This window comes from Pinus tabuliformis, chromosome 6 (genome assembly GCF_031772625.1).
Source record: "Pinus tabuliformis cultivar Carrire ecotype Pingquan chromosome 6, CPIR1, whole genome shotgun sequence".
NCBI lineage: Eukaryota > Viridiplantae > Streptophyta > Pinopsida > Pinales > Pinaceae > Pinus > Pinus tabuliformis.
Window position 1 is genome coordinate 353855568 of NC_142292.1, and position 72089 is coordinate 353927656.

The window sequence follows — 72089 nt, forward strand, 5'->3', positions numbered from 1 at the left end:
CTCTTTCAACTTCACTTTCATATAGATTAATCTTTTAAAACAATAACCCAATATTTCAGATCTTAAGATATTCAATTTGCAAAAGATGCATAGCCAAGTGATCTCCTTTGCTTTATATAGGCAAGCTCCTCCTAAAATCATGGATCAATACCATAGATAACCAATACAAGGGGCCCAAAAACATGGGGCTCAATAATAATAATAATATAAAACAATACCACGGGCCAAAACCATAGAATCAAGAGCGGCGTGCTAAATACCACGGGCCAAACATAGGAAACCCCACGTGAACGCGCTTCTCTGCCTTGAAGTAAGTGAAACTGGGGGTACGCACCCTCTGAACGGGTGACCTGCGTGGGTGGCCGCAGTTCCTTCATGGTGTACCTACGTGTACGCATTTTCTGAACTATTCTCCTGCGTACTTCTTAATTTTCAACATTTTGAGAGCCTGATCAGAGCATTGCCACTTGAGGGTGTTGCCATCAAGTACAACATCTGTAACATAGAGCCATACCAGAATCATAATGCCAACAATCTCCCCCTTTGGACTTGATGGCAACCTCAAAATCTTCAGCTTCATTCTCCCCCTTTGACATCAAGGGCAAAGGGTTATGCTCCCCCTAAGAACATGCTCCCCCTGAATATGAACCAGATCTGCAAAGAAGAACCATAATCCACCAAACACCATAAATGACCATGAAAGAGATAGAGACATATTGCAGCTATAATCAAACCAGCATCCATGATCTCCTTCTGTACATCCTCCATAATGCCAACAGTGCATTATATGCTCCCCCTGAACCTATGCCATTCAATCTTCAACCAATCCGCAACCCAGCACATGTACGCATATACCCCAGATGAACCATGCGTACAACCATCAATCAGAAGAGTTTCAACAATAAGATGATGCATCAACAACCCCCAGCTTTTGCCTGAGGTATTCAAAAGTCTCCCTGGGCAATGGTTTGGTGAGTATATCAGCAACTTGTTCCTTAGAAGGAACATACTCCAACTTGACCTTCTGTTCAAGCACTTGTTCCTGGAGAAAATGATACTTGATTGGTATGTGCTTGGTTTTTGAATGCATGACAGGATTCTTTGAGATGTTGATTGCACTTGTGTTATCACATAAGATGGGGATAGGTGGTGTACAAGTGATTTGAAAATCCTGCAAAGTCTGCATCATCCAAAGGAGTTGAGTGCAGCAAGATGTAGCAGCAACATATTCCGCTTCGGCTGTAGACAAGGAAATCGAACTTTGTTTCTTGCTGAACCAAGATACTAGTCTGGAACCCATAAAGGACGCACCACCACTTGTGCTTTTCTTGTCATCCACGCTTCTGGCCCAATCTGCATCTGTATAAGCATGAAGTGTGAGATCTGTATCTCTAGGATACCATAAGCCATAATTTTGAGTCCCTTGAAGATATTTGAAAATTCTCTTCACTGCCTGAAGATGAGTTTCCTTCGGATTTGCCTGAAATCTTCCAACTATTCCAACTACATGCATGATGTCCGGTCGGGTACCTGTCAGATAAAGTAAACTTCCAATCATAGATCTGTAGGTTGGTTGATGCACTGCTGCAGATTCATCGCTTGCACTGAGGCTACATCCTGTGACCATGGGTGTACATACTGGTTTTGCATCTTCCATGCCATATTTCTTCAAAATCTATTTGAGATACTTGGTTTGAGACAAAAAGATCCCTCCTTCTTTTTGTTGGATTTGCAAACCAAGAAAATATGTCAGTTCTCCCAGCAAGGACATTTCGAATTCTTTCTGCATCACCAAGGCAAAGCTTTGACTCATAGCTTCTTCATTGCTGCCAAAGATAATGTCATCTACATACACAACAAGTATTAGCAATTTGTCATTTTCAACTTTTATATAAAGATTGCTATCTGTTGATCCTTTTGAAAAACCTTGTTGATGAAGATATTTGTCCAAACGATAGTACCAAGCCCTTGGAGCTTGTTTGAGACCATAGAGAGCCTTTTTCAATCTGCATACAAGATTTGGATCATTTCCAAGAATGAACCCATCTGGCTGCTCAATGTATACTTCTTCTTCCAATTCTCCATTCTGAAAGGCTGATTTCACGTCCATTTGAAATACTTTGAAGTTTTGAAAGCTTGAGAGAGCAAGGAACATTCGGATGGCCTCAAGTCTTGCAACAGGAGCAAAGGTTTCTTCAAAATCTATTCCTTCTTGCTACGCATACCCTTTACAAACAAGTCTGGCCTTGTTTCTAATTACTTCTCCATCTTCATTCAATTTATTTTTGAAGACCCATTTTGTCCCTATAACATTCTTATCTTTTGGTCTAGGAACCAACTCCCAAGTGTTATTCTTTTCGATCTGCTCAAGTTCTTCATCCATTGCTTTGACCCAACATTCATCTTTGCATGCCTCTTTCACATTTTGTGGTTCAGTGGAAGAGAGTAATGCCAAATAGCTTGAAGCTTCTGCAATTGTTCTTCTTGTTTGTACACCTGCTTCTTTCTGCCCCACAATCTGAGATTCTGGATGATTCTTCTGAACATATCTGGATGGAGTCTTCTCTTCTATTCTTGTCTGCTCCTCTGGTTCTTCTTGAGGTTCTTCTTCTTCATCATTCTGTCTTTGAGGGTAGCCTTCATCTTCTTTGATGTCTTCATGATGTACTTGCTTAGGAATGTATCCCTTCTCATCAACCACTACATCAATGCTGTCAACAATTCTGCCAAGTCTTTTATTGTAGCACTTGTATGCTTTGCTATGTGGAGAATAACCAAGAAGAATGCCTTCATCTGCTCTAGGTTCAAGTTTTCCAAGTTTCTCATCAGTATTCTTAATATAACATCTGCTCCCAAAGATTTTGAAGTACTTTACCGAAGGAGTCTCACCACACCAGAGCTCATGAGGGGTTTGAGTGTTGTTCACCCGGACATTTGTTTTGTTGAGAATAACAACCGCAGCATGTGCAGCTTCACCCCAGAAAGTTGCGGGAGTTCCCGACTCATCAAGCATAGCACGAGCCATTTGTTGGATTGTTCTATTCATTCTTTCCACAACTCCATTTTGCTGAGGAGTTCTAGCTGTAGAGAATTCTCTTCTTATCCCATGTTCTTCACAGAAATCGAAAAATTCATTTGAGGTAAACTCTTCACCTCTGTCGGATCTGAGGCACTTAATTTTGTGTCCTGATTCATTTTCAACCAAGGCTTTGAAGGATTTGAATTTTTCGAATGCTTCATCTTTGTGCTTCATAAGTCCTAACCAGACAAACCTGGAGAAATCGTCAATGAATAATATCAAGTATTCTTCTCCTCGAGGTGTCCTTTTCCTGAATGGACCACATGTATCTGTATGTACTAGCTCAAGAGGCATGCTAGCTGATCCTTCCTTCTCCGGAAAGGTAGTTCTGGTTTGCTTTCCAAACTGACATGATTTGCATATGGTGTTGTCTGGAACTTTGATATCTGGAAGACCGTGAACTGCCTGATATTTGCATGCTTTCCTTATTTGTGAAAAGCTTAGATGCCCCAACCTCCGGTGCCATAACCAGTGCTCATCATCCTTGCTCAGATAGCATTGTTGTTGTCCTTCTTCAAATATGTATAGATTATTTGGAGTTCTTTTACCTTTTATCACTTTTTTACCTGTATCAAGATCACGAACAAGACATCCATTTGATCTGAATACTACCTCGGTTCTTTCATCACACATCTGGATGACACTTAGAAGATTATGCTTCAATCCATCAACAAACAGAACATTTCCAACTTTGACCTTTTCTTTTAACTGAGCAGTGCCTTTTCCTTTTATAGTTGCAGGAGTATCATTTCCAAAAGAAACTTTCTTTCCCTCTTCTAAAGCAGAATATGATTCAAGTTTTTCTTTATCACCTGTCATATGCTTCGAACATCCACTGTCAATGTACCATAGATTTTCCTGTCCCTCTACATAAAATGCTATCCCACATCTTTCTGTTTGTGGTTCCTTTATTCTCCATGTTTTGGTGCTTGAGGCATATTCCTTTGTCTGCTGAAACCTGCTCCTGCATTCAGAATCTTCATGACCAAAGTTATTGCAAATAGAACATTCAACTTCATTTTCAAGAACCGAAAAATTGTTATAGGTCCTTTTTGTAATCCCGGTCATACTTCTTTGTTTTTGAGCTTCTCTAGTCATGATCGTCTTATATGCAACACATTGAGCTTCTTTGTGACCAAAGTTATGGCAAGAAAATCATTGTCCATTGAAGAAACTTCTGCGGTTATCCAATCTTCCGGCCAAACGATTGTAATTTCTATTGTCATTCATTCTTGAAGCAAATTGAGAGGATTTTACCTGTGGCTGGTTGTAGCTTTTGTTCATCCTTAAGACGGATTGCCCCTGATAGTCTCTGTTTGCAATTCGTCCCTGTTTTACCTGATGGTCTCCATTGTGCTTTTGCTCATTCCTTCTTGCTGCATCAAGATAACTTTTTGAGGTGGATGCTTGAGAAGTTTCTCCATTATAGCCCAGACCTGTTTTGTTTAGTGGAGAACGCTGTACATTGATAATCTCATCCAAAGTTTCAGATCCTTTGACAAACTTAAGATTAATAGCTTTTGTTTTCTCAATATCTTTTCTAAGACCAACAATTTCACCTTCTAATTTTTCAAGATGTTTTTCCTTTTCATCAATTTGAAATTGTAGAGTATCAATGATCATATTCTTTTCTTCTATACATCTCTTGAGTCTAGTAATTTCTTCATAAAGGCTATCCACATCTATAGCATCCATATAATCATCATCTTCAAATGCCATTAACAGTTTATAGTCATTACTTCATTCATCTTCATCACTATTTGATAGACCATCACTATCTTCATGAGTGTAGTAGCTTTTCTTATTTGCACTCTGTTTCTTGTTCCATCTAGCAGGTTCCTTTCCTTTATCCTTATAAGGACATTTTGCAGCATAATGACCTACTATTCCACAAGCAAAGCATTTAAAAGGTTACTTACCTCTGAACCTTCTAGAACCCCTTTGAAGATTTCTGACAAAATTTGATTCTTCTTCTTCTTCTTCTGGCATGTGACTTGCTTCATAATAATCTCCTTTGCCTGAAGCCTTGAAAGCAGCTTCTCTTCTGTCTGATGGACCTCCCTTTCTCATTTCATAAGCAGTTAGAATTCCGTGTAGCTGAGACATAGTAAGAATTCGTAGATTTTCCTTTTCTTCTATTGCAGACACTTTAGATTCAAACTTGGGGGACAATGATCTTAGAACTTTTTCAACCACAATAGCCTCTTTTATTTCTTCACCCAAGTTTTTCATGCAATTAACAATCTCATCTACCTGAAGAAAATAGTTAGCCACACTTTCATCATTATACATCCTGAGATTCTCATACTGAATCCTGAGGGTTTGAAGTTTAGCACGCTTTACCTGTTCATCTCCTTCGTAGCTCAAGACAATCTTGTCCCATATTTCTTCTGCGGATTTATATTGCATAACCTTTACGAATTTTGTTTGAGATAAGCATCCCAGCAAAGTATTGACTGCTTTAGCATTTGTTTCATATTTCTTCTTTTCGGCCGTATCTGTAGGAGTGGCTGAAGGAAAAGTGTAGCCTGTATCTATGATATCCCAAACTTCTGTACCAAGAGATTGAAGATAGGCAGTAACTCTTACCTTCCAATAATTGAAGTTTGTCCCATCAAAAATTGGTGGCATGATTGATGCTTCCCTCTCGTAGTTGCTCATGATGAATGATCTTCCTTCAAGCGATCAAGCTTCTCCGAAGGACCTGCTCTGATACCAATTGTTAGAAATAATACTGAGAGGGGGCGTGAATCAGTATTATCAAGTTCTTTTAACAAATCTTCCTTATTTACACTTTGAATTGTTTTTGCATATTAGTACCATAAAATAATTGCATGAACAAGAAAAACAGATAGTCACACCAAAGAATACCAGATATAAGGTGGAAACCCAATGTGGGTGAAAACCACCTGCTGCAATATGTCTCTATCTTCTTTCAAATTAGAAACTCCTTTTACAATGATTTTTTACTGGTGTAGTCCTTTACCAGTACACAGGCTGCAACCTGCAGAGAGCTACAACTCTCTCTCGTTTTACAGTCTCTCCTGGAAGGGAGCTACAACCCCCTACTTCTTTTCTTACAAGGACCACTTTTCATAAATTTTCAAACTGGATCCATAAACATCAAATGATCATCAAGTACATGTAAATTACACAGTCAACTGCAGTAACCAGATCAACAATAACAGAACTAACCCAGAACACCTTATCAACAGAAAAATTCAGTCAACAAAAGATCTTAAGACAGATACGCAGTTTTTCTTTCTCTGGCCTGCGTCGCTACGCACTTCACCTTCTGCTTCCCTGCGTATACCCGCAGAGAGCCTTCTACTGTACCGCATGCCTACGCACTGCTTCTTCAATCGCGCTGCGTATTGTTACAGTAGGTACGCACCCAGAGACACTATCGCGCCGCGTACTGTTACTGTAGCCACGCACTCATAGACACTATCGCGTCGCGTACCTTTACTGTGCGTACGCACCTGAACCTCTGTCGCGCTGCGTACCCACGCAGTTCTCCTTCTTCTACTCTGCGTACCCACGCAGCTCTCCTGTTTCTCCTCTGCGTACCCATGCACTTGCACAGATAATCACCTGCGTACTTCTGATTAGGGCTGAATTGGTAGTTCACCAGTGTGCCACAGTTAGTCAGATGCCCAGATCTGATCATGCGCTCGAGAGATCACCCTTCACAGATTCGCTTTCAACTTCACTTTCATATAGATCAAGCTTTTAAAACAATAACCCAATATTTCAGATCTTAAGATATTCAATTTGCAAAAGATGCATAGCCAAGTGATCTCCTTTGCTTTATATAGGCAAGCTCCTCCTAAAATCATGGATCAATACCATAGATAACCAATACAAGGGGCCCAAAAACATGGGGCTCAATAATAATAATAATATAAAACAATACCACGGGCCAAAACCATAGAATCAAGAGCAGCGTGCTAAATACCACGGGCCAAACATAGGAAACCCCACGTGAACGCGCTTCTCTGCCTTGAAGTAAGTGAAACTGGGGGTACGCACCCTCTGAACGGGTGATCTGCGTGGGTGGCCACAGTTCCTTCACGGTGTACCTGCGTGTACGCATCTTCTGAACTATTCTCCTGCGTACTTCTTAATTTTCAACATTTTGAGAGCCTGATCAGAGCATTGCCACTTGAGGGTGTTGCCATCAAGTACAACATCTGTAACATAGAGCCATACAAGAATCATAATGCCAACATTTGGGAGCAGATTGAAATCTTCCCACCATTCCTACTGCTTGCATTATGTCTAGACGTGTAGTGGTTAAGTATAGAAGGGCTCCAATCATTGACCTGTAATGAGTTGCATCTACTAGAGGGGAGTCATCATCTTTGCTCAGTTTGCAGTTTGTGGTCATAGGTGTGCTCATGGGTGCACAGTCCTCCATTCCATATTTTTTGAGCATGTCTTTTAGATATTTGGTTTGAGATATACACAATCCTACTCTGGTTTGAGATATTTGAAGTCCAAGGAAGTGGGACAGCTCTCCTATCATTGACATCTCAAACTCTTTTGACATGTTTTGAGAAAATTCATGGCTCATTTCATCATTATTACTAGCAAAAATCAGATCATCGACATAAACAAGAGCAGCTAGTAACTTCCCTTGATCTGTCTTTGTTGAGTCCCTATAATACTAGTGATTACCCCATTACTATTGTAGTTATACCCCTTATTTATATTGTTGTGCCCCTATTACCCCCATGTTGTTATTTCTGTGCCCCATAGAATCCCTCTATTGTTATTTTTGTGGCTTTATATTATTATTGTTAGGTCGGCTGGATTATATTGTGACTCCTTAGACTCCTATATATAGAAAGGAGGTTTTGTCATTTGTATCATCCAAGAATTGTTCATTTATGTAATGTAAAGGAGGTTGCCCCCTCGAAGAGGCTGAATTCTAAGGCGTTGATCTATCTTTTCTATCTTTTCTTGAGCTGGTTTCATAACATTTGGTATCAGAGCTTTGGATTCTAGGGTTTCGCTGCTCCAAACAGGTCATCGTGGCATTTTCGCTATAACTTTTTTTCTGTGACATTTCAGAAGTCGCAAAAAAAAACCCATTTGAGAAGAAATGGCGCTGAACCTTGGGTCCAAATTTCAGAACTTTTCGCGCGATATTTGCGGAGATATGATCTGAGGAAGTTGGTCTTTTTGCAGACTCCTGAATTACATTCAAAACAGGTGACCTGGGGAAAATCATCATAAATTTCTCTCTGGGGATCGGATTGAAATTTCGTAAGAAGGTACAGAAAGAGGACAGACTGTAGTTTCTTGTATGTGTGTTTCAGATCCAAAGGTTGAAACAGTGACTCGTGGCACGTCGTACAAGTTCGCTCTACTGAACTAGTCTAAAAGCAAGTCACTGTGGGAGATTTCACATAACTCTTCCTTGGAGAATCCAATTTGGGTCAGACTTGTGGCATTGGAAAGAGGACGCAGAAGGCTACTACAGGTTGCAATTTCAGAACTAGATGATCCAAAATTACAGAGATACATCAGATTCAATATCAGGCTTCTATAAAGTGAAAAAAGGTGTGTATTTTTTTAAAATTTTTGTGTAAGCTTGGTTTAACAGAATTCAAAGGGCATAGTAAAGCATTATTATCGGTAACTGATGCCCGAGGAAAGAAAATGCAAACACCTAGTAAGGAACCTGAAAGCTCTAGCATGACTCATGAAGAAGAGGAAGAAATGCTACATGATATATCAAAATTACAAGAACAAGTGCAACAAATGTCACGCTCACAAAAGCTAACAGAAGCTAAGATAAGTGGCGTGGAATCTAAGATAAATGGCGTGGAATCTAAGATAAAGGGCATGGAAGCTAAGATGGAGGATTCGAAGACAGATTTGAAGAGAGACATGGCAGATTTGAAGACAGACATGGCAGATTTGAAGACAGATTTGAAGATAGATTTGAAAACAGACATGGCAGATTTGAAGACAGATTTGACAAATTTTCTACAAGAAATACTTACTAATGGTGAAAAGGTTGTAAAGGAAACTCATGATGTGAACAAAAGAAATGTTAATCATGATTCCATAGACTAATGTTGGATCGAAGACCCACCATATTCCAAAAATCGATATGAGGAAGTTTGATGGCAAGGATCCCGCCACATGGATATTACAGATGGAGCAATTCTTCGATCTCAATAATGTGCAAAACACACAAAAGGTACGTATGGCAACTGTATATTTGGAACCAAATCAGTTTGTATGGTATCAATGGCTTTGCTCTCGTAAAAAATTTATCACTTGGGCAATTTTTACGGAAGAATTGATAGCACATTATGAAGATACAAAAAGCAACACTTTTTTTAGCCAATTGATAAGTCTCAAACAAAAGGGTTCAATAATGGAGCACATTGAGGAGTTCCAAAAATTGAACATAAGGGTAAAAGATATTCCAGAGGAGCATAGGATTGATGTGTTCATAGGGTCTTTAAAGGATAATATCCAACATGATGTTCGCCTTTGGGAACCTGATTCATTAGAGAAGGCATTCAGGTTAGCAAGAAAAATGGAAAGCAAAATTATGGCAACCAGGAAGCATACCACTCACAACTATAAAGACGGAAGTGTTGTTGCCCCTAGTCTTCCACAACCTATAAGGTTGACACCACAACAATTGGAAGAAAAAAGAGCAAAAGGGCTTTGTTACAGTTGTGATAGCAAATACACTAAAGGTCATAAGTGTGCTGAGAAGAAATTATTCTACATAGATTGTGAAGAGGAAGAAGAAAAGGAGCAAGAAAGGTCAAAAGAAGAAGATATACTCCAGGAACAAAGCCTAGATGAAGAACAAATAAATCCGACCATATCTTGTAATGCATTGGCGGGAATTACCACTCCTCAAACCATCAAGATAGAAGGACAAATCAAGAAGAAAAAGGTAATAGTGTTGATTGATTCAGGAAGCACCCACAATTTTATTCATTGTAAGGTAGCAAAAGAATTGAATTGCTTCCTATATCCAGCACCAGAGTGTCAAGTGATGATTGCAAATGGAGGAACAATAAATTGCTCTGGAAAGTGCCATAATATCAAGCTATCCATGGGAGAATATGTATTGACTAGCCCAATGCTTTCCATTCCAATGGGAGGTGCTGATGTTGTACTAGGAGTCCAATGGCTACAATCCTTGGGTACAATAGCTTTTAATTTTCAAGAACTTTTCATCAAATTTTCTATGGAAGGAAAGGAAGTTGAATTAAGGGGTATTGCAGGGAAACCAGGAAAGATAATCAGCTCTAATGGTATGACAAAGCTTCTAAAAAAGGAGCAAAGAGGTGTAATTGCACAATTATGTTCGCTAGATGTTTCCACATCGGAATCATCTATTTCTCCAGATCTCCAAAAAGTCCTGGACAATCATTCCAAGGTATTTGAGACTCCCAAAGGTCTCCCACCTATGCGTGATCATGATCATGCTATTCATCTGATTCCAGGAAGTGTTCCTCCAAACATCAGCCGTACAGATATCCCTATGTCCAAAAAAGTGAAATTGAACGTATGGTTGCAGAAATGCTAGAGGCTGGTATAATTCAACCAAGTCAAAGTTCTTTCTCTGCTCCAGTAGTATTGGTGCACAAGAAGGATGGATCATGGCGCATGTGTCCGGATTATAGGGAGCTCAACAAGCTCACTATTAAAGATAAGTTCCCCATTCCTGTCATTGATGAATTACTGGATGAATTGCATGGATCAATTTACTTCACCAAGTTGGATCTTCGTTCGGGATATCATCAAATCAGAATGAAGATTGAAGACATTCCAAAAACGGCATTTAGAACTCATGAGGGTCATTATGAATTTTTGGTCATGCCTTTTGGCCTTACCAATGCACCTTCAACATTTCAAGGTTTGATGAATTCAATTTTCAAACCATTCCTTAGAAAATTTGTGTTAGTATTTTTTGATGATATACTAATCTACAGCAAGTCTTGGAAGGATCATGTTGAACATGTTGACAGGGTGCTACAACTATTGGAGGAGAAACAATTATATGCAAAAAGATCCAAATGTTTCTTTGGAGTCCAGGAGGTGGAATATTTGGGTCATATTGTATCTCATGAAGGAGTTAAGGTAGACCCTAGCAAAATTAAAGCCATTAAGGAATGGAAAATCCCCACATCCATAAAGCATCTGCGAGGATTTCTTGGGTTGACAGGGTATTATCGCAAGTTTGTTAAGAATTATGGGAGAATAGCAGCACCTCTAACAACATTATTGAAGAAAGATTCATTTTCATGGACTCCGGAAGCAACAAAGGCCTTTGAACATCTTAAAGAGGCAATGTGCCAAGCACCGGTCTTAGCTACACCGGACTTCACAAAAACCTTTATTGTGGAATGTGATGCTTCAGGAAATGGAATTGGTGCTGTTCTAATGCAAGATGAAAGACCCATTGCTTTTGAAAGTCGTCCAATCAAGGGAAAGTTTTTAAGCAAAGCTATTTATGAGAAGGAAATGTTGGCAATACTCCATGCACTTAAGAAATGGCGACCCTACCTAATGGGAAGACACTTCAAGGTAAAAACGGATCATGATAGCCTTAAATACTTTTTAGAACAAAGATTATCCTCTGAAGAGCAACAAAAGTGGGTCACAAAGATGTTGGGTTATGACTTTGAAATCATCTACAAAAAAGGGAAGCAAAATGTGGTGGCAGATGCACTCTCAAGAAAGGATGAGGATGTGGAAGCATTGTTGTGCGCCATTTCTATTATCCAACCAGATTGGATAAACGAAGCAAGGGAGGAATGGAAGAATGACGAAGAAGTGTGGGCACTTATTCGAAAGCTACAACAAGATTCCAGTACGTCTGATACATTTAGCTGGCAAAATGATTCGTTATGGTACAAAGATCGCTTATACCTCTGTAAGAATTCCCAGCTAAAACAAAAGATTCTTATGGAATTGCACACTTCTCCCTTAGGAGGGCACTCAGGATTTTTAAAAACTTACCACAGGGTTAAGAAGGAATTTTTTTGGGATGGCCTTAAATCAGATATTCAAAAGTTTGTGGCGGAATGTTTGGTTTGCCAACAAAATAAAGTTGAAACAATTAAGACACCGGGTCTATTACAACCTTTATCCATTCCAAGCCAACGTTGGGAGGAGGTTTCAATGGATTTTATCACAGGTTTACCCAAGTCTGAGGGAAAGAGTGTCATCATGGTGGTAGTTGACAGACTTACCAAGTATGCACACTTTTGTGCATTATCACATCCATTTAAAGCCAGTACAGTTTCTACTGCATTTATGGAAACAATTCAAAAGCTACATGGAAACCCAAAGATTATTGTAAGTGACAGAGATCCCATTTTCACTGGAAATTTTTGGACAAATTATTTTCTTGTCTTGGTACTCAGTTAGCTCATAGCTCATCTTATCATCCTCAATCTGATGGGCAAACTGAGATAGTAAACAAATGTTTGGAAGGATATCTTCGTTGCTTTGTATCTGATAAACAGACACAATGGGTCAAATGGTTGCCTCTGGCTGAATGGTGGTATAACACTTCCTTCCATACAGCAACAAAAATGACCCCATTTATGGCACTTTATGGGTATCAACCACCATCCATCACATCATATTTAAGAGAAAATTCTAAGGTTCAGGCAGTGGAACATCACATCGAACATCAACAACAAGTCCTCCAACTCTTAAAGGATAACCTCGTGTTGGCACAAAATAGAATGAAACAACAGGCAGATCAACATCGCAGTGAAAGAAGTTTTGATGTAGGTGATTGGGTATTCCTACGGCTACAACCATATAAGCAAATGTCCCTAAAGCAAGCTAAGAAGGATAATAAATTATCACCAAAGTATTATGGTCCGTACAAGGTGTTGCAAAAGATTGGTACTATGGCATACAAATTGGAGCTTCCTGCAGCTTCTCGATTGCACCCAGTTTTCCATGTTTCATGTTTAAAGAAGGTTATAGGTGACAAGCTCCCAGTTCAAACAATATTGCCAGAACTTGACGAGGAAGGAAAAATTATATTGGAACCGGAAGCAGTCACAGAAACAAGAACTCGACAGCTACGAAATCGATCAATTTCAGAGTATCTTATCAAGTGGAAGAACTTATCCGCTGAAGATTCCACATGGGAGGATGAGAATTTTATGCAGAAGTATCCAGAACTACTCAAGCGTTGAGGACAACACTTTTTTGAAGGAGAGGGGCATGTTGGGTCCCTATAATACTAGTGATTACCCCATTACTATTGTAGTTATACCCCTTATTTATATTGTTGTGCCCCTATTACCCCCATATTGTTATTTTTGTGCCCCATAGAATCCCTCTATTGTTATTTTTGTGGCTTTATATTATTATTGTTAGGTCGGCTGGATTATATTGTGACTCCTTAGACTCCTATATATAGAAAGGAGGTTTTGTCAATTGTATCATCCAAGAATTGTTCATTTATGTAATGTAAAGGAGGTTGCCCCCTCGAAGAGGCTGAATTCTAAGGCGTTGATCTATCTTTTCTATCTTTTCTTGAGCTGGTTTCATAACAGTCTTTATGTATAGATTACTTCCAGCCACTCCCTCTTTGAAGCCTTGTTGTTGTAGATAGTGATCTAGTCTTGCATACCAAGCTCTAGGAGCTTGTTTCAACCCATATAAAGCCTTTTTCAACTTACAAACTAAGTCCTTTCCTGCTGTTAGATCAAATCCTTCTGGCTGCTCCATGTAGACTTCCTCTTTGAGTTCCCCATTTAGAAATGTTGATTTCACGTCCATTTGATATATTTTGAATCCTTTTGAGCAAGCAAATGCTAAGAACATTTTGATAGCTTCCATACGGGCCACTAGTGCAAATGTCTCTTCAAAGTCAATTCCTTCAATTTGTGAATAGCCTTTGCAGACAAGTCTTGTCTTGTTTCTGATAACCTGTCCTTCCTCATTCATTTTATTTTTGAACACCCATTTGGTTCCTATTATGTTTTTGTCCTTTGGACAAGGTACCAGCTCCCATGTCTTGTTCTTCTCAATTTGGGACATTTCTTCTTCCATGGCTTTTACCCAATGAGGATCCTTACTTACTTCTGCAAATGTTTCCAGCTCTATCATAGATAGGAGGGCAATGACTTTTCTCTCGGGTGTGGTTGCTATCCTTCTTCGGGTCTGCACACCGTCATCTCTATCGCCAATGATCTGTTCTTCTGGATGATATCTTTGGACATACTTCATCTTTGAAGGGGTATTAAGTGGTTCTCTTTCCTCTTCTTCTTCTTCTTCTTCCTCACCTATTTCTTTTTCTTTAGGTTCTTCTTCTTCAATGAGAGTCATCTTCATTTTCTTCAAGTTCCTTTTCTGGAATATATTCATCAACCTTGACATCAATGCTTTCCACTATTTTCTTCAGTCGATAATTGTAGCACTTGTAAGCCTTTCTCCGTGTAGAGTATCCAAGAAATATCCCTTCATCAACCTGAGAATCAAACTTTCCTGGTGAACCATCATTTATTTTTATGAAGCACTTGCTTCCAAAGATCTTGAAATACTTCACCAAAGCAAGTCTTCCTTTCCATAGCTCATAAGGAGTTTTTTCACAATTTGGTCTTAATTGGGTTTGATTCAGTGTATAGACAGCTATCCCTATTGCTTCTCTCCAGAATCTAAGCTGTAAGTCTGTTGCTAATAGCATAGTCCTTGCCATTTCTTGGAATGTTTGGTTTCTTCTTTCAACTACCCCATTTTGCTGAGGTGTTCTAGCAGCCGAGAATTCCCTCGTAATTCCATGAATATTACAGAACTCACTAAACTCGTTTGATGTGAATTCTCCTCCTCTGTCTATTTTGAGACAGTTAATTTTTGAATCTTTTTCATTTTCTACAAGGGCTTTTAGATTCTTAAAACACTCAAAAGTTTCAGATTTATACTTTATGAAATATATCCACATCATTATAGTATAATCATCAACAAATAACACAAAGTACCTTTCTCCTTGGAGTGCTTGATTTCTAGTTGGCCCACACACATCAGCATGGATGATCTCCAAGGGTTTCGATGTACAGTGTTCCTTTGTCTTGTGGCTAGTTCTGGTCTGCTTTCCATGTTGACGTGGACCACACACTGCTTGATTTGGTTTGAACAGCCTTGGGATGTCTCATACAGCTTTGATCTTGCTGATATTGATCAGATTTTCGAAGCTCGTATGTCCAAGTCGCTTGTGCCACAGCCAACTCTCATCTTTCTGACTCAAGTAGCATTTATTTTCTTGAATCTTGTTCAGAATGTAAATGTTGTCTGATGTTCTCACCCCTTTTGCCACAACTTTCCCTGAGGCGGAGTTCCTTATTTCATAGTATTTGGTGCTAAAAACAACCTTATGTCCTTGATCACAGATTTGATTGACACTCAGGATGTTGTGTTTGAGTCCGTCAACCAGCAAAGCATCTTGAGCTTTTCCTTTTCCATTGATCAGAGTAATTGTTCCTTTTCCTGCAATTTTTCCAGATCTTCTTCCAAAGGAAACATTCCCTTCCTTTTTACTCAGTGAGACAAACTTCCTTTTGTCTCCTATCATGTGTCTGGAGCACCCACTATCCAAAAACCAATGGTTTCCATTATTATGAGCATATAGAGCCAGGTCGCATTTATCCATGCTATAGTTCTTGCTACTCGTCTTTCTTCCTTTGAGGGGGCAGTCTTGTTCATAGTGTCCATTATTGTAGCAGAAAGAGCAAATCAGATCAAATTTGGTCAAGGGATCAAATGAATTGAAGGTTTTGATTTGTCCCTGCCTTTTGGGGTCATATGAGTTGATTATTCAGTCCTTTAGCTTTTTATTTTCACTTCTGCGAGCCATACAATGTCTGGCTTGATGACCGAAGTTTTTACAGTGAAAGCAGTGTCTAAGGAAGATGGTTTTGTACTTGTTGAAGCAACCACAGTTTGAGTCGATTTCCATCCTGGGAATTACTCCTCCCTCGTTCTTTGGATTTGCGATGGGCCCCTGGTGGAGTACAGGTTTGTATTTGCTGTAGTGTCCATGATTCGACAACACATTCTTCTTTGGATTAATTCTCTCTTTATTCTTGGAATCTTGGATGCACTTTTGATAACACACTTTTTCATCTTTTGGATTGCAGGAAAGTGCATCGGCATAGCTTTTCGCACTATTCTTGGTGCTTGAGGATTCTCCTTTGAAACCTATTCCAGACTTGTCATGTTGAGTTTTTTTATTTAAGAATAGTCTCAAGTATTTGAGAGCTTTTACAGCCCTTTTTAATTTGCTCCAACTCCTTTCTCAGAGACACTATTTCGGCCTCACGTTCTTCACAAGTCTCTTCGTTTTCTTTAAGCTTTGCTTCCAAGAGATCTTCTCTCCTTCTTGTTTCCTCGTTTTCCACTTTGAGAGAAATGATTTTGTTCCATAGTTTCTCATTTTCTTCAATGGCACTTATTAACAGTTCATCTACATTTCCTTCTAGCCCAGAGTCATCATCATCTGCGAGTGCCATGAATAATGCTTCTTGGCTTACATCATGATCACTTTCCTCATCTGATTTCTTTTTGATGACCATAAACTCATCCTCATCAGACTCATCTTGCTTCGAGAAGAAGTTTTTCTTATTGAACCCTTTCTTTTTGTGCGCCATTCTTTTAGAATTTCCTTCATCATCATTGTCATGTTTATGAGGACATTTTGCTGCATAATGACCTATTTTACCACATTTAAAACAAATAAGAGGATACTTGCCTTTAAGCTTAGATCCTTTCTTCAGCTTTCGTACAAATTGAGCCAATTCGGATTCCACATCTGACTCATCACTACAGTCATTCCTTTCTTTCCCATTCTTTGACTTTGAGGCCTTGAATGCTGCATCTTTAGAGCTTGGGCCACCTTTCCTCATTTCATAGGCAGTGAGAATTCCATGGAGTTCATCCATTTTGAGGGTATCTAGATCCTTTGCTTCTTCTATAGCGCTTATTTTAGAGTCAAATCTGTCTGGAAGAGACCTTAATACCTTTTGAACAATGGTACTTTCTTCAATTTTTTCGTCAAATCCTTTCAGGTAATTTACCACTTCAGCTACTCGGAGGAGGTATGCTGCAATATCTTCTTCATCTTCCATTCTCAAACTTTCAAATTGTCTTCTGTGAGTTTGAAGCTTTGCCTTTTTTACTTTTGAGTCTCCATCGTACAAGCCAACTAGCTTCTCCCACATTTCTTTGGCAGAGGTACAGTGCATGATTTTTGTAAACTTGGAATCAATAATGGAGTTCATGGCCTTTGCATTTGCGATGTAGGCTTTCCTCTCGTCTTGGTCTGTTGGAAGAGTGGTAGTCGTTTTGTATTCAATTTGAACAAAATGCCAAACTTCAGTTCCAAGGAACATTAAGTAGTAGGTCATTCTTTTCTTCCAGAAACCAAAGTTAGTGCCATCGAACAAAGGAGGTCTTCCTAATGCTTCGTGATTTCTCATCATGGCTGTGGATCCTTCTTCAAACTGTTAGGCTAGTATGAAGAAGCCTGCTCTGATACCAATTGTTGGAAATACTGATAGGGGGGGTGAATCGGTATTTCTTATTTTTTAATTGTTTTAGTGATTGCCAAAAGCATATATAGATATGTATATGTATACACAGAACACAAAAATCAACAGCTGGAATTAATGCTTTTATTAAAAATCAAGATAGTGCAATGAAATAAATACAATATAAGTATATATCTGATTGTGAATGGTTGCCAAGCTCCAACATGGACTTCAGTGAGGCTCCAACCTCCAGAGCACCAACTCTATTTTGCAGTGGTTCTGCACTTAGGAGCACCTACCCCAATGACTTTAGTCTTGTTCAATTCTGAGGCTCCAACCCAAGCCTAATATACGTTGTTTTGTTGTTGTTCTCTACTCACAAGCCTGCTGAGCTTCTGTTATTCTCCTGTTCTCTTGCTTTTCTGACCTCTCCTTCCTCTTGCCTGTTCTTTGGCTTCCTCTCTCACTGATTATACCTCCATCAATCACCATCTCACTTTGTTTTTATGTTTTTATGTATTTCAGATGTCTCTGACTCTTCATTTCCACTTTCCACCGTCTCTTTGGCTTCCTCCTCGGTCGCTGTCGTTTCCTCTTACTTGATTGATCTTTCAGCTTCCCTCCTTGGTCGTTGTGGCTTCCTCTGTGTTGGCTTTCCATTCAACTTCTTGGCTTTACAGTCACTGTGTATTAAAACTATAACACAGGCTCGTTTTTTCAATGATAACAGGCATCCATCGAGACTGTTTCGTTTAACGGACATGTTATGCTCCAATCGCAATCTCCATCGCCCTGATACACCCCATGTAACTGATGCTCAGCCTTCTAATTGATCAGAATAGTTATCATAGGCCTTTCGGCCCAAAAACCCCGTGCAACCCAAAAAACTCGATTACACAGGAAATATGTGCCAAACAGTGGAAAATACTAAAGGGGTGGACTTCAGGAAAATATTACACCCGCATCTATAATGACATCAGGTCTGCTCTTCCACAACATTATCACAATCGGTAATCGCGGCTTCCAGGATTTCTTTATATAGTGACCTCATGACATCACTGATGGCCGATGGGTCGATCCTCCTGCGAACGCGATATGGTATTAAACAGCAGTTGTTATTCTCGTCAGGTCCGCAACCGTTCATCGCAATCAGGAGTTGCCCTTGGCGGAGGTCTGATGCGATATCGCTATCGACGATCGGGTGTGGCAAGGCTTCATAGCATATGCGATTGTGACGGATGCGATATGATATTAATTTATATTGCAATGGTGTAGTCGGGTCCGCATGCATATCGCTATCGTAGTTTTGGGGGTGATAGCCCTTTGAGACTAGCAACACAGGGGATGCGATATTACATTAAGGCGGTTTATAATGGAGCCGCGGGTCTGTGTTATTATATCGCATCTATATATATATACTCCTCTGCTCTTTGTACTCCTCCATTATACTCATGGCATATGCGATACTCCTGATAGTTCTTTCTTTGGTTTCTAATAGCTCTACTCCTCCGCTCTTACACTTACTTGGCTTTCCTGTGGCTTTCGAAAGTTGTTAATGCATATATAGATGGGTTTTCTCCTCTGATGGCTCTGTTTATATATTGCTCCGTGTGCTCTTCTTCTTTGGCTCCGATATGACATATACATAGTTGGTTCCTCTTGGCTTGGTCTGCTCCTCGAATATTTCCATATTGACATTAATGACATCTGTGTGCAACAATAGTTCCCGTTTCAAAGTTTACATTGTTGTGTCCATCAACATACTTCTCTTCCTCAATCGTACCCGATCTTCTTTTAGTTTGCGAAGTCTAAGGTTCCCTCGCCGAATGGCTTCCTGAATCCTTGTATGGTCGTCATTGCGCAGTTGTATGATTCCCTCGTCGTGGTCTTCGCGTACTATCCCAACTATGGGAGTTATTACGTGTGGATTCCTTTCTTCTGAAATTACGGTTTCGACTATGTTCTGCATCTTTGGAATCATCTCCACGCTCAGGTTTTTGCACATGGTCCTATAGGCCCATTGAACCGCTGGCACGTGTAGGTCCCAATCAGTTCGTCCCGCCCGGTGTACCTTGTTCAGGACTCTGCACACAGAATTTAAGCATAATATCTCTTCAGATAAAGTCCATTTCTTGGTTTACCCAAAGAGACACCGTCAAAATATATCAATTCATAATCCCCTTTTGCTAGCTTTTGCTTAACAATGTAAGGACCATGCCACACAAGTAAAAATTTTCCAGCCCCTAGCTTATCGTTTGCTTGATCATATAGTAAAACTAAGTCTCCCTCTGAAAAATTACGAGGTGTAACACTTCTGTCATACTGATCTTTTATTCGTTTAGCATGAGTCTCATTTGCTATTGCAGTAGTGCGTCGATTCTCATCTAGCTGAGCTAAGTACAAAAAAAATTTCTCTTCTTCATAAGTAGCTAGGAGTAATTCTATTGCTAATTGTAATGACGGAATTTCACATTCAATAGGTAACATTGCTTCCAAACTGTAAACCAGTTGAAAAGGAGTGAAACCAGTTGATGTTTTTACTGAGGTCCGATATGCCCAAAGTGTTGAAAATAGCATGGTATACCAATTCAACTTCTGAATACCAATGATTCGTTTGATCATAGTGACTCAAACTTTATTGATAGCTTCAACCAAACCATTAGCCTTTGGGTAATATGGAGTAGAACTATTGTGGTGCAAGCCAAGTTGATATGTCAATTCAGTCATCATGATGTTTCGAAAGTGACTTCCATGATCAGTAATAATAGCTTGAGGAACACCAAATCTAGCAATTATATGATTGAATACGAAAGTTGCAGCAATCTTGCCATCTGCCGAAAATGTAGCCATTACCTCGGCCCACTTAGTAAAATAATCTACCGCTAGGATAATATACACATGCCCCCCGGCCAAGTGAGGGTTACATGTAATAAAGTCAATACCCCACTTTGCGAAAAGATCGACAGCAATTATAGGGTGAAGATGAGTTTTGGTTGAACAGGAATCAGAAAATAATTTTACAGCCTGATATGAAATTTCAAAGGGACTCAAAGGCATCGCGCCATCAAATGAATCTGCCTCATAATCGGAAGGTACGATCCAAGGATCATCAAAAGTAATAGTATTTGATGAAATCATATGAATATTTGCAATAGAAGGAGATACGTTAGGAGGAGGGAAGGAAAAAATTCCCAGTAAACCAGAATATTTAATCAAACCTATGCCAACATCCTTGTAAGGGATAGTCATTTTACCAATGTGTTGAATACTATCTATAGAGGCTAGGTCGGATGGGAAATAAGTCAGCTTGTCTATCGTAACTATCTTTCCGTTATGAGGAAACTTGATAAGCCGAAAAACCAATGAAACAATAACAGTCATAGCATAAGACCAACTACGACCCAGGAGAAGGTTGTAATCTAGAGGGGCATCAACCACTTCCACATCTAGATTTACGGTTTTTCCTTCAACCCCTATAGGTAAATACTGCAAAATACCAAAAGGATGGAACCCTCGGCCATCAAAAGCCTTTAGAATTGTTGGAGATTGATTGAGTGTGGGAGAACCAAGCGATTTCCAACACTGGATCGACATAATACACGTAGAAGCCCCTTCATCAATCACAGTCCAAAAGAAAGGTCTGTTTTTGACTAAAATTAGAATCTGGAAAGCCATTTGATGAGGTAGGCGGGGTGTACTATTCTCTAAATCGAAGATTATTAGGTTCGAATCCTGAATATCAACAGCTCCTATAGCAGACAATAGTAATTTATGTTGTTCTAGGCACGATTGTAGCACTTCCAAAGCTAACATTACTGAAGGGGAAATAGCTAAGTCTTCAACAATGTTGTAATTCTGAGCAGCTCTCGCATGTGGATTGAAAGTTGATTTCAGAAGTACAACTTTAGCAGGGAGTTTGATTACTAAGTCAGGGTTGGGTTTCTCAATCTGTAGTGGATCGAAACCAGGAGGAGGTGTAGTTGATGTGTTTGAATTAGAAGATTCTGCTTCATTACCACCAACAATATTTTTACTACCATAATCTTGTGATCACATCTGTAGTGGACCGGAACCAGGAGGAGGTGTAGTTGATGTGTTTGAATTAGAAGATTCCTTCTTTACCACCAACAGGATTTTTACTACCATAATCTTACGATCGCATCGCAATCCTGACATGAGACATCATCATAATGGGTTCTTCTGAGGCATTCGATGAAGAACCAATCATCTTACTATCTTGAGTAGGAAAAGGATCCTTCAAGACAGCAGGCATTTGAGAACCTTTAACGAACTCGAAACCTCTAATCGATGTGGGCAGTCTTTGGTAAAATTATCCTCGTTGCAAATGAAACAAGGATAGAGAGATTTCAGTTTTTCATCAGTAGATTCATTTTTATGTGTTTTATCTTTTGATTTTTGTTTGTTTTTCTTCTTCCCCTTCTTTTTACTACCGGATTTTGATTTGGTTGTAGATGATTCTACGACATGGATGTCAGCAGAAATTTCAGTGGAAGAATCTCCTGTCGGGGAATCAGGTAAAGTTATTATAGGATAAGAATTCTTTGAAGATTTCTTCTTACTTTTAGTACTAATTGAACCAATCGTACCATCAGCGGCATGAGACCCTGAAGGAGCTACAGTTATTTGATCGTGTTTTGGAAGATCAGGGATTTTTTCATGTAAAGTACTTGACTGCGTATAGACGAGGTCAAGGTACTGAGCCTAAGAAATGACTTGCTCTTCAATAAAAACTCCTCCCTTAGCTACATCTTCAGTGATTTTTGGTAACAATGATTTAATGAACCATTCCGCTAAAATTTGATCCAGAATGAAGACTTTCACTAAACGCCTTCTACATCGCCATTCAAGAATATGATCAGAAATATATGTGGACGTCGATTGTTTCAGTGAAGTTAACAGTTCCATGCCATTGTCATATCTGACGGGCAACTGAAAATGAGTTAAGAAAGCAGTGGCTAACTAATTGAAATTATTAAAAGAGGCTTGTGGTAACTCAATTTACCATTTTGCGGCAAGACCAGTGAGAGTTCATTGAAAAAGACGCAATCAAATTGAATCATCAATTATTGAATTAGATGCACACCAGAGGTGATAAGTCATAACATGATTTGATGGATCCTCTCCTGACTTACCCTCGAATTTTGGGATATCATTAGGCAACTTACTAGGCATTGGCGGCCAATACGGAAGATAGTAAATCAGATCATTCGTAAGGCACAACAAATCAGGTAAATCCAAAGTTGCAATGAATGGTAACTAACGGTTAGGGTCGCGAAAACCTTGAGTAATAAGACCAGTTCCAAGAGGAGGATATCCAGGATAACCTAGAATTGGATTTGCATTAGGAATGTTATAACCTCCTAGAAAACCAGGATTAACCAGACCAAACTGGGGTTATTGAGGTTGTTGATAAGTATAGCCAGGATACAGTTGATACTGATAAATTGGGTTTTGTACAGTAGGCCTGAATTGATACTGTCCCTGGTACGATTGATATGTGAATTGTGGTTTACTTGTCACAATTGTAGCAATCGTACTTGTACCAGCTTGTCCTGCAGGCATCTAGACCGAAGTCTAAACTATAGGTCCTAACTGTGGCACAGAGACTTGAGGAATTTGCACTGATTCAGGGGTAGTAGAAACTGGAGCTACAGATACTCCAAAAATAGGTGTTGTAGGTTGAACAAAAGTTGCAGTAGTTGCAGTAGATTGAGGTGGAGTACAAGGTGACTTAGGCCCAAGCTGTTGAACTGTACCAGATGCAGGGATTTGAACAATAGGTTGGACAGGTTTCTGGGTTGGACCAAAAACCAAAGGTTGTCTAGGTTGATTAAGTAACTGCACATTAGGTTGCAAAGTTTGTTGAATTTGAGACAGAACCCACACCATGTTCATTCTGGAGTATGGACCCATAAAAGGTTGTGCATATGGAGGACCATAACCTGGTTGAACTTAGGGATGATAATTAAATGGTACATTTATAGTTCCTTGTAAAAATGATTGACCAGAAGGCAGTTGGAAACCTTGAGTTGGGTACTGACCTTGAGGTTGATAACCCTGAGGCACGTATTGAATCTGGGGTTGACCTTGGGGTATGTACTGAGCTGGGGTTGACCTTGAGGTATGTACTGAGTCTGTGGTTGACCTTGGGGTATGTATTCAGTCTGGGGTTGACCTTGGGGTATGTACTGTCCTAAAGGTTGAAAACCTTGAGGTAGACCTCCAGGCGGTAACTGACTACCTTGAGGTTTCCCCCTAGGCGGTAATTGAGTACCTTGGGGTTTTCCCCCAAGCAGTAACTAAGTACCTTAGGGTTGCCCCCTAGGTGGTAACTGGCTACCTTGAGGTTGCCCCCCAAGCAGTAACTGACTACCTTGAGGTTGAGGATTTGGAATACTACCAAACATCATAAGGATTTGCTCTACGTTCAACGTTTGAGTTCCATTACTACCAAATGATAACTCTTGTTCAATTGGTCAAGGATTTGCTCGTGAAAAAGTACCAGAGAGTGATTGGTACCCCGAAGGAACAGAAGGACCACCAGATAAAAAAAATTCCAGTGATTGGGAAAACATAGATGACTCTCTTGACATGATCGATGAAGGATAATAACCTCTTGGTGTAGGATGAAAAGGAATTTTAGGTGGTGAAAAACTAAGACCCGAGTTTTCTAAAACAAAATTCAAAGATACATACCAAGCGTCACTCCTAAAAAGACTGTAGAATATTGATTCACGCTCCCTAAGATTTAAAGTCTGTTGGTTTTTGGGAAGAGTTACGTCTTCGTCTGGACTAACAAGTTCTTCAATAGATATGAGGCCAAAAGGAAGATTTTGAGTAATGATATTTCTTACCTAGGTGAGCCAGGACCACTAGAAGTTGGAGAAGCAAATCCTGAAGTTGGAGTAACAGCAGGTTCAGTGTTGGGCTCAGAAATTTCAAGTTCTTCAACTAATTCACTGGAGGGAGAAATACTACCAATAAGTTCAGAAAATGAAATTGGCCCTTGAATATACTCTGTTGTTTGTATTTGATAATTAGGATGAACAATTAAAGATGACTCTCCGACTTCTGGTGATCCAACTCTATTGTCACTAGGTGATACAAGAGCTCGTAGCCCTTTAAGTTGGCTTGATGTATACTCAGGAGGTTTCCCCTGAAGTCTACGAGATTGTCTCGGTAATTCGGCCACGATTAAATATTAATTAATCACACACAAACAAAGAAAATGTCAATAAAAACACTTAAAGTCTCTAAAGAACAAACAGCTGAATCACACGCCTAAAAATCTAAGAGTCCAAACCACACACAAATAGTAACTTCGCGTACTAAAAACACTAGTTGATGATGAAATCCAACTTAGTAGAAGTTTAATACAGAAAGGGCAATTGGAACAGTTACCCCGACAACCTACTTAATGAAACAGGCTGGCACAAGTTTCTTCACAAAACCATCTCAAGTGAAGAGAACCCCCCAGAGAGTCCAAGTGAGTATAGTTGACGTCTGCTCCAGGTACAGTGAGATCCTTCCTTCACCGTCACCTTAGGAAATAATCTTAAGTTTATGGACACTAAGGTTACCAACAGCAACAAATACAACCGGGGGAACAGTCTACGATACAATCTACGCGCAAGGGTAGAGTAACAAAGCTCAATCCCCTTGAAGGCTCCTCGACATGGTCAATCTGAGGTTTATCAACAAGTGACCCCAGGCTCCTCGACAATGGTTAATCCAAGGTTTACTTTTTATAATACGTGCAAATATTCTATCTTTCCCAATGAAATAGAATTGATTTTCTCAAAGGTTCGGACATGATCTCGTGATTGACTCCTTTAAGAGAAGCTTCCCAGAATGTATCAATTACAATTGGATTTATTTCCTACCGCAAGATGTGTCTACTTGTTTGTTTTAACTATATTGGAGAGTTAATTACTCCCTACTCCAAGATACTAGCCTAAACTATATTGGTGATAAGAGCCCTAGAAATAGAAAAGATTACTAGTTCAATTTTAATTAAGCATTGCTTTTATGGGTTGTTCTTTAAGTCAATAGGTAGGGAAATTAAACTTTGATGGTGTGAAGACTCGACTCCAAACACACTAAAAAATGCACCTAAAATGATAAGCAATTCGTTTTTCTTTCAATGAAATTCTAGCTAAAAGAAAGAGTTCGAGAATTCAATTATTTAAGAAACAATTCTTTCTTTCAACATGGAAACAGAAAGAAAATATTTGTATTTTTTAATAAGAACTCAAAAACGAGACAAATAATTAATGCTCACAATAAATCCCTTTCCCTTTTTTAAAACTTGAAACTACAAAAAAAAATTGCTTCAAAAGTGATCTACAAGTTCTAGAAAAACACTCAAAACTACAAAAACTAATTTTGAGATCTAAAAACTTTAAAAATCTAATTGAATAAAAGCTTCAATTCTTTTTTAGGACGTTTTACTTTGTTGTTCAGTAAACTAAGGATTCATTTGCTCAGAATAACAAACCAATCAAAAAAACATCCAGATATGTTTTCTTTTGTAAAAATGAAATTTAGAACTTATAACAAAGTTTGTTCAAAGATTTGCAACGAGAAAGATCAATCTATTTCTCACAAAGGATAGATTTCACAACTAAGTCAGACTCATCAAGAAGACAAAAAGACACCAGGGTGATCTAAGGTTTCTCAAGCTTCTAATATTTGAGTCACTACATAGACAAAGTGAAAACCACTCCAAGCATGCAAAACTTCTAGAAAATCATTCAAAACAAAAATACTGTCGGAACTCACTCACAAGAGATTTTTGACAGGAAAAATACAGATCTGGGTAAACACTAACAATATTAAATCAAATCTAAACCTAACTGGAAGAAGATATCTTAGGTTTTTCAAAGAAATTTAACAGGGTCCACAGGCTCCGGAAGTAATAGGTGCGGTTCTGCTCTGTTTACTAAAGGAAAAGTGTGAAGATGCCCACACTGTCTGTAAAGAGAAAGTGAGGTCCCCCAAAAACTTCAAAAAAACAAAAAATACTTCCAGATTTTAAAAGCTACCCAAGCCAGTATACATCAATCAAAAACCAAAAAAGAAAACAATTTTCTCAACTCAAAACAAAGGAAAACCAAAAAAAAATACCATTCCCCAGTGGAGTCGCCAATTTGTTCGCCGGATAAATCGATCTTGCGGACAAGGCCGATCTCCCTAGTATCAGAAGATAGTTTAGCAACAAACAAACAAACAAACCTATCTTTCTCTAAGCATATGTGATTTATAAGTAAATACTGCAAATGTGTTAAGATCCTACCTTAGATCCAATGCTTGTTCGTAGTAGTCATCCCCTAGTTGTTTGAAAGAGTTACCTTTGAGGACCTGCAATCACAAACAAGCAAACATTAAATAGCACCTACATAGCAAATATCATAAATCATGTCTATTATGGTGATCAAGGAATCCATAAAATAAACCATGAATCAACAACTTATTGAGAAAAACAAATTTATTTGTATTAACTTTGAAGTAGAAGAACCTTATAACCTTTTCAGCCTTGATGTTGAACAAGCTCTTCCTAGGGTCCAAAATAGGAATTTCCTTTACTTTGACAAGCCTTGCACTCTTCCAAATGAGATCTTAGAGGTATGTAATCTCTCCTCATAATCAACTAAAGAAGACTAAGTTCCAGCAGAATTTCACCTCAAAAATATTCAGCTTCTAACTTCCCAAGTAACCAGCCCAATGCTTCTTCTTATAGTGCAGAGGAGGAGTTACAGGTCCACCTATGAAGGGATAGAATCCTCCTTCAAAGGGATAAGCTCCTCACATCAAGGGGTTAGCTCCTTAAGGTGTGGGATACATGAACCTTAAAAGAGCGAACTTGCCACCTCAATATTCCTTCCAGAAGCTTCTAGAAATGACTGAAAGTGAGTTTTTCAGATTATACTCGCACCTTTTTAACTTTTACAGGGGTACGCACCTTTAACACATAGATAGTGCGGTCAGGTGTGCATGAGACTTGACCATTAGGTGTGGGACCGCATGTAATACAAAGAGAAAGTGCGAAACCAGAGTTTTAAAGACTTTTGAAGGCTTTTCTCTTATTTTCCAGACTTGATATGAGGAACTGATGTTTTAGACTTGCAGAGGAGGAAAGTATGAGTGGTAATGAACTCACACAGGTAGCAGAATGTCAAGGTGACAATTTTTAGTGCAACACATGGTAGTAGAGTCATAAACTCCCGGTGACAATATTCTAATGCAGTGGTATGGTTGTCCGTTTCTTGCCTTAGTTTATCGATGAGACATGCTTGTGCAATCTCGTGTTCCAATTTTTTGATCTCAGTGTCCATTAGCATACTTCTCTTCCTCAATCATACCCGATCTTCTTCGAGTTTGTGAAGTCTAAGGTTCCCTTGCCGAATGGCTTCCTGATTCCTTGTATGGTCATCCTCGCGTAGTTGTATTATTCCCTCGTCCTGGTCTTCGCATACTGTCCCAACTATGGGAGTTATTACGTGTGGATTCCTTTCTTCTGAAATTACAGTTTCGACTCTATTTCGCATCTTTGGAATCATCTTCACGCTCAGGTTTTTTAACATGGTCCTATAGGCCCATCGAACTGCTGGCACACACAGGTCCCAATCGGTTCATCCTGCCCAGTGTACCTTGTTCAGGACTCTGAACACCCTATTGAATGCGTCCACGTGGAAAATGTGTAGTGCACGGTGCCTTTCTTACTGCTGTGATTTGCTCCAACTTTCTATTCTTGGGTTGGGGTGCGCTTGTGAGGGTTGTACAGCATATGTCTGTACCCATCGACAAAGGTGGGCACGCAGGTTGTTCTACCCTTGCTGACCAACTTTCATTAGAAGCTGGGGTTTTCCAAAATGTAGGCGCATCATCCTTCTACATCCATGCCAGTCCTCAAAATTTCCTTGATGCGTACCCCACCATCGTGCGGGTGTTGCGCGCAGTGCCCACTTCAGCGCATCGAACCGCTGTTGTTCTAGTACTGCGCTTTCAAATTTGCTCAGAAATTCATCCACCACTGATAATCCATCATATGTAGGTAGCTCCCTTTCCTCTATTGTCACGCAATGCAATGATCTAACCATCATGTTGCAATTAAGCATTGTTACTTCGTGCAGCCAATTCTACCATCGCTCTACTTCTTCGTCTAAATCCGAAGTGCAGGAGCTTTCACGCTCCCACGAGATTCTCCCATCTGTAGTTGGATTCACCCAATCTTGGTCTTGCGCAGTTATCTTGTAAATACAATCAAGATCATCATCACTATCATCATTGTGCACTGGTTCAGTGTAGTGCGCTCCTTCGGCTGGATCCAGTGGTACTACTATGCGTAGTGACTTTTTCTTGAAGATCATTTTGTGCTTCTTCAGATTTATGACTCCATTCATATCGGTGGCCCAGTCTATTCCTAGTAGTGTGGAATATGGGTTACTATCATTGACAATCTTTATTACTTCAAAATCTACTTCGGTGCTCTTACCCTCAATATCTACTGTTACCCCTTGCAATCTTCCCATGGGCAGAATCTTCTGTTGGTCCGCCATTCGTAATTGAATAGGGGACCATTGTAACGCAGGTCTACCCATACGTTCCCATGTTTTCTTTGGTAATACATTCGCGTCCGAACCCAGATCTAGGATTACTTGGTCCATTTCATACTCACCAATATATGCAGTCAACCTCATTTCCCTTCCAATGCTTAATGCATGCTTCCCTAGTTTCCGGACCATGCGCGGTTCTCCTAACCCCGCGCATCTATTGATCAATTCCTGTAGTCCCTTAACTGCTTTTCTATCATGCAACAGTTTCATCCATGTCTCCATAAATGTAGTGAGAATGGAAGGATCCATTCCTGGTTCTAGTTGATCCTTACTACCTGAAATGGATGCCTCTATGAAGCTCTTCTTAGCTTCCATGAATGTCTCCTTTGTGCGTTCTAATTCAAACTCAGGTTCCTTTGTAGGAGCCTTGCGAACCCACATACTTTCTTCTGGCTGCTTCCCCTTATCATATCTCGTGGTCATACCGCTTCTGAGGATCATGTTTACATTCGGGCCTTCTTCGCGCGGCTCAGACCTCATCATTTGTATATTTTGAGTCGAAGGGGGCTAAAATACCCCTTTTTTGTGCATCCTTGTGATCAACGAAGGGAAATATTTTGTCTCATGATCAAACTGAGCACAATACAAACATGATATCCTTGTCAAGTTGGTACAGTCACAGGCATAGTGCCCTGGCCCTCCGCAATTGTAACAAATTAGTTGCCCGCGACCCCTTCCTAGTCCCATTCCACCTCATCCTCGACCGCGCCCTTGAAATCCAACGCGCTCCATCCCCGCATTTGGGACGAGGGCTCGCATTTTGGTCTGCAATCTATAGGCAGGGGTTCGATCCATGATTAGTTCGTAACTGCGGCAAGTGCGTTCATCATGGCCTACCAACCTATAGAAGTTACAAAACAATTGTTGGGATGTCTGCATATACTTCTGCAACAAATGACAATTGTTCGTAGTGTGTTTCCCTCCTATCTGACAGATCACGCACCATAAAGCAGGTGTCACGCTCGGCCCTACCTGTGCTTCTGGTCTCAACAGCATCGGCCCTCCTCCTACCAAGTAGTTCGCAAATACTGGACAATGATCCTTGTCGTGGCCCTGGCCTTTGCATTTTATGCTCCATACTTCCTCATGCACCTCTGGCCATGGGGCCCAATCTTGTTTCAAACTCTGCATTTCCAGACACAGATTCTGTCATTGTGTGTGGATTTTTTGGACTCCCAACCTAGGGTCTTGTATAGGGGTCTCATGTAATCTCATTGCCATTTCTAGTGCTTCGACCTGGGTGGAAAGTTTCTGCTATGACAGCGTCGTCCTCAAGTGCGGTGTCAGAGATGCTACAAACCATGCACGGTGTTGTCCATCCATCAATGTCATATTGGCTTCACGAATTATACTCTTCAGCCTTTGATCCATATCCCACAAGGTCTCACTTTGGAGCATCACGGTCTCCTTAAACCCGATCATTGATTGTGTTTCTCACTTTGGCCTGCTAAATTCCCTATTCAACGCGGCCTGGATTTCTGCAATTCCTGCGTTTGGGTGGTCATTAGAATGCTTGATATACCATGTCAATGTGCGATCCTGCAACGCACTTACCAACGTGGCTTTCTTAATATTATCATCCGAGACAACTTTTGCTTCCCATACCGCTCTTACCACGAACTAGAATTGGTTTGAATCTTCATTCCCTACTCCTCTTAATACTGGTAGTTTAATTGCGCTCGCCATATTGAACTGTGAGGGTGGCAGAGGTGGAGTGGTGGTGGTAAACACGGAATTCTCTACCTTATCAAACTGACTGCGCTTCCTGGAGAAACCTTCGTGAGCTCATCCTCGCTCTCCCGCAGGGGTGAAATTAAGGGACTATTTTCTAATTCTTCACTACTAACGCTTATGTAGATCTTCCCGCTCCACGTAGTCCCAAACATTAATTTATTCACATAACCCACTTTTCACACAATAGCATATTAATCCAAGTGTTCAGAGATTTAATATACTTACCTCGTGGTCCCTTGAGAAAACTTTGTTCTACCTCACTGTAGCTAACGGTCGTGTCTACTACAAACTCAATGATAAATCCTCCTATTATCCGATCAAGCCAATGGTCCACAATTCGCGCAATATTGTCTCCTGACACTTCTAGTCTGCGCACTACTTCCGGTGTCCACACTATTGGTTTATCGAGCCTACACCTTCCCTGGTTGTCTTCTAACTTTGTGATCCACTCATATAGCTCCGAAGGAAAGGATGCAAAGAAAATTTTGTGGATTTCCTATGTCGCGAACTCATGAATCTTCTTGTCCAACCACTCTTCAATTTCTTTCTTTGTTAGGTTCCAGTAGAACGACATCAGACATCCCTTATGCAAATCGTATTCCTAGCAACGGAACCATTTGTTGGCTTGTATGGGCCTGACCCAGGTTCAGAGGTGGTTTAGCCAAACAAATCCCGGTACTACTAGCCCTTTCGGCAACAGTCTACGGAGTGTGGACTGAGGTCTCACCCGAAGTAGTATGGGAGGATGCTAGAACCAGGTTTCCGCACCCTGGGGATGTCTGATATGTCAAGATTGGTAAGCGGTCCAACCTTCATGCTTACTGTGCCACATGCACCAGTGGGCGCCTTGCGACCGGCGATGTTGTCTTCACGCAGTCCTAATCGCGGTGTGACCCTTGTTATTTACCCAAGTCTTTCCTAATTATGCACTGTTAGCAGATTGCTTAGATTATTTTCATATATAAGTATTTTGAACCATACAAGAATTTACTCTACTACGCGCAATAAATAAACAAAGTAAAAGTAATACATAACAATAGAATAACGATTCAAGAATAGATGCACAGAATTAGGATAAACTTCTCTGTATTAATCTTCAATCCTGATTACAAACTCGACATTGTCGTATGAACTCAGCTGTAGGGGTCCGTGCACTCAGCTGCGGACTCTACTAGGCCTTTGCGCACTCAGCTACAAAGCCTCTTCCTATCACTACGACCCAAAACACTTCGAATCCGACTCTAAGCTCAAACCATTCCTATTCTCCTCTCTTCCTTATTCACTTCCTTTACAACTTAGAGCCTCACTCTATTTATACAATCCCATGGTCTGCGGACCATGGGTAGGCCTACATTACATCATACTATTTTACCTAACTTAGGGCGGACTACCCTATGACTTAATCATATGTTTCGCACTCCGTGCCTACAATTCGCGGAGTCTTACAATATACTTGACCAGAACTTGGGCTTTGAGCCCCAAAAACATGTTGCGGGGGATCCCATGCCCAACAGAATGTATCTTTGTTGGATATCCTGACAATGTCAAAGGATATAGATTGTTGGACTCTCACATTGAAAAGTTCCTTGTAGCTTGAAGTGTGAAGTTTGAAGAAGAATCACTGCATGATTTTTCCGCAGACCCTGCTGAGGAACCGCTTGTTGCCACTGATGAGGAGGAGTCTGAAACTTCTTCGAGCACCTCAGAGTAGCCATCAGAGAAGCCTCTTGGGTTTGATTCAAAGGATGAGGAGTAGTTCATGGTTACTCCAACTCAGTTTCCAACTTGGGCAGAGAAAACCCTGCAAGATGCGGGTGAACTAGTCGGTGATCCTGCGGATGTGAGAAAGACTAGATCATAGCTTTTTGGGGCTCCTCAAGCCCTGGATACCACCGAACCATTGCTTCCAATAAATTGCTACATGGCACTTGGTTCAGATCCATAGTCACACTCTGAGGTTGTTGGAAACCCACTTTGGGAGGCTGCCATGGATGAAGAGTACTCTGCTCTCATGGAAAACAACACATGGGACTTGGTTCCACTTCTGAAAGGAAGAAAGCTTGTTAGATGCCGATGGATCTATCGAACAAATATTGTTGCAGATGGTGAGATCAGAAAGTACAAAGCTCGACTCGTTTCAAAAAGATACTCATTGGTACATGGCATAGACTACACAAAGACATTTGCACCTGTTGCAAAAATGGACTCCATTCAACTAGTTTTAGCCATTGCTACTTCTCGCAAATGGGAAGTTCATCACATGGATGTGAAGAGTGAATTTCTTCATGGAGATTTCAAGGAGGAGATATATATGGAGCAGCCACATGGATACATTTAGAACTTTGCCCTCATTTGTAGATTAAAGAAATCTTTGTATGGCCTAAAACAGGCTCCCAAAGCCTGGTATGAAAATATGGATTCTTTCCTGCTTTCCATTGGATTCATTCAATGCGAATCTGATCTGAATGTTTACTTGCTGCAACATGATGATTCCCTTTTGTTGATAGTACTTTATGTAGATGATTTACTGATGACAGTGAGCCTTACCTCAGCTATTGATTTGGCAAAATCAACATTGCACGATCGATTTTCCATGATAGATTCGGGACGGTTGCACTACTTTCTTGGTCTTGAAGTTTCTCATTCTACTTCAGGGATCAAGATGGAATAGTCTAAGTATGCATCAGATCTACTTGTCTACTTTCAGATGACAGAATGCAAGCCAATAGCATCTCTCTTTCTTTCGGGGATCAGATTTGAGGATGCGGGTACTACACCTTTGATGGACAATACACTGTATTGATAGTTGGTTGGGAGTTTATTGTATCTTACTCACACCCGACCTGATATATATTTTGTAGTAGGAGTTTTCTCCAGATATATGTAGGAGCCCCATGAGCTTCACTGGAAAGCTGCAAAGAGAATCCTTAGATATGTGAAAGGTACTTCCAGTTTTGGTATCTTTTATGCTGCAGATTGCCCACTTTCATTGATTGGGTACACAGATTCTGATTGGGTTGGTGATGTGACAAACCGCAAGTCCACCTCTGGTTATGTTTTCAGCTTTGGTTCAGGGCCTTTTTGTTGGTCTAGCAAGAAGCAATCCACGATTTCTTTATCTATAGCCGAGGCAGAGTATAGAGGTGCAATGAATGCAGCTACACAGGATGCCTGGTTGCAAGGGCTTCTCTCCGAGTTTGGTATTCAGTATCCACTTCTAGCTGTCATATTTTGTGATAATCAGGGGTCCATTTAGATATTGATTGATCCAGTTCAGAGGCAGAGGACCAAGCACATCGAGATTCACATGCATTACATCCGCGAGCTAATCCGTGACCGAGTCATATCACTGCAGTACTACCCCATTGAGCAACACGTTATAGACATCTTCACCAAGCCTTTCACTGAAAAGAAATTTTCAGAACTGAAAACTATGCTTGGAGTGGTGGAGATAGCTAAGTGGACCCTTCTAGACACTTAGCCCTTTTTTCCTCTTTGTTTGTGTGTGTTGGGGGGCGGGGGGGGTTCCCATGAGGTTTTCCCTCTTTCTTCATTTTATGAGGATCTTTTATTTATTGTACCTGAGTACCTAACATGGAATCTTGGTCGGGACTCACTTTAGATAAGTGAGTTAGGATGAAGTGGGGGTGTTGGAATATAATCCTAACATCTACATTTATTTTTTAGCTTAAGTATCCTTGACTTAGCCACATGCACTAAAAATCATGTTCACACTTGGTTTTTGGTAAACTAGCTCGATGGACAAACTTTCACTTTTTTTTGCCTTTAAAGGCTTAATATTATGGAAATATTGGTCCAACCACTTTCCTAAACCATTTAGACATCTAAATGCATGTTCACACATAACCACACCTCATCCACTTGAGTTATTTGAGGATTGGCGCCCCACATGAAGATTCCCCCTTAAATCAAGGGATTTGGTCCCCCAAACCATTCTAGCATGTTTTAAAGTTACCTTCCTTGGGAAATGTGCCCCTCCTCATGCTTTCATCGTGGATGATAGTTGGCATAGGTTTTTTTGAGTCATTCTTGCTATTTTAGGCCTCCCTTCAGCTTTTCTTAGCCTTTTCTAGTTTTTTACTAGTTTTTTCCTAGTTTTCTAGATTCGACAATTTCTATATAACCACCTCCCTTTGGGATTAGAGGTTTGGTTGCTCATGTATTACTATTGTTCATTAATTTAATACATTGATTTTATGGATCAAATTCTTTCTGTCCTCTCTTGAATATCAGCAAATTACTTGTGTTTAATTTAACTAGAATTCTAGATCTATCGGATTTTCTGCAGGAATTCTACATTGCAACATTCTTGCTACAATACTAGTGCTCATCAATTTTTTGGCACCATTTCCATTTATCAAGAAGAAGAGACCACAACGGAATCATGGGATGTCAGGTAGGCCACCAGGGCTATGAAAGATATGGATATTGATTAAGTTGCTCAGACGATGAGCAACACTTTCAGTAGCAGGGTGATGATGAGCCTCATCATTGGGTAACTATATGGACCTTAATTCACCTCCTAGCTTAGTCAAATCAACTCTTCTCACAATTTATTACATGTTTTGATTATATTTTGTTTAATGAGATGATTCAAAGTGAGATATTATGCCTAGTGGACTAATGTGCATTGAATGTAGGTTTGTGAGAGGAAATCAGGTAATTTTGAAAATATTAAAGGCTAAAACTTGAATGGAACAAGGAAGAGAGATTATAGAAGGTAAATCCTCCTCATTTACTCCTCCCTCATTCGAATATTTCTCCATCAATCACACTAGCTCAGAGTACAAGCAGTCAAGTCATGAAGATCAAAAGGCGGTCGAACAAGTGATAGTCAAAGAGTTAGTCCATCTCGAGTTTAGGAGGCGGGCCTCCCTATATTTAAGGAAGTCATTGGAAACTTCATTTGTATAAATAAATAGGCCTAGAGCCTCATTATAATTCAATTTTTTGTTGTAAAAACACTAGTTATTTTTTATCTCCAGACTTGTGGAAGAAATTGCTATGTAATTTTCTGTTTTGATAATGAGAATGAGCTTTTTCTTGATCCAACACTAAGTTAAGTCAGAGGGCTGAAGCTCTTGGGTTAGGAACCAAACCATAGCAGCAAAGGCTCATGTTCTTGTATATGTATGCTTAGATTAATTTCATAGATTTGTGGTTAAATTGTCCTTAAAACTATTTCATTACAAGTAGTGTAGATTTGATTAATTTGTTTATTAGTTTGCTTCCATTTGTGGTTTGCTTCAGCAGTAGGTTAGAAGGGATGAAAGGAGCATCAGAAAACTGTCAATGTCTTGGCCTCACCTCTTCCTTCTGGGATCATGATCTGAGGAAAGGACCCCTGTGCAGCCACAAAAAGACAGAATTCTACTTTCTCATAGAATTTAGATTTTATTGTACTTGAACGAGCATTTGATCAATTTGCAAGTGTAGGATTTAATTATCATTTCTTCCATCTTCAATCATACAGTAGATCTCATCAATGATTTCATCTTATTCTACAAATTTTCGTCATACATGAAGTAGACAGCTAGCTCATTAAACTCTATTTTTCTAGCTTATTGAAATTCTTCTTGTTTACATGATTTTGGGGAAAATATAATTGTTTGATGCACTGCAGGTGTTTCAGAAGTAGAGAGAGATCTCATAGCAAGCAACCTCCTTCCAACTTCATCCATCCATGATCATTCCTCACTTTCACTAAGACCCTCACCAATTTCATCATTTTTCATGGAAACTCCTCCAAGCATGTTGAGAAAATCCAACCATCTCCCAACCTTGGTTTTGAGTTCTGAGTGATCCTAGGCATTTCCTCACTCCATTCCACCCACCAACCACCTTCCCTAAGCCTTCCATCACCTTCAACACCCATTGTTTTTCTCTCGGCTGTATCCTATAGAAATATAAGGAATCATGTAGGCTTTTAGGACATCCTGTAGTGGCCTGTCTTGAGGCCGAATTGAGGGAAAACCTCTAGGAAGCCACACAAGGTCACCTAAGGGTCTCCCAAACATTCCAAACATCCACCAGCATCCCTAAGCCACCTGCCACATCACCAAAATGGATTAGCTTTCACACTTCTCCATAAAAAGAGAAAAATACAAAAAAAAAACAGATTTGTTGTAGCCATTTACATCCACGGTAGTAGAATGTTTATGCTTTGAATTTACATGCTTATGATAGTTGAATTTCATACATGTTAATCTAGCATTCTTTCTGAAACATAGTCTCTTAGGAGTTAGGTAGGAAATGGTGTGTTTTAGCATTAGATTTCAATCTTTTTCCTGATTGCAGTAGACCAGCTTTCTCTTAGAGTAGATTTCTCTTTCCCTCATCAGTAATCAAGCTTCTTCTGAATCCATAGAATTCTAGCTTGACAAACCCTAGTGGTCTCTCGCCAGCTGAATAGTGACAAAAGTTAGAACCATCACTTTTACATGTGTATACAACACTTTCACCTCCAAGTTTGTATGAACCCCTGGTTGATAAAGTAAAGTTGGTAGCCCTAGAAGTTGCAGCATTCTTGTTGCAATAATGGTGCTCATCACTCATCATAAGGAAATATAAATAACATCCAATTCATTTCAATGCATCTCCCCAACCACAAGGTCTCACTGCACACAACCTAAGGAAGGAATTAACAAATCAATGTGTCTCCCATACCATAACGTCTCACAACCCACAACCCATAGGAGGAATCATCAAATCAATACATCTCTTGGACCATAAGCTCTCACAGCACATAACCTATAGGAGGAATCATACAAAACAATACATCTACTAGACCATAAGGTCACACAACACATAGCCTGCAGGAGGAATCATCATATCAATACATCTCCTAGACCACAAGGTCTCACAGCACACATCCAATAAGAGGAATCATCAATGCACCTCCCATACCACAAGGTCTCACAGTCGTAGCCCAAGAAATATTTACACCGGAATGTAACCTAGGGGGATAGTTACATATCAGACATACACACAAGGACAGAGTAACAAATATAAATCCCCTTGAAAGTTCCTCAACATGGTTAATCTCAGGTTTACTTCCAAGTGACTCACAAGTACCTTTCAACACCATTTTTAATATGTGTAAATCACTCTACTGTAACCAACGAAGTGGGGTTGATTACTGCACTGGGTCTGATATGATCTTGTGCTTGACTCCTTTGTAAGGGGAGCTTCACAAAGAAAAATTGCAGTAAATGGATTTTTCTCCCTATCACAAGATATTAATCTTTTTTTGCAGCTTTGGAAAGTTAACTTACTTCCCTATTCCAAATCCTTATAACCTGATCTAATGTAGGTGGAAAAGAGCCCTAAAATAAAAAAATTCTAGATTGATTTTATTAGCGTTGATTTAAGAGCTATTATTTACTCAAAGGTAATGGATGTGAAAATGATGGAATTATGACTTGACGCAAATCCTAATGCAATCGAAAATGAAATTGTAATCTTTTTGTTTCAATGAAGTTCTATCTGAAGTAAGGATAGTGTCTTCCAATTTTTCAACGAAAATGTAAAAAACTCCTAAATCCAACTATAACCCCTTTTCCTAATTACAGATGTCCAATTTCGAATTACCAAATATTGAAATTAACTTCAAAATTTCACTTTTCCCAATAACACAAAAAATCAAGAAACTTCTCTTTAACATATAATCACTTGAAAATTTGCAAAATGCAAGAAGAAACCAATGAACACTAAAATGAATTTTCCCTAATTGAATGTTATGAATTCACTTGCAATCAAGCATAAAATTTAGAAATACTTCATTAATGGAATAAAAAATGACTTTTCGTTTCACATTCAACATAAGAACTACTTTTCAAAAACAATACTTGTTACACAGTAATTTGTCACCATTGGTCACCGTCCCTGTTACCCCTTTCCCGTACTTTGAAGGACTCATTCCGGTACCTGTGAGTAGTGACATAACTTAAAAACACTTGCATTATGTTCCCCTAAGTATGGACTTCATGTGCCCTGAAGACACCTCCTGCAAAATATCCCTGAAAAGTGCCCTTTTTCCATTAGCGCGGGTCCACAATGTACTACCCGCGCCAATGAACGAGATCCTCAAAAGAAGGTGCGCCCATTGGCGCTCTGTCTTAGAGTAACACCCGCGCCAACCAAGTTTGGAAAAGATTTTTAACAAACGCGCGCCCAGATGTTTTTTCCCTTCAAGTCATGAAGTCTTTTGAGGATAAAGCTAATCTTCTAGATGTCGAGATTCATCATCTATCCACAACGGCTTTTTGGAGATAATGCCAATCCATAATGGGTGTCTTGATTCATTGTATTTTCTTCCCCTTCTCCATCTATAAAAGTCTGTCCTCATGCATTTGACAAGCTAGTTTTGGAGTATTGGTGACAGTGTTAGTAGTGATAACGCTTGTCTTGAGTGATAGTAAGAGTCTTGGAGCATAGGGAGGTTATGCTGCCAGAAGTCTGAGCTGTGTATTCATCATCAAAGAGAGAGAAAGGTCTATTGCAAGACATATGTAGCTGCTCGCCCAGCCAGAGGAGAGATTCAACGTCAGAACTTTGGTTGTATTTTTCTTTGTTGATTATTCATTAATATACGACTATCATTATGGTTCTGATCTTATTGTTCGTTATGATAATGTTTGATCTATATCTTTTCTAACTGATATATAGTTGTATTTAGTGGATTTTATGCTTGTATTCGCTTCGTTCTTTGCATGTGCAGGTATCCATTCGCGGAGATCGTGAGGATCGTGACCTGCCGAAGCAAGGGAACGGGAGTATCAACTCTTCTACGACACTAGTGTTGGACTCCAGGTTGGTTCTCATAATCCACTTTCAATTTGCAACTAGGAACTTGCATGGTAGCGTTGATTGATTGTTGCTAGACCCATTTTGGGCTAGTGGGATCGCCTCTGTCCGCAGAGGGGATTTACCTCTCCAACAATTTGGTGACTCCGCTGGGGAGAAGCTATTTGTTGTTTGATTCATAAACCTTGGACAGAGCCTGAAGTATGGCCAGGCAGCCTTCGAAACGCTATTGCTTTGCATTAGCGAAGTAGATCAACGCCACTTCAGTCAATCTCCGGTTTGGTTTACGAACCGAACAGCTTGGAGTTTGTCTTGCATTTTGGTTCTCTCTTGCTTGCTTGCGTAAATAAGCTTTCTGGGTTAGTTTTTAAGTTGTTTCTTGTTGTTTGATCTGTCTGAATACTGTCGACCAGACCCTGGACTGCTTGATTTATTTTTTAGGCCAGCAAACTGTATTAGCGCGTTTTTCTACCTCATAGTCACATCAGTTGGCGCAGGTTGCACAAAAGCAACTCGCGCTAATTCCTTAATAGCGCGAGTTACAGGCTGACAGTCGCGCCAGTCCTGTGAACGTTGCCAGTGTGTTTGTTGGAAGTTTTTTAAACTCAGATTTATGTCTTTTTACATCCTTTTCAGCTACTGGAGTGTGTCAGAACTCTGTTTGACTGGTTTTTACCATTATCCTTCGGGTGTTTGCCTATTTCCATCGATCTTATATCCCAGCCCTAGAGCATCTAGTGGCTTTGTATATCGAGCCTTCCGTGGGAGTTTTTGGTTCTTTGATTGTCCAGTCGACTTTTTGGTTGTTTTCTGCACTTGTCTAGTGGTTGTCAAAACTTATTATTCTGTGCTTCGAGCAATTCACCTCTAGCTCGTTTGGATTTTGCTTGACTTCGTTTGAGCTTAGATCACATAGTTCATTGAGGTCTTTGTGATTCTCCTTGTTTTGACAGTTTGTCTTGGTGTTTCAGACTTGGTTCTATTTGCATTGAGTGAAATTTTCCTGTTTACGCTTGTTAACATCTCTCGAGATTTGTTTAAGTGCATTATGCCATTTTAAAAGAAAAAAAACAAACGATCTTTTTGCATTATATTAGTTAGCATTCTTCATTGTTATTGGCAATTAGTCACTTTTTAAAAAAAAGAAAAGAAAAGTTTCATTTATTGCTATTAGCTGCATTAGGATCTTTGTTGATTGTTTGATGATCATTTTGTTTGTTTGAAAATCTCAACTCTTCTGTAGTTAGCATTCATTGAACGGAATGATATATTTTGGCATATAGTTTGCATTTAGGAAATTCTGAGAGATCACATACGGTAGGACCTAAAAACTGAAACCTAATCAAAGATCAACTGTAAAATAAACCGAATGAATCTAACAATGCATTGGAACCTAACGCATACATTCTAGAGGTCTAGGCTAGAGACGTGTTCCGGTGTCGTTAAACCTAGTCATTGTTGTTTCACATTACGGTTGGGTGATTCCTCCTTTTGTGACTCGATAGTGGTCTAGCACGGATTTGTGCTCCCACGTACCGTCGAGTATATGTGGAGACCCCACTAGGTTATCATCCTTTATCCACAGGAAGCCGTGTCTGCCGCCTTACAAGCCGTAATGCACTGAACACAACATTCGGGAAGATTGACTGCCGTACGGGAAGTCCTTGGTTTTCATCTGATTGCCAAGGTGTATAAGTAGTTTTACGGATTGTTTGGTAAACCTTTTGCCTAGTTCTCCAGAGTAGTCACTTTTGATCCTTTTCGGACTCCTTAAAAGAAAAGGTGCCAGTGAGCGTCTTGTCACTTCGTGCTCATTAAACATTCAAAGGAGACTAGAGTCATCTTTTTGTCCTTTTCTCGACTCTTAAAACATGAAAAGGTCAAGTTCAGTTCCTTTGTCTTAAAATTTATTCGGCCACGATACACATTTACCCGGTTAGATCTTGTTTGCGCTAGTTTGAGTAGGGTTTTGTCTCGTTAGATTCCCTAGGATTTTGTGAAGTTTCATCCTGGCGGAATTACCAATTTCGTCTTCTTCCTTTGCCGAGATACCGGTTGTGAGTGAAATTCTTCCTGTTGTTCTGAGTATACAACCGATTAATTCTCGTGCTCCAGGCGACGAGACTTACGAGTTTCATTGGAACCCTGTTTGGGAACCTTCTGAGGACGGTATCCCTTTTTGGGAATACACTTCTCCTCGTGTTTCAGTCCCACCTTTTTCCTCCGACATCGAGGACGTATCCCCTACTTCGACTAAAGAATCCATTGCGACGAGCGGTGAAATTCCCACCGCAACGGAACCTACACTTGTTAGTAGCACTCCTACTACTGGGAGACTACCTCCAGGCTATAAAGCATTAAAGGATGTTATGTCCTCTGGAACTCCTTTCACGAGTTCTATTTGGTCACAACTCGCTTTTCCCACCACGGAGCCTTTTACTCCACAAAGTCGCAGTACGTCTGTTACCTCAATCACAACCACTCCAACGGTATGTGTAGCTTCTTCGACTCCTATTTTCAGTCGTCCTTCGGCTTCTTTATTCGGAGTCTTTGATCCTACGTCAAACATCCCAGCAGAGGGGCCATACGATCAGTATTTACCACATCTTGGTAGGCCTTTGTCGTCTCAACCGATTGTTGAGATTTCAGTTCCGCTGTCAATTGATTGGGGCTCCACCTCTTTTCATGGTGGCCAAGTATCGTCTGCGCAATCCCAAAGACCACCTCATCAAGACCAACAAGGGCAATCCTTCCAGGGAAACCCTTTTGCCTCTGGTGGTCCGTTTTTCACCTCTTATGCTCAACCTTCTGGTAACTCAGGTCAATCTTCTGCTCAACAAGCCCAACCTGGTATCCAGCAAGGTTATCCTACTGGACAAATTGGTCAATCATATGTTAACCCAAACCAACCCAATGTCCAGTATGGTTCAATATCTGGACAAACTGCTCAACCACATGGTCAGCCCATCGTCCAGTATAGTCAACCTTCTGGGCAAGTCGGTCAGCCTCAAACCCAGGTAGGCCAACCAACTGCCTAGCCCACTCAGCCATCTGGTCCGTTAGGACAACCTTCAGCTGTGCAACAACAACTCCACTCCCAGCAGGTACAACCTTCTGGGCAGGGAGGCCAACCTCAATATCAACAAGGTCATCCTTCTAGCCAGATAGCCCAACCTACAGGACATCCTTATGGCACTGCTCAACCCGGTTTTTTGCCCCAGGCTGGACCCCAGACCCCATCCGGTCTTCAAATGCAAGTTGGAGTTCATTCCCAACCAGTCTATCAAACTCAGCCTGTTTCTCAAACTCAATTTGGAGTCCAGCCACCGTATGGTTACCAGCAACCTCAAGGGCAACCTTTGTTTGCCCCATATCAAAATTATCAACAACTGCAGGCGAATCCTTATCTGAATTATCCGCAACCATATGGCGCTCCTGCAGGACAGTTTCGTAATCCATGGAACGCTGGGGGGCAGAACCCAAATCCCTACGGACAAAACCCTATAGGGCCAAATCCGTTCGGACCAAGCCCTTGGGGGCAACCGCCAGTTGGTTGGAACCCTGGTGTTCCATCCCACCAGCAGCCCCAGATGTCCTTCAATCCTCAGTTACCTTTCTTAGCGACTTTAGAATTACCGGATGTGTCCAAATTGACCAATGATCCTATTCTCCATAATCCATATTGGCCTCCGGTTCCAACGAAAATTCCCGGTGACTGTCCAAAATTCGATGGTAAAGCTAATGAAGATCCACAAGCTCATGTCATGACTTATCACCTATGGTGTTCATCCAATTCATGGCTTGATGATTCAATTCGGCTTCGCCTTTTTCAAAGGACTCTCACTGGCTCTGCAGCTAAGTGGTATATTGAGCTCAATCGCGGATCCTTTCAGGATTTCAACTCGTTGGCTATGGCATTTCTCACTCATTTTCAGTTGCCCATTCGATATGAAACGGGTACACACCTCCTGACATCCTTAAGACAGACAACGGCCACGCATATCTCTGATCATATCCATGAATGGAGACGGCGTAGACGTATGATCAAATTTTGGATTCCCGACCAACTTCTTACCGATTGGTTTACGACTTTGTTCGTTCCTCCAATCGCTCGAGACATTGCCATGGGGGCGTGTGTCACTGAAGAGCAAGCTATCGCGCGTGCTCAGTACCTTGACTTGGTTTATTCTCAGTCAGGTACATTGTATGATTATCTGCCTGACGCCCCGAGACCAGGAACATCCAAAGCCTCGCCAACACCAACTGTTGACGGTATTATTGGTTCTGTTAATTCGTCTTCGAAGAAAAATTTTGCGAACCCTGCGAAGCAAAAATCAAGTGCTTCGAATGAACCCACTTCTCAGGTAACACCCACTTCGAATGTTACTTCCAAGGTCAATGTCGTCCAGTCCACCATGGCAGACAAAGCCTCGAAAGGAAAGAAGAAAGGGAAAGCGAAGAATAAGCCAGATCAACCTAAACAGGACTCCCCTAAACCTCCGCCCAAGGACGGTGCCAAGCGCAAACCCAAGTATCCTTGTCTTATCTGTGATGAAGATCATTATACCAAAGACTACCCTAGGTGGTCCGAAGTTAGTCGTTTGTTGAAAGGTGCTCCCAGGACTCCTGCAGTGCTCAAAGAACCCTTTCCCTCACAACAAACTCAAATGGTGGCTGACCCCTCTCAACCTCCCTCTTCCTTCGGTTCTCAAGTGTTTATGACTGGAACGATACCTGTCAATATCAGTACTCGAACAAAATATTATCCCTCATCTGCCGGGAAAGAGCCTGAGGTCCCCTCTAGTGCTCCTCCGTTCAGTTCAGGCCCGCTCCACATCGAGAGACCTAGTACTGAGACGCCTATTCGACCCCCTCCAAAAGGAGTACTCCGGAAATCTTCTTACAACCCAAATGCTCGTGCTGCATAGCACTACAATATCGTTGAGGACTTAGCTCAGACTCCATCGGCTATGTCCGCTTTAGAAGTTCTCCAGAGCTGCCCTTCTCAGAGGAAGTCCTTGCTATCCGCTATCGGTGGCATAGACCCGGCCGACTCGGATCTAATTACTTTTAACTTGGAACGCCATACGCAGAGACTGCCTCCCCAAATCGCATTCCTTATACAGGTTATTATTGATTCCAAAACGATTCATCGTACAGTCATTGATGAAGGTGCTTCTACTTGCATCATGTCTGTTGCCTGTTGGAAAGCTATTGGATCTCCGACGCTGAGCCAGTCTCCCACAACCTTGGAAGCTTTTGATGGAAGAGCATCCCGTCCTTATGGTATACTCCAACGTTTTCCCATCTCTTTGGAAGGGAAGACAGTCGAAATGGAAGTTGAATTTGTTGATGCTACTCTTACCTATAACCTCCTTCTCGGACGTAGCTGGATATACGCGATGCAAGCTGTAGCTTCATCTTTGTTTCGTATCATCCATTTCCCTCATCAAGGGAAGATCGTTACCGTAGACTAGCTATCGTTCTTTACTTCCTCTTCTGAAGGCAACATCCCTTTTGTGGAGCATACCTCGAAATCATCTGAGAGTCTGGGAGCCGGACTTTTCAAAGATCCCGCCCTATGGGTGTTTTTCCGCTCCCACCTCCTAACGTCGCTTCTGTTAATATGATTACTACTTGTTCTGATTCGTGGATTCTCCCTCCCACCGACCAAGTAGATTCTTGGGGTGACCAGATGCCGTTGAGTCCTGCCGAGCTCAACTATGTCGAAATCATTGCTGCATCGGCTCCCTCTTCTGAACTTGCTCCTTCGAGTAAAGTTCTCCACTTATTCACTCCATCCTCAGGGCTTGTAGATGAGACTTCTTCGGATCCTTTAAAAGAACATTCCCTTCCGACGAAGCCATTATTGAGACTATGTCTCCCGAGGAACCTCCTTGGCATGATTCTCACCATCGTTCCTCGTTTCTCCCTGCCCCTCAGGATATGCTTACTTGCCTTGAGCGGTTTGCTCCTTGTCTCCCATTTCAAATCCTTCAAACAGCTATCCAAGTTTATCAAGTTTCCTCTGAAGGAAATATGGCGAACATTACGCAAACCCAGCCCATCGACATCTCTGTGAAACCAGGGATTGTCGAACATCTTCACATTGGAGTCACTTGTACTCCGGAGGAGATTCAACTTTATTCCAATCTTTTTCGCGAATTTCGTGACTTCTTTGCATGGTCCTATGAAGAAATGCCCGGCATTGATCCTAGCATAGTGGTGCATGAGATAATCATGTACCCAGGTGCTAAGCCTGTTCGTCAACGTTTACGCCCTGTACACCCCCGAAAGGCTGCAGCTATTAAGGCCTAAGTAGAGAAGCTTCTTAAAGCCGGTTTTATTTATCCTATCCCGCTTACAGATTAGGTTTCCAATATCGTACCTATGAATAAAAAACAAGGTACAATCCGTGTTTGTGTCGATTATCGTGATATTAATCGGGCCTGTCCTAAAGATAATTTTCCCACACCATTCATTGATCAAATTATTGACGAGTGTGCCGGAAGTGAAATGTACTCTTTTATGGACGGTTTTTCTGGATATAACCAGATCAATATTGCTCCCGCTGATCAACACAAGACCGCCTTTATCTGTCCATGGGGCACTTTTGCCTATAAGAAGCTCCCTTTCGGTCTCAAAAATTCCGGTGCTACCTTCCAACGTGCAATGTCCTATGCTTTTCATGACATTCGACACATTGTACAGCCATACCTGGATGATCTTCCAGCTCATTCAGCCAAACGTCAGGACCACCCTACTCACCTTCGCGAGATCTTTCTTCGCTGTCGATACTACCGAATCAGACTCAATCCTCACAAATGTGTCTTCTGCGTTGAATCTGGCCGACTTCTCGGGTTTGTCGTCTCCCGAGAGGGCATCCGTTTGGATCCCCTTAAGGTCGAGGCTATAGTGAATCTTCCTCCCCCTGCTTCTTTACAGCAATTGCAAAGCTTGCAGGGTAAAGCAAATTTTCTACGACGTTTCGTTCCAAACTATGCCGAGGTGGCTAAAGGTTTCACACGATTACTAAAGTGCGATGTCCCTTTTCATTGGGATACCATTGCTCAGGAATCTTTTGAGTGTCTCAAGGATCTCCTTGTTTCTGCTCCATTGCTCCGTCCTCTGAATTATTATCGTGACTACACTCTGTATTTGGCTACTGCCGACACCACTGTCGGCATGGTTCTTGTTCAAACTGACGATGATGACACTGAGCATGTTATCTATTATCTCAGTCGTAACCTTTTAGACACGAAAACTCGATATGCTTATATTGAGAAGTTGGCTTTAGCTGTCGTTTGTGCTGTCCAACGCTTTCGTCACTACATTCTGCTGCGCACTACCACCGTGATTTCTGATTGCAACCCCATGACGTATATTTTGTCACGCCAGTTGCTGGGGGGCAAGTACTCAAAGTGGATTTTCATCCTCCAAGAGTTCGACTTGGAATTTACCACTGCCAAGTCCAAGAAATCCCTGGTTTTTGCTGAGTTACTTTGCTCTTTGCCATCTTCTTCCCCGCCCTCTCATAAAGAGGAACAAATTCTGGATGAGACTTTATTTCTCATTAGCACCCTCGACCCCTGGTACGGGGATATCATTATATATCTGCAAACATCCTCCTTTCACCCTGGCGTGTCCAAAGACGCTCGGCGAAGGATTCGTCATCAGTCTCAACCATACCGTATCATTGGTGACACACTTTATTGCCTCGGCGCCGACTCTGTCCTCCGCCGATGTTTAACTCTCGAGGAAGCTGAGCGTGTCTTGAATGACTGCCACTCTGGTGCCTGTGGTGGTCACATGTCCGGATATGCTACTGCCCAAAAAATCCTCCGTGCTGGCTACTTTTGGCCCTCTATCTTCAAGGATTGCATTCTTGCCGTCCGCTCTTGTCATGAGTGCCAGATATACCAGCGGAAGATGCGAGCACCTCCCACTCCATTGCACCCTGTTGTCACCGTCGGCCCTTTTGCAAAATGGGGCATTGATTATATGACCTGTAACCCTCGCTCGGCCAGGGAGCATGGGTTTATTATCGTTGTCGTCGATTACTTTACTAAATGGGCCGACGCGATGCCTACATTAACTGAAGACGGTCACACAGCGGCGCAATTTTTGTTCAACCATGTTATCTCACGATTCGGCGTCCCTCAAGCCATCGTCACTGATCACGGGAAGCATTTCCGTAATCATATGATGACGGAACTAACAACCTAGCTAGGCTTACAACATGATAGTTCGACTCCATACTACCCTCAGTCCAATGGCCAAGTTGAAGCTATCAATAAGATTTTGGTTACAATGCTTCAGCGTACCATTGGCATGCATAAGTCTAACTGGCATTTGATGTTGTTCCCTGCCTTGTGGGCCTACCGAACCTCCGTGAAGGATGCCACTGGTTTCACTCCATTTCAACTAGTTTATGGACTAGAGGCTACCCTTCCAATCGAATGTGAAATCCCTTCATTAAAATTGGCTGTCGAGCTACTTCCCAACACTACTCCGTTAGAAGAACGCCTTCTTTACCTGGAACGGCTAGATGAGACCCGTCGCCTGGCCTCTTTGGCCATCGAAACACAAAAGAAGCGAGTCAAGACTCACTTCGATCAGACTGTACATCCACGTTCTTTTGTTGAGGGAGATTTAGTCCTGCTGTACGATCAGGCAAATGATAAGCTAGGAGCAGGAAAGCTCGAGCCTATGTGGCTAGGCCCTTACATTGTCAAGAAAGTTTTGCAAAAAGGGGCCTACGAGCTAATTGATTATGAAGGGAACCCTCTCGGGAAGCCCCGAAACGGGCTGTATTTGAAAAAGTACTATGCATGATGCTTGTACACTTTATTTTGTACATACATGTACTCTAGCAAGTGTGTTGTGTGTATGTGTGTCAGTTTTAAAGGCGTAACTGCCACTTATTGTGTCTTTCGCTTCTTGTGCAGATGTCTGATGCACCTTATGTTGGTTTCGCTGATGGTGCCTGCCGCAGTACTCGCAACTTGTCCTCTGCGGCGTGGGTGATCTATGATCCTCATGGCGAGCTGATAGATTTTCAAGGTGTGTGTTTGGGTCGTACCACTAACAATGTCGCCGAATATTGTGCTGTAATCGAGCTACTTGCTGAAGCAATTAATCTCGGCATTCGTGCATTGGTAGTGAACCTGGACTCTCAACTTGTCGTCCACTAGCTCAACGGGCCATATTCCGTCAGAGACCATCGCATTCTAAGGTTGTATTTACGTGTGAGATTGTTAGAAAGGAACTTTGATTTTATCATATATCAGCATATTCCATGACAATTAAACACATTATCTGATGCATTGGCTAATCATGTATTAGATAGACATTTGCGTAATTTGTAATCAAAACATTATACAAGCAAGCACATGAAAACACAATAATAAACCATAGGCATATGTATATATATACGTGTGTGTCATAATGTTTGCGCCGTGCGTGTTACATAGTCCAAAAAATTAATACATGTTCGAATCTCATATGGCCGGAGACAACATGTCTCTCAAAAATATGCAAAAATGAAACCTAGGCGTCTAATCACGGTGATGCTCATGATAGCATGTCACCGCTCGCACCAAACGTCTCAGCAGATGGTGGACATGAGTCGGTACTCCCACTGTGTGCCTCTGGTACGCGAAGGGCACATCCACCAATCTGGCATAGTCTGGAATCCCTCGAGTAAGTCCCTCAAGGTTCTGTACTAGCTCTTCACCCACACCACCCTCTACCTGAGGGTCGGCTGCGGGTTGTACCCTCCGTGCTATGTGAGACAGACCAGCTGGTCGCTCTGCACCAACATCTGCATACATATATATAGCTGTTGTCAGAGACATGCATGTATTACAAAAAAAAATTATTATTAAATACATCAAAAAAACATCAAAAACACAAAGAGTTCTTACCAAGCTCCTCATCCCAGTCTTCTCCTGCAGGCAATGGGAGATCTGGGTCTCCAGTAAAATCAGTGCCCGCATAGGGCCAATCCTCTATAATGATCATCCGGTGACGAAGCCATATGAAGAACTCGGGCCTCTAGGCCATCTGCTGGCCCCCTCCTCCTCTGGGCATGAGTGCTGCCCATCGAGTCATCCTCGGTTCCCGTGGCACTGGATCTGCCACTATACCTCCCTAAATCCGGAAAATCGGCAGTCACTCCAAGAAGAAGGATACCACAATGGATCCATACCCGAACTGTTTGTTGCCCCCACGCTTACACTTCGTAAGCTGTCTCTTGATGTTAAGGGTCACAGTTGTGGCCCAGTCAAACAAAGTAGGGGTGAGACACTCGGTTGCCAGCAGTAAATGATTCTTGCTGGCCTCATGGGGCGCCTGTACCCCAGCCGTCCGTGTGATAGTGAATAGTATCACCCGTAGCACTAGGTCTGGAACTGTGACGATATCTACCTTGGCACTGTTCGATCCAAACTGTGCCCCCGGACAAACCCGTTCCATCACCTCCCCCATCTTTTCTCCAGAAGGCCTACTTCCAGTCAAAATGGGTCGTGCACCTCTCCGCGATAACCCAGTGATAAAATAGACATCGGAAACATCCAGCTCCAATGTCTGATCTCGCAAGCGGAATACCTGATCCTCTATGTCCCAAGCATCCACGATAAATCGTAGTAGCTCCGGTTGTGCACGCAAATAGGAGGTGAGGAAAAACTTCTTTAAGCCGCAATCCCTCAAAGCATCCATGCAGGCTTCATCCTCTAGTGCCAGAGCATCTATAGCATCATGCTCTCTTTCTCTCCATTCTACAACCATTTTGACGAATCCCTGCAACCATAAAGTCGAAAATACCATCATTAGATCACTGGTGAAACCATAATTCAAGGAAATTTGCAAAATTAACGGTAAAATCCATGGGAAAATTAGGTCACGCGGGTGGCGCGACTGTTTTCAAAACAGTCGCGCCAATGTCGCGCCCCCTTTTGGAAAATAATCCCATTGGCGCGGTCCCGAGTGGGAAACCCGCGCCAATGGCGCAACCCTAAATTTTGCAAATCCCCTTGCAGGGGATCCGTCTGTGGATGAAAAACTGAAAAAATGGAATGAAAATGAAGCTAAGGACAAGACCTCTTACCTGCTCCAGACGGCGGCTCGATTGCTTTCCTGGATTGATCACAATCGACGGTTGAAGTTTGCACCCAAAACCCTCCAATGGTAAACTCACAAGGTGAAAAGTAAAAAGTGAATTTGTTTTTTACCATTTCGCTATTTTATAGCATTTTTTGACCTAAAATACATTAAAAATATTATTTTTTGGGTATTTTTGAATATATTTATATCAAAATGGGTTTTACGTTGTTTTTGGTATGATGACAGGTGTTGGTGCAACTCAAGCGATGAAACGAGCTCCTTTTTTCTACTTTTTCAAGCTCGGTAAAACATGTGAAAAGGTTACTTTGAGGTCCGCTTTCAGCTCTTTTCTGACCGTTTAAAGACGAAAAGATTGCCGAGTTACTCCTCTTGACTCGTTAAACGTTAATAAGGGGCGGTCGTTTTAAGTTCTTTTTGTCGACCGTTAAAACATAAAAAGATTACCGGGTTTTTGTCGTTTCAGACTCATTAATGGTTACGAAACGACGTGGTTTTGATCACTTTTTTACTTTTTCAGGTCTAAATCACTATTTATGAAAATTACTCCTCGATCGTAATGGTCGGGCGGTTCTTTCGAGCATTGTTTTATACTTTTTCGGGCTCGAGAGACACAACTTTACGAAAAAGGACACCCTTGGAGTTTCCTTTTCTGTTGTCTTTTCAAACTCTCTAAACATGAAAAGACGCCGAGTTCTTCCTTTGTCAGACTCGTTAAAACCTGATGACATCAGATTCTGTCGAAATGACGCATCACAAGCATATGCTATCCCCATCAAGCTTGTTAAAAATAATTGGGGTACTCACCAGAAATGGCGGGGGAAAAATGGAACCATAATTATTGTCGTGTCGGCAATATGTCGCTCTTGAACATGGCACTTGTCTGCTTTCGTGTCTGGGTGGGGATATCTCATCTCATTTTTCACTTGCCTCCGTGGATTTGGGTAATACTGTTTGACCTCTCATCTGCTCATTGCCTCGTCACCATGACCTCTGATCCATTGATGTCAAATATTGCCAATTCCACTATCGTGCCGCCGATATGTTCAAGAGAAGTTGACCTCTGCAGAAAAGCAACCTCCCTCTGATAGCTCACATAATCCTGATTCACAACATTATCTCTCTGTCTCGTGTCGCTGATGTGGGAAACATCATGGCCCACCTTCGATCAAGGTCACTTCCTGTCGACTTCAGCTCATTATCCAGGAAGCTGATCTAGAGACTCCCTTCCGGTGCCTTAGAGCTTGCATGCCTCAATGGCAGGTTCTTCGTGTTCGACGTGAGGTTTTCATCATTGGCCTCCGATCGAATGATTCTACGGGTGTTCGACGCCAGATCACTAATTCGCACGCCGTAGATTGTACCTATAGTACCTTGAGGGCCATTGTCATTATTGGTGGTACCTCTCGCGTCCGTTAACAGTTTTCAATATTGACTGGTAATCAAACAATGTTCATGCATGTTTGACTTCAGCTCATATATTCGCATGCTTGAACTTGTACTTTTGTTCGGGTCGAGATGGAGCGCAAGACCCTGGATTTTGTCTGTTGTAATCCAGGCGTGATTCTTGTTACATGACTCATTCACTGGATGGCTGCGACAGAACCTGAGTCGATTCATTGATCCTAACTAGATGGCTGCGCCCATACTATGGATCTAGATTATTATGTACTCTCTTATGGATGGTTGTGACCATACCACATATATCATGTACTTGAGCTATCAGTTGTATCTCTCGATGCAGATTCTCGGCGGCAGCTACATGTGTTCTTGTAAAGCATTTCACCCCTCTCTCTCTCTCGGGCCTCATGCTTTAGGGGGCATCTGTTACACAGTAATTTGTCACCATTGGTCATCATCCCTGTTACCCCTTTCCCGTACTTTGGAGGACTCATTCCGGGACCTGTGAGCAGTGACATAACTTAAAAACACTTGCATTATGTTCCCCTAAGTATGGACTTCATGTGCCCTGAAGACACCTCCTACAAAATATCCCTTAAAAGTGCCCTTTTTCCATTAGCGCGGGTCCACAATGTACTACCCGCGCCAATGAACGAGATCCTCAAAAGAAGGTGCGCCCATTGGCACTCTGTCTTAGAGTAACACCCGCGCCAACCAAGTTTGGAAAAGATTTTTAACAAATGCGCGCCCAGATGTTTTTTCCCTTCAAGTCATGAAGTCTTTTGAGGATAAAGCTAATCTTCTAGATGTCGAGATTCATCATCTATCCCTTACATCTATCCACAGCGGCTTTTTGGAGATAATGCCAATCCATAATGGGTGTCTTGATTCATTGTATTTTCTTCCCCTTCTCCATCTATAAAAGTCTGTCCTCATGCATTTGACAAGCTAGTTTTGGAGTATTGGTGACAATGCTAGTAGTGATAACGCTTGTCTTGAGTGATAGTAAGAGTCTTGGAGCATAGGGAGGTTATGCTGCCAGAAGTCTGAGCTGTGTATTCATCATCAAAGAGAGAGAAAGGTCTATTGCAAGACATATGTAGCTGCTCGCCCAACCAGAGGAGAGATTCAACGTCAGAACTTTGGTTGTATTTTTCTTTGTTGATTATTCATTAATATACGACTATCATTATGGTTCCGATCTTATTGTTCGTTATGATAATGTTTGATCTATATCTTTTCTGACTGATATATAGTTGTATTTAGTGGATTTTATGCTTGTATTCGCTTCGTTCTTTGCATGTGCAGGTATCCATTCGCGGAGATCGTGAGGATCGTGACCTGCCGGAGCAAGGGAACGGGAGTATCAACTCTTCTACAACACTAGCGTTGGACTCCAGGTTGGTTCTCATAATCCACTTTCAATTTGCAACTAGGAACTTGCATGGTAGCATGGATTGATTGTTGCTAGACCCATTTTGGGCTAGTGGGATCGCCTCTGTCTGCAGAGGGGATTTACCTCTCCAACAATACTTGTTCTCGTAAATCATTGATTTTCACTCACAAAACTAACTTTCACAAAAGAGAAAAATAAACACACAATTTGATATGATCGAAAGAAGAAAGATAGATAGATAGCAAAGTAAGACCAATTGATCTATGTTTTGATAGATTGACCACTCACCAGATGAGACTTCACTATAATCTGCAAAAACAAGAAAATGACAAGAAAATCCTTTCAAAACACTCAACCACACTGACAGAGACTCAATGAAGGTACAAAGAAGTGTAAATAAACAGGAAAAACCCAAAACTCTGGACTAGATAAGGACAAAACTAAAATTTTCAAAAATTCCAGGTATGTGCACAGGTCATAGAGAAAACCAATGCACATACACATTATTGCAGAAATAAAAGTGCACGGAAGTGTGTCTTTTGCCTGAAGGTAAAGTGCGCACATCGGGAAATTTTAGAAAAAATAAAAAACCATTCAAATAAATCACAATATCTAGATTTTTAACATTTCCAAAAACTTTGAGAGGGCTTCATAGAAGGATCAAAAGGTCAAACAAATATAATAATGGAGAGTGAGACGTTCCCCAATGGAGTTACCAATTTTTTAGGTGGACTAATCCCTCTTGCAGATAAGAGTGATCTCCCTAGACCTGAGCAAAATCTAGTAACAAACAACAAAGAACTGTTACCTTTCACTAGTTTATGGTTGACAGAAACAAACAATATGATAGAGATCACTTACCGTTTAATCAAAATTCCTGATGAAGTCCCTTTAATTGCCTTCGATTGTCTGCTTCTCTTCGATGCTTTAGATATCGTTTTAACACTTCCCACAACTTTTCCATGATGTCCTGAAGGAGATTTGCATAGACAAAAACATACACAAGATCAAAGCATCCAGTATATAGCATAAAATATAAATGAACTAATTAACTCAATCATATATTATAAATTGATCAATATGAAATCATAATGTATGTGGGTGATCAAGGAATCCCACAAATGATATCAAAGAAGACATAACTGGGAAAGAAAAGTTGTTTTAATATTAATAAAATGGAGAATACACTTACAACCACAAAGCCTTGATGTTACAAGTCTCTTCTCACAATATCCAAACCCCTCCTTTAATGAATAGCCTCTCAACCTGATTTCTGCAGCATAAGCCTACTTCCAACAGTTCTCTCCAATCCTTAGACCTATGTTAGCTTTATAGGCCAAGAGGGGGAAGTATGGGATCCATTTGCCAAGGGATGAGATCCACTAAATGTGGGATAGGAGTTCCATAAAGAGAGGGAGGTAGCTCCATGATGGGAGGGATCAGGGATGAATAGGCATCCATTCGAAGCTTGTTAGTTGGGAAAGATTCGAGTAAAAATGCTTCCAGACTTTAATTTTTATTTTTGCATGCATTAAGTCGTGTGCGTAGGTCACAGTGTAAGATAGAGTTCACTTATGCACAATTTCTAATGGACCTTTCGGCATATGCACAAAAATTTACTAGGGAACTACACAGGATCCAAAAATAGGATTTTGAGCAATGGGATCTAGGAATTCCATTCTCTTTGGGATAGTTTGGTTTCTAGCCTTGCAAGGGGATGCTTTGGAACACATTTATGGATAATGAAAGATCCAAACCGATGGTTATTTTCCTAATGTGAAAAAATGACGTGTAATGTCTACCAAGCTCATATGTCCACTATGTGGGCTCCTCTCGTGGATAGTTGACTCTAGTAGCAAATTATTCCATCATGTATGTTCCTTCACATATATCCTTCGACAAACTAAATACACACAAAATCATGCCACATACAAACAATAGAAAGTCTCATAACACACCACTTACTCTACTCTTCTTGATCTTGATCCCTCCCATGAGGGAGTAGGCCTAGACTAGTTGTGACACCAAATTAATATTTCATAATCAAACTTATACTAATCAAATAATGGTACAACAAAAATTTATGAATTTTCTTTCTCAAGAAATAGAAACTATCTTGATCACATAATCAATTAATTGAGCAATTCTCTCAACCTCAATCCAATATAGGAATCTAGTTGATAGAGAACAACTCTCAACTTGACTAGATCTAATGACCTCCTAAAAGCTAGGAACAAACTCCTTGAAATAATGAGCAAATCAACGACAAATAAGAGTTATATTTTCTAACAATTAGTACCTATTAGGAAAATATAATTGTATACTTACCATCTTATATACTTACTTTTAAATTAATATAAACTTTAAATTTTTAAATATATATTTTGAAATACAATAATTTTTTTTAAATAAATATTAATTTTATATAAAATTTCAAAAATTTTAACAATTTTATAACATATATAAATATTCCAAAAAATAACTATTTATGTGTTCTCATATTTTCATTTTCTAAATATTATTATCATCAATATAAATGATTTTGAGAAGTTCTTAAAATACATAAAAGGATAAGAAAATAATCTAAATCTAAATATTTATTTTTAATATTGTTTCGACACATATAATACTTTATATGTATTTAATAGGAAAAGGTCTTGGATTTTGTGTTTTACAGTGAATTTATTGTTAATTTATTTATTATTTTCCCTTTTCTTAAGATGGTTTGGAAAGAGGTTTTTTAGACCTAAAAGTAAAAAGTTAGTGGTTTGGGAACTCTACACTGAAGAAAGTCTTTGATGAAAGTAAAGCCCTTAAGTTTATGTTCTTCCTGAATGAAGAAGCACCACAAAACTGCCCCTTCAAGGCACTAGAAGGTTGTGCAAGTTCGAGATTAAATGAAATTTAATACGACCTAGCTATGTTTCTGTGCACACTATCGAAGAATAGGAAACCCACTCTATGCAATAAAAGGCCCTATAAAAAATTATATTTACTGCTTTAAGAAACTAACACACACAATTGAACTCGATTATAGAGAAGAACGAAGAATACACAAAGAATTAACTTGGACAAGGACAAAAAAAAGAATGAAACCAGGAACTCTTGAAAAATAACCACACTACTAGAAAATTACAACTGATTCATGCTCAGATATTGAATTCAAGGATCTATTGGACCCGTTTCACCAAATACATAACCACATGCCAAATTTTGACTTCTTGTTGTTGATTACATGGACTAATAGAAAAATCACTAACTATACTAACAAAATACTTTAATATCCAATCAAGGTTTATTACTTGGAAAAATTTGTTAAAATCCCTCTCTTACATAATAAAATTCATGAGGTACCAACCCCTCTAGGAAATTCAACCACATGGTCATTAGAGATGAGAAAATGATCTTGCATCATGCTCCTAAGGCAACAAAAATGTTCATGGCTCCTGTCATGATTTCCTCAAAGGACTTGCCACTTTTCAGTATGAGTGTGGTAGTCATCCAGGTGGCATCTTCCACTGGATGGTCCATCCACTTCACCAAGTATTCATAATACTCTTTCCCCCTAGTCTTCTTGATGAGCCTTTTATCCAAAATTTTCTCAGGTTGCAAAAGCTTTGTTGTAGGCAACTGTTTTTTCCAATCCATGGTTGACCTCTACTACTGCTTGCTGATTATGTTGAGGTTTCATGAAACTTGTATAGGCCTAAAACTTTGAAAATAGGATAGATTCCGAGCCCTGGAGGTAGCTCCAACTCATATGCATTCTTAGAGACTTTTCTTAAGATCTTGCAGGGTCCAATTTTTTTTAACTTCAACTTGTTGTATTCACCCTTTGGAAACATTTATTTTTTGAGGTGATATAACACCATTTCACCAACTGCAAAAGTATGTTCTCTTATTTTCAAATCACCCTGGTTCCTATACTTTATACCTTTTTATTGCAATTTTTGTTTGATCTTATGGTGGATCTCTTGCATTGTTAACACAAATTATTTTCCTGCTACACTTCTCTGCCCTACCCTACCTGGATTTCCGAGTTTAGAAATTCCCCTTGGATTCATGCCATACACTATTTGGAACGGACTTTGACTTGTGCTCCTATTAAAAGAATCATTATGGGAAAATTTCACTTGTGCGAAGACCTGGTCCCATTTCTTTGGGTGGTCTCCTACCAAGCTTCTTAGAATGTTTCCAAGGCTTGTGTCTATTACCTTGGTCTATCCATCAATTTGTGGATGGTAGGCCAAGTTTAAAGTCAACTCTAACCCAAGCTTCTTCGACAGGGTCCTCCAAAAATGACCCAAAATCTTTGTATCTCAGTCTAAAACAATGCTTCTTGGAATTCCATGCAACCTAACCACTTCCTTGAAAAAAAAATTGGCTATATGAGAAGCATCACTAGTCTTAAAGCATGGAATAAAATGTGCCATTTTGGAAAATCTATCAACTACAAAAAAAATGGAATCATTACCCTTCTGAGTCTTTGGAAAACCAAGTACAAAATCCATGCTAATGGCATCCCATGGTCTATCAAGAATGGGTAAAGGAGTGTACAACCCTGTATTTTGACTCTTACCTTTTGCAAGTTTAAAAATTCTGTAATTGTTGACAAATTTTTGTACCTTTGTTTTCATCTTTGGCCAGTAGTAGAAGTGCCTCAACTGTTCATAAGTCTTGTCATGGCCAAAGTGACCAGCAAGACCCCCACTATGCTTCTCCTTGATTAGGTTCTCCCTCATGGAACATATAGGAATACAAAGCTGATTGTTTCTGAAGAGAAGTCCTTCCTGTAACATAAAATCCAACCATGGGCTTCTATCTTGCAAGGTAGGATTCTTGCAAGCCTAGTAAGCCTCTTTGAAATCAACATCTTCTTCATAAATATCCTTCATAAAATCAAATCCCATTACTTGGATATGACTCTTTTGCATGGCCAAATCACTCTTACTTAAAGCATCAACAATCTTGTTATCTTGGCCACTAATGTGCTTTAAAACAAAGGTAATAATTTGAAGATATTCAATCCATTTTACATTCTTTTGATTTAATTTTGGCTGGTGCATAATGTACTGCAAGGCATGGTTGTTAGTAAATAATACAAACTCTTTAGAAAACAAATAATGTCTCCACTTTTTAAGTCCTTGTACTATTGCATAAAACTCTTTTTCATAAGATCAATATTTCCTGTGTGCTTCATTTATTTTTTCATTGAAATATGCAATTGGTTTGTCCTTTTGGCTCAAGATAGACCCAATGACATCCCCACTAGCATCACAGATCACTTGAAATGGCTTATTGAAGTCTGGCAACCTCAACATAGGTTGCTCAGTGATTTTCTTCTTCAATAATTGAAAACTTTTTTCTACCTCAACAATCCACTTGAATGGTTGTTTGATCTTCTTAATGGTTTCCACAATAGGTGCACATATCTTACTAAATTTTATGATAAATTTTCTATAAAAGCTAGCAAGGCCGTGGAAATTTCTTACTTCAAACACACTCTTGGGTGAAGACCATTCTATTATTTCCTTAACATTCTCTGGATCCATCTTCAATCCATCCTTAGACACAACAAATCCAAGGTGGACAAACTCTGACTTCAAAAAAACTGCATTTCTATTGAAAATGCAACAAGAAAATCTAGTTTTGACTTTGTCTTGGTCAAACTAGATTAAAATTCGAATTTCTATTTCCACAGAATACTAGGAGGTAGTTAACTGAGGTGACATGGCACTTGTCACAAAGTTAACTCAGTAAATATGAGTTGGGGAAGCTTGAGTTCAGTTCTACATGATTGATTGCTAATTTGTAGTAATATATTTCAGTTAATTTGAGTTATTATTAGTTTAACTAGTTCTAACTATCAGAAGAACTAGTGGAGGTCAAGTTGTGGAAGTGGAACTTCAACCACATTCAGTGATCAACCAGTTAACTAATCAATCAACCCAAAATAAAAATTGCATGCAGATAATTCAAGTTATCTAGTTGAGATGGAGATCCTAAGGCAGTGTACTATCAATTGTAGCATATTCCAATGTGTACAGGTGGTGTATGTAGTCAGAGAATGACCTAAGCCTATTGCGCAATTCCAGAGTATGAAATTCCTAAAAAATAGGGAAACTTCCCAAGGGAATAGTGTAAGGAAATAGGAGCTTGGGAAGGTTTGAAATTGGCTAAGTGGTGGCCAAGTTTAGTTAGCCAAGCAAAGGGATAGACTATACACTTGCAACAGTGTGTTGAGGCTTGAGCGAGCATTGTATTCTTCTCGATTCTCTAATTAATGCAATATAGATAGTAAAGGGTTTTGAGTAGTTTCTTTCCTCTAGATAAATCTCTATCCATGTGTGATGTTTCCTTTTGCATGTCTATGATTGTTGTTTTAGATGGTGAATTAACTTCCACATATTAGTAGAGTAGCTTCAAGTATTCTGATTTGGCAAATTTCATTACCAGTATTGAATCTACACATTAATTTCTACATGGTATCGGAGTTGGAATCACTGTGGAGTAGAGATATCAAAGTTTTCATTGCAGGAGGTTCATCATGGTGCTTTGAAGATCATGTAACATATTATCATAGGCCTCCCAAAACAAGTACTAGAGAAGCATGACACATGAAAAGGGTGTACCTTGGGGAGGTAAGCAAAAGCCACTTTCCATGATCAAGACAATAGAGCACAAGCAGTCCTTGAAAGGAACCTCTCTAATGTTTGTGGACCTTTATCAATAGCCTCCACTGCCAGACAAAAGTATTTTGTTATCTTTATTGATGAATATTCACGAAAGTGTTGGATCTTATTCATGCGGAAGAAGGATGAGACTTTCTCCAAGTTCTTAGAGTTCAAATAACTGGTGCAGAAAGAAACAGACAAGAAGGTGAAGGCTCTCAAGAGCAATAATGGAGGTGAGTAAGTGTCGAATGAGTTTAAAACTTTTTGTGCAAAATAAGGAATTTGATGAGAGTTGACAGAACCCCACAACCCATAGTAGAATGGGGTGGCTGAGAGGAAGAATCAAAGGATTGTGTGAGAAACACGAGCAATGTTGCATGACTAAATACTACCTCTAAACATGTGGACCGAAGCATGTAACACAATGGTCTATTTGGAAAACAGGAGTCCTCATCGGATTCTTGGCATGATCACACCAGAGGATCATTTCTTGGGGAGGAAGTCAGTCATGTCACACTTCAGGATCTTTGGAGCCTCTATCTATTTCCATGCCTCCAAAAAGTCAAGGAAGAATTTGGAGCCGACCACAAAGTTGGGGGTATTTTTGGATTACACAGAAACTCCCCCCAACTATCATGTGTATTTTCCATCTGTCAGAATGATAGCTGTGTGAAGGGATGTCAAATTTAATGAAGAAAACGCCATGCAATGCTCTCGTGAGAAGGAGGTTCAGATCCCACCAGAGGAGGAGATTTTAGCTCATAAGGAGAAGCCTCAAGATGTTGTGGAGCAACCACAAGTTGAGGAGCAGAGAGTGTAGACAACCACTCAAGCAGAACCATCTAGAGAAGGAAGGAAGAGAACCAGAGAAGCTAAGATATTTGTGTAGGATTCGAGGGAGAATGTGGGTGTTCCTTCAAATTAGTGTAGGCAAAGAAGGTCACCAAATTGGTACACTGGATACATGGCTCTTATGACCGAGCTAGTAGAGACTAAGCCATCCTCTTTCAAGGAAGCAGTAGAAAAACTAGTATGGGTTGATGCAATGGTGGAGGAGTATGAATCCATTGTGAAGAATAGTGTTTGGGAATTGGTCCCAAGACTAGCAAACAAATCAGTTTTAGGTTTGAGAAGGATCCTCAAGGTGAAGTAGGAAATAGACAAAATCATTCCTCAATGGAATTATTAAGGAGGAGATGTATATTGAGCAACCAGAAGGCTTAAAGAATTTTGATTATGAGTCTCATGTGTGCAGGCTCAAGAGAGCATTGTATGGTATCAAGCAAGCACCCCTTGCTTGGTACATCCGAATTGATACCTATCTCACTGGTTTGGGCTTCACCAAAAGTGAGGAAGATGCAAACCTCTATCATATTTTGGTAGTAGATAAATTTTTTATTATTGTTTTATATGTTGATGACTTGATCCTTACTAGTGATGAGAAACTGATCATATCTTGCAAGGAGGACCTTGCAAGAGAGTTCGAGATGAAGGAATTCAGTCTCATGCACTACTTCCTCAGATTGGAAGTATGGCAAGGTGATGGGGAATTGTTTGTCTCTTAGGGAAAGTATGCCAACGAGATACTTCAGAGGTTCCACATGGACAAGTGCAAACCCATGGAGACTCGTCTACCGACCAACTAGAGGAAATAGGATGACACTTCAGGTGAGGAAATGGATGCCACTATTTACTGACAATTTGTGGGTTCACTCATGTATCTTGTGAACACACGACCATACATGTGTTATGCGGTCAACCAGCTTAGCCAAGCTATGGTGAGGAGAACAAAATTATTTTGGAGGGAAGCTAAACATGTTCTACGGTACCTCAAAGGAACTACCCAGTTTGGACTTTGGTATTGACAAATAAAGGGATTGAAGTCGTGTGGATTCACTGATGCAGATGGGGCAGGAATTCCATCAGATTGGAAGAGTACATAAGGTGTAATTTTTAGTGTTGGGTCCACAATAGTTTCTTGGTACAGGAGGAAGTAGAGATCATTGGCACTCAACTCAGTAGAAGCATAATACATGGTTTCAAGTCAGGAAACATGTGAGGCGATCTAGATGAGAAAAATACTTGTTGGCTTATTTTGTCAAGTGATGTATTAAAATTTTATTTACTGTGATAATCAGAGTTGTATCAAAGTCTCTGATAATTCTATTTTTCATGATCAATCCAAGCATATTGATATCTAGTATCACCATCTATGGGATTGTGTATAGAGGCAGATTATGTTGTTGCATTACAGTCCGACAGAGGAATAAGATTCATATATCCTGACAAAGGCCTTCCTAAGAGGGAATTTTGAGTTCCAAAGTTGCAAGATATGGGTGGTTGATAATGCCTTTCTTGCTGAAAGGGAGTGTTGAAAATGAAAAAAAATCAAATCTAGTTTTGACTTTGCCTTGGTCAATTTAGATTAAAATTTGAATTTATATTTCAACAAAATAGGAGGTAGTTAACTGAGGTAACATGGCACTTGACACTCCATTAACTTAGTAAAATCAAGTTAGGTAACCTTGAGTTCAGTTCTACATGATTGATTGCTAATTTGTAGCAATCTATTTCAGTTAATTTGAATTAATGTTAATTTAACTAGTTCTAACTGTCAGAAGAACTAGTGGAGGTCAAGTTGTTGAAGTGGAACTTCAACCACACTCAGTGATTAACGAATTAACTGATCAATCAAACTAAATAATTGTTGCATGCTAAAAATTCGAGCTACCCAGTCGATATGGAGATTCCAATGTAGTGTATTGTCAGGTGTAGCATATTTCAATGTGTACAGGTTGTGCATGCAGTTGGAGAATGACCTAAGGCTATTGCACAATTACAGAGTGTGAAATACCTAAAACATTGGGGAAATTTCCAAAGGGAAAAACGCAAGGAAATATGAGCTTGGGAAGGCTTGAAATTGGCTAAGTGTTCATTAGGTTTAGTCAGTCAGGCAGAGGGATAAACTATACACTTGTATGGTGTGCTTAGGTTTGAGAAAGCATTGTATTTCTTCTCTATTATTTGATTAATGCAATACAAATATTATTGATTTGAGGCTTCTATGTTCTATGCTTTGTGTGGTGTTATCTTCCAGAGTCATCGCATTCATGTTTTTGGAATCGACATTTTGAACCATCCTTTGTGGTTCATCATCAGGATAGATCCATGAGTGAATAAGTCAGAACTCAATAGTGTAAATAAATAATGGTGAGGGTAGGGTTGGGAATGAATGGTAGTCGACAAGAATGGTAATGCTTTAACACAATTTTTAACTTTAATTTTTAATTTAATTTTGTTGATGATTTTAGTTTTGGATTTCTAATTTAATGTTTAGTTTTCTTTTAAAGTATTAAACCTTAGGTGTAGATTGAAATATTTTATGTTTAATAGGTTAAGTTCAGTATGGTTTAAAACTTTTAAACAAAAAATCATCCTTCCACCCCTAGTGTGACTAAAGTAAGGAACCCATTGTGAAACCTTGTCCAATATTTCTGAGTCGAAAATCACTTGTCTCTATACAATAACTCTGGCTTCAAGGTGATGAAGTTCATTGTGGGTTTCAAGAGGGACAATGGACTAAAAAGTCTTAATATATTCCTATGCCCATTGTTGAGCTCAACTACAACCTCCGAGGCTACAACATCCACCTTCTCAGTGGTTTCTCATTCAGTTTCTAGCATGTTAACCAAATGGTAGTCTCAGACTTAGGATAGAGGTTGGTTGTGGTAAGAAAGGTACTGCCTAGAAGGATGAGGTGAAGCTATGGAAGAAAAGGTTGTAGGCTGAACCAAAGATACCAGTACACAAGATATAAATTAAGTAGATCACCAAGGTATTCAAAGGGATGAATCAAAATTAAGGTCCACAGTTGCTAACTAAATAATAACCCTAACAGTAACTAAGATACAAACACTGCAAGAGACAAACAATTTAGAGCGCGATGACATATTAAAACAAATAGAGCAAGTAAGTAATACCCTTAGAAAGAGCCCCGGATGCAGGTGGTAGATAAGTCATTAATGTGAATGGTTAGCCGGACAAGCAGGTGGTTAATCCGTATGGCAACCTGCGTCGTCCCCTGTGGCGAATTAAGGCAAGTCCTGGCTCTTTGGCCAGTGCCATTAACCAATTTGGAAAATCAAGAAATTCTTTGCAAATCCAGAAATATAGAGCAGAGCCCCCGCATTCCCCTATTCGGCCTCTCAATTGCTCTTGCCATCCCTCTGCAGTAGAGTCGAGCCTTTGCACTAATACCGGAAGATGTTGCAGACTCCTCTGCTGCGTCAACCTGGGCAATGGTCACCATTTTTCTCAGTCCTTTCTCTGCCACCTGCGTTTTGAGGTCTCGGCCCCTTCCTCTGGTCCAAATTTGAATTCCCCTGCTCCCCACATCATCCCCTCTGTCACTTCTGGCCCGCCTCCTGACCCTGCAATTCACTGCTCGCTGCAGCTTTCTAAACAAAGAATCATGCGCCATCGTCATAGAATGAGGAGCAGGCGAGGTGGTAGTTGGGGCGGCGCCACTCGCCCTTCGTCCCTGCCCCCTTCTGTCTCCACTTCCCTGTCTGCCTCCCCTCCCCTAAGCCCCTCCAATTCCCGCTTCCTTGGCAGATACCTAGACACTCACAGTGGCTGAGGAATATTGGGCACTAGCGAGGCTCAGAGTTCAGTGGGATTCACTCAGCACATCGCTACCAATGCTTCCTCCCAGCAAGCGCAATTCCAGTTTCGCTGCTCCATGGACAAGCCACTCATAATTGCCACCGTCACAGTGGATTTCAGAGAGGTCACTGACTCCTGTCCCGAACCAAAGCTCAACCGGGAGATTAACCAGGATCCTCCTAAGCTCAACATCTTTCAAGGGGAGCCAAGCTCCAGCCACCCGTCGAGAGACAAGGACAACCCGTCCAGCAGTCAACAGAAGACTATGGGAGGCGAAGCCACCTGTAAGGACAAAGGAATTCAAATGGAGGTCACGGCAGGTGGTGAGCATGCAGAGGATACTAGTTCAGAAGAATTTGGCTGGTGTCCGATCGTGGAGGAAGAGCCAACAGAAGCCACCTTGCAGCTGCATGACAGGTCACGTGTCGGGCCCTGAGTCTGATTTTGATTATTTTCGTTTCCAGCTCAATTTTGAATTTCGTTTCATGTTGGGTCTCTTTTTGAATTTCGTTTCCAGCTCGAGTTACAAGCATTGGTTCACATGAGCTGTTTTACTGTGGAGAATTTTGAGCTAAACTGTGGATGTATTATTGAAATTTACAGCCTTCTGGTCACAACTTTTGAATTTTGGAACTGTAGCCCCTGCAAGGGTAAAATGAACTTTCCCTATCTCGTTCTTAGACTAGTTTCCCCAACTAGGGCAGTCACGATATCAAGGCTCGATGTCCAAAATGGTCACATAATTGACCCAGTACCGCTGAGGCCGAAGCATCTTTGTACATTATGTCTTTATTAATAGATCAATTTTACTTAGAAAAAAAAAATACCCTTAGAAAGAGGCTTTTCCACCCAATGGAAGTGGGAAATTTAAGAATGTAGTGGAGCACCACTTCTTGCACTAGTTGGGAAACCCTTCTTTGCGTAAATAGCTCTGTCCAAATTCCCAAAACTCCCTGGACTTTCTATCCATACATGATGTAGGTCACCCGTCAACTATTACCATAGAGCGAGACCTTTGTCATGGCACCACCAATTTAGCACTGTCTTGGTTAACGATGGGAACAAGGTCGAACCATAAGGGGAAATAATAGAGAATGCGAGTAATAAGAAAAGTTGAGTGAGGACTAACCCCTCGACACTAATGGAGATCATGAAATATCCCACATCCGTTGGAGGCGTTAGAGTTAAGGTCAATTTGTTGCTTAAAATATTTTGTAGACTAAACTGAGAGCCATAGTGTCGGCGCTAGATCACATTAACCATGATGAATTATGTTAAATGTGGTTGGATGCCTGTGCATGTTGGGGGTTGTCCATGCCACCACTTCATAAATTATGTGCTTGGCTATGGGGTGGTAGGCTTGCTCCCAGCCTTCCACATTTTCCTCGTATTCCACCCTCATTAGGGACAATTAAAATTAATTTTACTTCTATTGGACAAGTTAAAATTAATGTTTACTAAACAAAGAATGAAAATTTTCAATGTACAAAATTAGGTTTCAAAATTGTAAATTTAAATTTTGAAAATGTAAAATCAAAATTAAAAAATACAAAAGAAGGTTCAAATAAAATGTTAGAGAACATATTTGTGAGTCGTGCCTTGTAATTGTTTCATTGCCTATTGCAATTTCATAGATGTATCTTCTTGTAGTTAATCACAAACAAGTTCACCATGCACTAAAAATAACAACTACAAAAGATGCATAATTCTTATATATCAAATTGATGAAAATCTTTTGAAATTTTAAATATTTTTTTTTTATTTAGATACCATAATTTTTTTATCGTCTAACTAGATATCTATTAATATTTTATGAAGAAAATTTATGAACATAGCCCATTACAACCTATTCTCCATTAAAACAAAGAATTAGAGTTTTCAAACTAGATAGAGTTATGCCATTTGAGATGTAGGAGTGTTGTAAATAACAAAAAAAAAACTTATAATATTGATTTCCTAATTCTAAGAAGTAATTAATATATATATATATATATATATATATATATATATATATATCCAATCTATGTTTTGGGTCAAGTGTCTTTCTATCAAAGAAGGAGAGATTGGTTCAATACTAATGTGTAAATTTGTTGCTCCCCTAAAAACTTAAAAATGAGTTAAAATCAAAGAATAATTAAGAAAATGTTGAAGCTATCTATACAGTACCCAAAAAAACACTCCACTAAGAAAAGAAAACACTTAAAAGCAATAGAATTGATGGAAATATGAAATAAAGTCATTTAACACTTAAAAGCAATAGAATTGATGGAAATATGAAATAAGGTCATTTAGAGATTAGCATGGGAGTGATGGCACATTCCACCCATTCCAATAGTGAATGTCCAAATATAATAACTTTATACAAATTAATCATCCAAAATGTAATGTCCCATATAAATATGAGAAACATCTAAAGAAGTTTAGACGAAGATTACATGTACCATAAGCACTTTCCTCTTAAGCTTCCTATCATGAACCTAGGAAGGATTACTAAGGATGCTGCTTAATTATAGTTAATCATCCAAGATGTAATGTCCCATATAAATATGAGAAACATGTAAAGAAGTTTAGACGAAGATTACATGTACCATAAGCACTTTCCTCTTAAACTTCCTATCATGAACGTAGGAAGGATTACTAAGGATGCTGCTTAATTATAGGTAATTGAGTAGAATATTCATGGGTCAAGATTCGATATTGGCTAGAGAGAGGAATTTGTCATATGATTGAAAATCTAGGAAAACGGCCTATTCTAAGTAACATGCTAATTTTGCAATAGTCTCCCTCATCCACTCAGCACTCAAACGCCGGATAATAATAATCTCAACACCTGAATTTTTTTTAAGAACAATGTTTGAAGTGTTTTTCGTGCAAGTGCTTCTCTATACTAATCATCTTTTAACACACTAATCGATTCGAGTTTTGAGATTACACACTAGAAAACCAAAAAAGTTGGTGCGTAGTGTGTGAAAGTTGTGAGATTACACAATATGCGGAGGAAATGAAATTGCCGGAAATCTTTAAAACGCAGAGGAAGGAGCTGGAATAACCAGTACTGTTATCTCTCTGCGTTACTGACATATAATAACTCCCTGGTACACTGATATATGCTCTGTAATTGACCATTCTGAGGGCACTTTTGACTTTCAAAGGAAAAAATGGAAGTGTCTTCTTTAATTGTAATATATTAACTTTCCACTTTACGAAGGTTTAAAGATGAAGACAGTCATCACAGAAAACCAAAAAAGTGGTAGCATATTATGCGCAAGGTGTGAAAAAAGTAGTAGCATATCATGGGCAGGCTGTGAAAAAAGTGGTAACATATTATGTGCAAGTTGTGAGATTACATTACACAATATGTGGACGAAATGAAATTGCCAGAAATTTTTAAAACGCAGAGGAAGCAGCTAGAATAACCAGTACTGTTATCTCCCTGCGTCACTGACATATAACAAACTCCCTCGTACACTGATATATGCTCTGTAATTGACCATGGTACACTGATACGGGACTAAGACCTCCCTGGGCACCCTCTGTAACAATAATGCAAACTCTGTAACTGGAACTTCTGTCTTTACGAAGGAAAACACTTAAACTGTTCAGAATTTAACCTAAACGATGAATGATTACATAAGAAGGAAAGTAATGGAAATGTTGAGAATTTAATGATTACAGTTATGTAGTTGTAATACTAACTTTCGACTTTGTCAAAATTCTTGATCCAGAGATAGAGAATGTGAGGGTTACGAAATGAATAAAGTGAAAGTAGTGTTTTAAGAATAATGTGAAAAGTAGTGTCAATATGTTGTCCATCAAATAAGAAGTTTCCAGAAGGTCTGTCTTCATTTACTCCGCCTACGCTAAAGTAGTATTTCAACAAAAAAAAATTATATTTTTATATTCTAAAATTGTGAAATACTCAGAAATGATTTGATAAATTTATTTTCCATCCATCGAACATGAAACCAATATTGATAATTAAACACTTTTGGGAGTGCCTGATAAAAAATATATATTTTTATAATCTAAAAGTTTGAAACCCTCGAACATAATTTAATAAATTTATTTTCCATTATTGATAATCAAATCCATTTTAGAGTGCCTTTTCAAATGGTTTAATAACTTGCAATTGGCTGGTTTTTTTTTAAGTGATTGAAGCGTTTAAACACTTTTGGGAGTGCCTGATAAAAAATATATATTTTTATAATCTAAAAGTTTGAAACCCTCGAACATAATTTAATAAATTTATTTTCCATTATTGATAATCAAATCCATTTTAGAGTGCCTTTTCAAATGGTTTAATAACTTGCAATTGGCTGGTTTTTTTTTAAGTGATTGAAGCGTAAAAATATGCATGTTTTAAAAATGTAAAAGCATTTTTGAAAAGGATGTGATGAAATACCAAGGTTTTAGGATGTTTAAGTATGGATATTATTATTCTAATTTTATTTATTAATTGATTATAAATATTTATAGAAATGTTTTTTTCTTAAATAAATATTATAATTATAATTAAATTTTAATATTTCATTATTGTATAATTTTATAGTAGAAATAATATTTTATAAATATATTTATATTAATTAAATAGTAGCATAATATCAATATATTAATGTGTTTTTTATATAGAGAAATTATATTTATATTAAAATCAACTAGTCTATAAAATCATTTTTACTTCACATCAATATAGGAATCTACATAATGAAGAATATATTTTAATTTAACTAGATCTAATAACCACTAAAACATTAGGAACAAGTACTTTTTTGAACAAATGAACAGACCAAATAAGAGCTATATTTTCTAATATTTCTCCTTAATGACTATTTATGTTACTCTTAATCAACAATGTTTATCTATGGTCCAAATTGGTGTTTGCAACTATTATAAAAAATGTTGATGTCCATATAAAAGAATAACCATCCACCACAATGCATGGGTACCAAACTAAAATAACCGCTAGTCTACTAAGATTTATTTTTTGTTCATGATCGATTCAACCATTATATATCCATAAACATACTTGTACCTTGACTCCTCGTACATCACCATCACCATCATCATTAGTTTCCTCAACTCATCTATATCAATGCTCTAGGTTTTGTCGACTTGTCCTAAACCATGCTTTGGGTTTTATTGGATTACCCTCAACCATGCTCTTGATGCTCCTCCATCACACTCCCAAGAAACTACATTCTCATGTGGTTTTTGCTTACCAGAAACCTACACTTACAAAGTAGTTTCTATATTACCACAAACTACACAAGGGTACAAATGCCTTATCAATCTTACATCACAATTGACTTAGGTAACTCAATGGAAAATTTCGTTCATGGAGATACAAGGTACATACATTCTCAAGGACAAATACATCAAGCCAAACATGCCTCTATACACTTGCTACAATGTGTGACTCGCATTACAATATGAGCATGAGTATGTTATTTCTCTACACACACACACACTTTATTTTACCTTTATTTGTCCACAAACATCTAACCTGCACTTCTACTCAAACATTTGTCCTATGTTGTCTCCATCATTATCACTGTCACATGCTCTCTAAACATCTCTTTGTTGTATTCAAGACCTCTTTGTGCTCCCTCTAAAATTCATCATTCCTCTCCAAATGTTTAACCTGCAACCAATCTTGATTTCTCAAGTGAGAACTATGTAACTTGCTACTACCACAAATGTGTACTCCATGTTCCTCCCTTCATATGATGAACTATCATCATGTACCAACTGGAAACCAAAGTACCACTAATACATCAGATCAATATGGAACCTATTTTACTCCAAGGCCTAACATAAATCTCACAAGGAAGATTAATTCACTAACCATCCTATGGACCAACTTCCATCTATTGAGATACATGGGTGCCATCTGTTATACTTGTAAATTATCTAGGTAAGTAGTCTAGATATGATATGTATCTATCCCATTCTTACATTATTTACACACGCCAATCATGTCTTATAGTGCATCACTTGAAAAAAAGTTAAGGAGAAAAAACTTATAGCTAGAACATCGTTCTACCTACAACACTTCACATTATGCAAACTTAGGGATGATTTTTAGATCACAAAAATATTGTAGCACTATTACATATATCAACAAGAGTTGCACAATACCAATTTTTTCTTATGAATTCATGCACAAACTTGGTTCCCTCATCTTTAATCTTCCCAACTTTAGCAGCTTGGTGATCCTCTTCTCATGAGGGGAAAAGGTGAGAACATTTTCTCTCTTTACACAAACTCGAAGGGTTGCATTTTATGTGTCTCATTATAGACTAAGGGTTGATCCTCGGTATACCAATTTCAACTAACAATGTTCCTTTCCCATTAATATAGCCATCAAATCGAGCTTGGAATTCTCGACACTCAATGGGATGCTGCATATTCTTCCATCAATTAAGGTGCCCCTCATCTCTATTGGCTTAGGATCCCTAAACTTTTGTTCAACACACCATAAATACCACCAAGGTAACTCTCAAGAGCTTAAATTGTAATGAGATATGCTAGCTCTAGTAGCCATGGTTTCCAAATAAGCTGAGATGCATAAATAATCCCTCTAACCATTAGGATATTATAGCCACCTCATCTACAGATAACGCCATCATGTAAAATCAAATCACAAACCTCAAAACAAATATCATGCATGTTTTCTTTTGCAAGAGCACCTTACGTAGATGCCCATTAGAATGCAATAGCAGAGAATATCTAACTTCATTAAGTACCAAACTCCCCTACGCATATGCACCACTAAATTAGGACCATTATGACATGATTTCTCTAAAGCAATTTCTCTAGATGAGACACTAGGATTACAAAAAAAATATCAGCTCCACCTATAAAATATTCTTCAAGATATTTATCTATAGGCAACTCCTTCACCATTACAACTCATGCAAACTTAAACAATGACTCTTCCTCATCGACCTGGCTATAAAAAATGGTGGTTGCATTTCAATCCTTCACACCACATCAACCAAACCCTCTATCATAATGGGT